General features: G+C 42.6%; 1 protein-coding gene and 2 non-coding genes across 5 annotated transcripts; 1 reads left to right on the top strand and 2 right to left on the bottom strand.

Moving 5' to 3' along the window:
- Positions 1 to 17,298: 17,298 nt before the first annotated feature.
- On the bottom strand, positions 17,299 to 60,193 carry MDM4 (MDM4 regulator of p53). Of its 3 annotated transcripts, XM_081791918.1 has the most exons (11): positions 60,052 to 60,190; positions 45,374 to 45,487; positions 43,828 to 43,902; positions 38,406 to 38,539; positions 37,281 to 37,336; positions 33,191 to 33,258; positions 32,361 to 32,460; positions 29,792 to 29,952; positions 28,385 to 28,534; positions 26,617 to 26,697; positions 17,299 to 24,679 (listed from the first exon to the last, which is right to left on the bottom strand). In XM_081791918.1, exons 2-11 carry the CDS (start codon positions 45,449 to 45,451, stop codon positions 24,107 to 24,109), a joined length of 1,476 nt encoding a protein of 491 aa, XP_081648044.1. In that variant the 5' UTR covers positions 45,452 to 45,487; positions 60,052 to 60,190; the 3' UTR covers positions 17,299 to 24,106. The 3 variants fall into 3 exon arrangements, with proteins under 3 accessions (XP_081648044.1, XP_081648045.1, XP_081648046.1); XM_081791919.1 differs by lacking the exons at positions 17,299 to 24,679; positions 26,617 to 26,697; positions 28,385 to 28,534; positions 29,792 to 29,952 and having other exon boundaries at positions 32,380 to 32,460; positions 33,191 to 33,229; positions 60,052 to 60,193; XM_081791920.1 differs by lacking the exons at positions 17,299 to 24,679; positions 26,617 to 26,697; positions 28,385 to 28,534; positions 29,792 to 29,952; positions 33,191 to 33,258 and having other exon boundaries at positions 32,380 to 32,460; positions 60,052 to 60,192.
- A 7,586-nt stretch (positions 60,194 to 67,779) lies between these two features.
- TRNAK-UUU (transfer RNA lysine (anticodon UUU)) lies at positions 67,780 to 67,852 on the top strand. The gene has a single exon. It is a non-coding gene; the product is annotated as a tRNA-Lys (tRNA).
- Positions 67,853 to 68,127: 275 nt separating this feature from the next.
- TRNAK-UUU (transfer RNA lysine (anticodon UUU)) lies at positions 68,128 to 68,200 on the bottom strand. Its single transcript has one exon. It is a non-coding gene; the product is annotated as a tRNA-Lys (tRNA).
- Positions 68,201 to 71,934: the final 3,734 nt, after the last annotated feature.

Here is a 71,934-nt window from a genome sequence, read left to right as displayed (position 1 = left end):
CTCTTGGCTTTGCCACCCCACCTCCTCCCCACAACTTGGAGCTCCCTGTGCAGACAGGCATCTACTTTGTCTTTGACCCCGACCTCTAGTGAAGTCTAGGCAGGCAACGGGGAAGCCCACACGGTGTGAATGGATGGGTCCACCAGATAATGTGTGTGAAATCACTTTTGACCATCTTCAGAAGGGTCACTATCGAGTGTTCATGCCGCAGGTATTCATTGATCACCTACCACTCTTTGCAGGGCCTCTACCAGGTGCCATGGGCGATGTGTGCCGCAGTCCCTGTCCCGGAGCTTTGGGGGGTAATAAGGGAGAAGCCCTAGTATGACTTCGTTTCCTACAAACTGCAAGAACATAAACATACTAACACAAGGAGAGGCTATAAGAGAGGCCCAGGCAAGGCGCTGTGGAAGTACAGTCAGGAACCCCTTGCCCTGGGGGCTTCGAGGAGGCTTCCAAAAGGAGGGGGCGGCTTGAGAGCTGCCTTGGCAAAGGCCTTGGCAGAGCCCCTGGCAGGACACGGCAGCCCCCTTTGTTGCCAGGGGGCGCCCTTGCCCCGAGGCCTCTGCAGCGCCCCCTCTGGCCAGCAGAGGCAGAGGGTAGAGAAGCCGCGTGGTGCAAGGCTTTGGAGCCCCGTGAACCACCTGGCTTGCTGTGTCACTGGATGTACTTACTTTATCCACGCCTCAGTTTCCTCATGTATAAAATGAGCTCAGTGGTAGTGATTGACGTGGTGGTGACATTTCAGTGAAATAACACATACAGAGAACAAGGAACATTAAAAAAAAAAAAAAAAACCTCTCAGTAAATGTAAACTCCTTTCACCTCTGGGATCCACCGACCTGCATGCTTCTGGGACAGGGGTGGGCACTCTCAGCCTCGCGTCACTCAGACGGCCTGCCCCTGTGGTCTCCAGGGACGGCCTGGGTTCCCAGAAAAATGATGCGGGTTAGTGAACCCCAGACCTCCTAAATTTTACAGGTACCGTTAAGAATCTCTCTCATCAGGCTGGGTTAAGAATCGGTCTGTAATCAAGTTGCAGATATCTGAAATAAGAGAATGTCCCACTTTAGACTCTGAACCCGTGAACGCAAAACGGCAGGAATAATTACCCCTGATGAGGAAACCAGGCCCAGAGGAGGGAGAAGATTTGGCCAAGGTCACATAGGGAGCCAGGGCGGAGCCCAGACCTACTCTACTTTTGCCTCTGCTGCACAGAGTTACCGCCTAATAGGCTGGATGTCAAGGGCTGAAGGCCCCTGCCATCAGAAGTCCCAGCCAGAGCCACCCTATCTTATTCATGTATTGGTTAGGACTGGGGGCGACCCTTCTGGGAGATGATCAGAAATGCCTAAAACCCTCAGTGAACAGATCAGCTCTCAGCTCTGCAATCCACAAGCTCTGAGACCTTGAGCATGACCTTCTCCCTCTCCCGGTCTGCTCTCCCTCACTGTGGAATAAAGAAGTTGCCCTTGAGGTCTCCAAGACCCCTTCTCCCCGATTCTCAGGAGCTCCCAGGCATTCAGCAGAGGGAGTCAAGGCCAAATCTCAAGCCAGGACCTCCCTGCCTTTCCTAGGACACGGGCCCCACGATATCTGGCTGGTGGCACTGCTCTCTGCCCTGCCCTCTCCCCTCTGCCTCCTGCTTCCCAAACAGATCTGCCCCTCATCCATCTGCCCCTGGTTGTCAGCACAGCAGCTGGCTGGAGAGGAGGAAGAGGCTGTATTCATGGCAGCTTTGCCCCATATCCACCAAGTGTGTTGACCCAGAGCCTCTACCCCTCCCCTACCCACTCTGCCACTGTATCCTCTCCAGTGTCCCCTCTCCGGTGTCTCCCCCATGCCCCAACCGCAGGAGCCTAACAGATGCCAAGGTAAACAGCCAGAAGCTACTTACAGCTGGACCCTCTGCTGGGGGGGGATGTGAGCCCTCTGACCTGGGCATCTCAGGGGGAGACAACTTGGGCTTCTATTCACTGGGTCTCCTATCGGTTCCATCTGTCCTGTCAATCCCTACGTGTGAGGTTGGGAGGGGTGGTCACAGACAACCTTGCCTGACACATTAAGGCTGCAGAAGCCTGGGAAGTTTCAATGGCTTGCTCAAGTTCACATGCAGAAGCAGGGAGAGGAAGCCACCCAGTGTGTGATAAGAGGCTTGTCCAGGCCCCCAGGCCATCTTGTCATTCCAACCCCCAAAGCCACATTCAGTACGTGGGTGGCTAGATGTGCAGGAGAGGAGCTCTGTCTTCTAAGTCAGTTCACTGTGGAGGGTCAGGGAAAACTCAAACTGTAAAACTGGGAGGGGTGGGAGTAGCAAAGGAGGAAAAAATAAATCAAAAAACAGACTCCCTCAAGAAAGGAGGCTTTGATCCATGGATCCACTCCCTCAGCCCCGGGCACAGCACCCCTCCTCTGAATCTTTTGTTGTTGTTTTGTTTTTAAGTAATCTCTATGCCCAACGTGGGGCTTGAACTCACAACCCCACGATTAAGAGTAGCAAGCTCTGGGGCCCCTGGTGGCTCAGCCAGTTAAGCATCCGACTTTGGCTTAGGTCATGGTCTCGCGGTTTGTGAGTTCGAGCCCCACATCGGGCTCTGTGCTGACAGCTCAGAGCCTGGAGCCTGCTTCGAATTCTGTGTCTCCCTCTCTCTCTCTGCAACCTCCCTGTCTTGCAGTCTGTCTGTCTGTCTCTGTCTCTCTCTCTCAAAACATTTTATGAAAAAAAAAAAAAAAAAGAGTAGCAAGCTCTACCGACTGAACCAGCCAGGAACCGCTGAATCTTTCGTTAAAAGAACAGGACGTAGATGGGGATGGGTGTCCAGCTACATGCTTAATCTGTACCAGAGACCGCCCTCCGCAAAGAGCTGAGACAGATCCAATCTCCTTCCCTGGAGCTCTGGCTCTCCAGGGGAGCTGGAAGCAGAAAAAGACTCAGAAAACTATAAAAAGTAGATGAGTAAAGAGGAGAGTCAGAAGTAGAAGAGTGGACGAGGAACGCGGGCCAAGGAGACCTCCGGTTCCAGGCCACACTTGGTTCCCTGGTGTCTTTCCTCCCCACTAGCCTCAGGGACAAGTTGACCAGTGTCCTCAGCTCTGGATCATTGCTGCAAGGCCCCTGCCTCTGTGCACCTGACTCAACCGAAGACCCTTGCTGTGACTTCTCTCCATCTCCGCTCCCAGTAACTTACATCCCTCGCTGACCACACACCTTCTTTCTTGGGCCCTGAGCCTTTGCCACTGCTGCTCTGTCTGGACTGTCCTTGGGTCGCATTTCTGTCACTCACATCCAAAACAGCCTAACAGAAGAGAATGCTCATCTAGGAGGGCAGAATAGATAGTCGTTAAGTAGGTGGACTCTGGAGGCAAACTGCCCAGATTTGAATCTCTGTCCCCATTTGCTAGCTGCGTGACACCCGGCAAGTCATTTCTCTGTGCCCCAGCTTATTCATTTGTCAAATCGGGTCATGACCGGGCCTATTTTACAGGGTTGTTGTTGATGAACTAATATGAGCAAATATCTGATTAGAAGAGCACACTATGCAAGCACAGGCCATTATCACTGCCATGACCACTTCCCCGCTAGACCAGCTGGCCAGGGCTCCTTTCCAAAGGGTGGTAGGCACACTCATTCAGCCCACTGGCCACGCCTGCTTCCACAACCCGGTAGCATTCCCTTGTGCACGGTTCTCCAGGCCACATATGAGAGTGGGGGCATGGAGCCTCGATGGGGAGGGGGGAGTTCGGTGGGAGAGGGGTGTGGAGGGAGCAAGCGGAGAGAGTCAGGGAATGAGGGGGTAAGCACATGGCACTCCTTGGATGCCCTCGTCCTCCATGCAGTACCAGGAAAGGGGTGCCCGCCAGCTCTGCAGAGGCCAGGGCTGAGCTCGGGGGGCCCAGAGCTGCTGGCAGGAGGCCTCCCTGCTCTGACTGCAGCCTTCCTGTCCTCACAGCACCTGCTTCCTCCTAAAAAGCCTTAGGTCAAATACACCTTACCGCCAAGACTAATCTCTTTCCAAAGCTCCCATTTGGCCCTGGAAGGAATTCACAAATTTTCCTGGCCTTATTGTGCAAATAGAGCCTTTATCCCCCATCCTTTACCTTAGAAAGCTTTCTTGACCTGAACAAAAACATTTTCATCTGCCCTGTTGAGGAAGGTAGGGAGGCGCTCCGGGGGATGGGGGACAAGGACAAACGTTCTGCTACAGCACGAAGGAGTAGCGCTTAAGGCATGAGGAACATGCTGCTCTTCACAGCGAACTGACACAAACCAGCCCTCTCTCCTGTCTGGGAGTCAGTAAATATTTGCTGAATGAATGACTGTTAACAGCATGTGATTCGGTCTCTCCTACTCTGGTTAAGTTATAAAGTCCATGCAGCCAAATCAGCATGAAACCGACTTTACGTGCTTGGGCCCCCAGGCCAAGGTGAAAACACTGTTTGAAAAGTGGATTGTCCATTCGGGACCATTCGCCCTCTGTATATTTGGTGGGGGGTCCACTTGGTTTGGTGCTAGGACCGGAGGGTTGGGCCCCTCTCCTCCCTCTGCAGTTCTCTGGTTCCCAGACAAACCGGGGTTAGGCTGCCTGTCCTTTGTGAAACGGCACTGGGACCCACAGGCAGCAGCCCCAGTGAATGATTGCCAGGTGGAAACTCATGGCTTTCTTGCTGAGCCCAAAAATGTGCAGAGAAGAAGGGGCGATGCCTGCAGGACAGATCCTGGCCTCTTCTGGGCCCTGCTTTACTCACTGCAGGTATTTTAAGTCTCTCCCCTAATGCTGTGATTGGCATGTCTGTCCTTGGTTTTGAATTCTGCAGGGGAGTCACACACAGACGTTGGTTACTACCTGCCCACCAAGCATGCGGAGAGATTCTTGGGACGATCATTTCTGAGTAAATTGCCTAAGTGCAGCAGGGTCCACCACGGGAGCTGGGGGAGCATAGAGCAGCGACACGAGGTGGGAATAAGGGACTTGTGCATTAATCACAAAGCAATCAGTGGATGACAAGGGGCCCTGGAGCCACAGGGTTGGTCCAGCTGGACTCAGCGGAGGGAAAGGTCACACTTGCCGGGAAACTCCCATCCATCACCAAGACACCCACTTACCTGACTTCATGTGCCCAGGCCTCCTATATTCCAGCTTGGCAGAAATGCTGCACTGGCCTCACTCATCGTCCTTGACCCATAGCATCAAGGGCCATCCCAGCGTCCACAAGCCCTGCCACACCTGGCCCGGGCCATGCAATCTTCCAGGCCAACGCACAGGAGGAGCTCTGACTGGTTAACCTTCAGGAAGCCAGGGACCGGGTTTGGCCTTCCTCAGCTCCTGAGGCCTGCGTACTTCTCCCAGTTATCAGGGTCTGAGGAGAGAGGGAGTAAGTGCTCACTGCTCTCCCACCAACCTACTTGTCTGACCCTCCCTGGCTTCTTCCTTCTCTGGTCAAATCTCCCCCCACCCTCCCTGCCTCAATCCCCACTGAGCAGAGAGGCCCCTGCCCGAGGGAGCTCCCGGCTCACCTGCCCCTGCTCCTCTTTGGCTGTGCCCTAACCCTTGGATCGATTTGTCACTGACATTATTTTCATTACAAGTGTGCTATGCCTTCCAGGTCATTTCCGTTTTAACGGGAGCAATGCCTTGGCCCATGTGTAACACAGGATTTTAGCAGTGGTGATGGGATTGGGGGAGGGAAAAGAGTCTTTTCTTTTTTTTTAACATTTATTTATTTTTGACAGAGAGACAGAGCATGAGTGGGGGAGGGGCAGAGAGAGAGGGAGACACAGAATCCGAAGCAGGCTCCAGGCCCCTCACTGTCAGCACAGAGCCTGATGCAGGGCCTGAACCCATGAACCGTGAGATCATGACCTGAGCCGAAGTCAGACGCTTAACCGGCTGAGCCACCAAGGCGCACCGGGAGGGAAAAGAGTTTTCACCAGAAGGACCGTTCCATGGCTCAAATCCACAGCTCCGAATTCAGACCCTAGATTTAAATCCTGGCACAACTTCCTGGCTGTACAACCTTGGGCAAGACATTTAACCTGTCTTAGCTCATCATCAAGAACAAGAATAAACACACCCACCTTACAGATGTCAGGAGAAGATTTAAAACGTATATATTTTAAGATCCTGGTTACAAGGTTGAAACGACCCTCCTTAGCATGGTAAGGCTGGTGCCTCTGACACTGGAAAGAGGGTGAGGGGAAGGATATCAAACTGTCCTCAGCAGCTGAACCCCAGTAGGACAGACAGGTGACTTTATTTTTTTTTAATTTTTTTTTGTAACGTTTATTTATTTTTGAGACAGAGAGAGACAGAGCATGAACGGGGGAGGGGCAGAGAGAGAGGGAGACACAGAATCGGAAGCAGGCTCCAGGCTCCGAGCCATCAGCCCAGAGCCCGACGCGGGGCTCAAACTCACGGACCGTGAGATCGTGACCTGAGCTGAAGTCGGACGCTTAACCGACTGAGCCACCCAGGCGCCCCAGGACAGGTGATTTTAAAGGCACCTGGCTCCAAATACCCACAGCACCAGGCACTGTGCTCCCCTGGAGTTCCTCCGTTACAGCCAGACCTCTGGGTAAGCATTGTTTCCCTCCTCCCCAGATCCTCTCATGACATGTGCAAGTCCCGGGGACATCAAGGTCCCTAATACTGCAATGTGAAAAGTTTAATGAGAAGATTTTGTTTGTTGATTTGTTTGTGAAAACACAGGGCACCCTGGGGCTCCAAAAGCAGGAGGAAGCACGGATTGTCCCAGTGGCGGAAGGCAAGGTGTATGCTTACCCATGACCTCGTTCCACTCCTACAACATCTCTCAGCGGTAGTTGCTGAGGACGGACAATTGCGCTAAAGGTCAAATCAAGACCCTTGTGCAAATATAAAAGTAACACATGTCAATGATTTCATTTCACTCAACAATTAATGAGGGAACTAGTAAGAGGTCACAGGTGCTCGGAGAATCCAGAGCAGATACATACATAAGCCATCAGGAAACTGCACCTAAGGCACCAAAGACGCAAACCTATCGATATCTGCAGGGCAATAATCGGTTGCATTTCCTCTGGACACAATTTGTATTTCTTCGGGCAAAATCATTTGCATTCTTATCGGTTTTCTACAGTTTTGCTCAAAGACCAAGGAAGACAAAGATAATCCAGAGGGAACCAGACAGGACAGCCAACAACAATCTTTTCTGCCCGTTCCAAAGGCTCTCACAACTTTTCCTAACATGACAATCACCCTCCTTTCATGACGGAGCAGAAAAGACAGAGATGGACATAGAGAGTGGGAAGGGGGACCCTGTCCAGGGCCAGTCGCATCTGAGGGCGGAGGAAGTCCGTGACAACGATGTCACCTCTGGGATGACTTTCGAAAACCAAGAATGAGGTCATTTTCCCCACAAAGTTCTAGGATGCCCTTCAAAGGGCAGTCCTTCATTGCAGAGCACATCCTTCATACATTCATGGCATTCGTATGTCCTCTCCTTTCTGAAACCATGGTGGTCATAGACAGTAGTTACTAGTTGTTGCTTTTTAAATGTACTCGTTTGATGAAATAAAGGCCGGAAACCCTAGGTTGAGTCTCCATCTCATAAATACAGATCCGGCTTTTGCTGTTCTTGGGTTTTGTTATTGTTTATCTTATTCATCTGTGAGAGCCTAAAATCTAGGAGCCCCGATCCCATTCACAATTCTGAAATTTTGCGTTACAGGTAAAGTGGCTGAGGGCCGTGCTGAGCACTGCCTCCCAAGTCCCCCAGCCGATCAGAGTTCCCCTGGTCCTGGTGGAGGATGAGCACCTAACCTGGACGAGGCCTCCAGAGGTGAGGCTGAAGAGAGACGGGAGAAGAAAATGAGACTTACGGACTGAGTCCTGGGGATGCCGGAGGGAGGCTAAGACAGGAGAGCCAGGACCTTCTCTGGGGCGAGTCTCCAGATTATTCCATGCATTGTGCTCCATGGCTTGTGGAAAGCCTTCACCTACACGGTCCTCCCCGTCTGTGGCACAGAAGATTCTGAGGTTCATTAAAACCTGGTCTATGCTGGCACATGGACCAGAAGGGCAAGGAACAGGGCTGGGGACCACCTCCCTTCCCGAGAGCCTGCCCCAATGCCGGATGTAGGGATGTAAGCAAAGCCCAGAAGGAGAAGGGTTACGGACTTGAGAAGCCGAAGACGGATTAGATCTGAAGAATGGGAACAGAGATTTCCCAGCAATGTTAGATAGTAACATTTGCAGCCTGGCTTTTCAACTCCTCCACATCAGGAGTTTGGTTGCCAGAGCCCTGCTTCCTCCCCCACATTTGACTATCCCACTGCTGCAAGTCAGAAACCAGCAAAGGCACTGCTTTTAAAGGCACAGGCTGCCCAACCAGAGAGCAAGACCCCTTCCCAGAGAGCATGGAGGGCACAGGCACTGGCACTGGGAGCTCCATTACAAACCAGATGGACGTCCCATCATGGCCCTAAAGGGGAAGGTGGGTGGAGTCCAATGGAGGACCTACGGGCCCCAGCATTCTAAGTATTAAGTACTACTATCCTGAGTACCTGCTTTCTGCTGGATTAACGCCAAGAAAATGAGCAGAGGGAAGGAGACAGCTCCTGATGGTTTTTAAAGAAAAGTGCATTTAAGCTTAAAGTCAGTGTAGCAGAACAGCTGGGCTGGAAAATTGGCTGTTTAGCTCTGCAGTTGGTGTCAGGGACCCACTGGCTGAGAGACAGTAAGAGCAGCTTGCATGTGTAAAACTGCAGGTAATGAGAACCGAGACAAAGGGCCTCTAGGGAGCGGGGACTCCAGGGACAGCTCTTCCCCATTCCTATACATCAGGGGGAAGGACAGGGCCTGAGCCGGTTGCACTCCAGGCACTGGCCAAGCTCTAGAGTTTCCATGTTCCCAGCTCTGCCTTCGAGGAATCACAACCCCAGGATCCCAGAATCTCAGATCCAGAAAGGACCAAAGATCGCACAGGAATCCTTGCTTCAGCTTCTGGGGGTCCCACTGCCCCTACGAATGCCCACTCGTCCTCTGCCCAGCCTGCCCTGCGGCTGTCTGCAGCTGGGATGGGGAGGAAATTCTTTTTTGTGTATACTGAAACCTGTATCTCTTTTGTCACCAGCACGGTGGACATACACTGTGGCACCTTTGATGGGAATGGCCTCTCAAAGACGACCTGACTCACAAGTCAAGACGATCCAAATTCACTTGCAGGAATTTTTTTTTCTTGGCCTACCTAATGTTTTTTTTTCTTTTTCTAATGTGTATGTATTTATTTATTTAATTAATTTTTTTTTTAACGTTTATTTTTGAGACAGAGAGAGGCAGAGCATGAACGGGGGAGGGTCAGAGAGAGGGAGACACAGAATCTGAAACAGGCTCCAGGCTCTGAGCTGTCAGCACAGAGCCCGACGCGGGGCTCGAACTCACGGATCGCGAGATGGTGACCTGAGCCGAAGTCGGACACTTAACCGACGGAGCCACCCAGGCGCCCCTGTATTTATTTATTTATTGAGAGAGAGCGAGAGATTCCCAAGCAGGCTCCACAGCAGCACAGAGCAGGACGCAGGGCTCAGTCTCACCACTGTGAGATCATGACCTGAGCTGAAATCAACAGTCAGATGCTCAACCAACTCAGCCATCCATCAGCCAAACGAATGTTAGAACTGCTTTTACATCCCATATCTACAATAGAGAGCTTTCCTTTAAAAATCTGGCCTGGTGGATTCTCTGGAAATATTAGAAAGGCTGGCAACAATGAGCCCGCGCTACCACATGAAAACACCCTTTGTGTAGGCCCGGCTGTCCAGACGGCTCCAGCCCCAGCACTCCCTTCTGTCCCCTGACCCGGCTGCCGTCCTGGTCTGCGACAACTGATTGGTCTCTAAAGGTATGAGTTTGAGAGGCCAGACTCTGTCCACGCTCCGGGTTTTAGCAGCGATTAGAAAGGAAGATCGCCTTGGTCTAGCGCTCATTCCCTTCCTTTATAATATAGCCTCTTCCCTTACAGAGTTCTGCTCACCCCCAGGGATCTCCTTCCTCTTGTTCTGTTATCTTCATCTAGTGACCTTCATTAACATAAAAATAACCAGAGGAGCAAAGCAATTTGTTTAACCCTCCTTTTTCCTGTGACCATGCATATAAGTCAGTGGTTCTAACAGGTGGCAGGACCACCTACCTGTACTGTACCTTCTGGGGTTTCTGGAAGGTATAATTAGTACCTTAACGACAGGGCTTGGGGGCCAGAGATGTTAAATATTCTGCTATGCAAGGGACAATCCATAAAACAAAACAAAACAGAACAGAACAAAACTTGGCCTTGTGGAATGCTTCCAATGCTGACTGAAACGGAACCCTGGCGAAGTCTTCCCTGTCCTTCATTTAGCTTCTCTGTGCTTCTGTATGGGGGTAGTCCACTCCACTCGCCCAACACCACACTTCTCTCACAGGGCTGTTGTGGAGATCACATGACATAAAACCAAACGGATAGATGACCCAATACGAAGCACACGGCAAACGTCAGCCATGACAACCCATCTGGACAAGGGGATGGTCAGGGGCGCCTGGGTGGCTCAGTCGAGTAAGCGTCCGACTTGATTTCAGCTCAAGTCATGATCCCTGGGTCACGGGACTGAGCCCCGTGTCGGGGCTCCACACAGTGTGGAGCCTGCTTAAGATTCTCTCTCCCTCTGCCCTTCTCCCCTGCTCTCTCTCCCTCTCTCTCAAATTAGAGAAAGAAAAAAAAAAAAAAAAGAGTAAGCAGTGGGTACCCTGGATATCACTGCTCCCCTGAAATCCATGACATTTTGAGGAAGGCTCTAGTGGCTGGTAGCCTCAACTTTTCCTAGCTGTTCCCCTCCTCAGATGGAGAAAGGGCTTTTTCCCCCCCAGAACACAGCCTCTTGTGATGAGTACCCATCCATCACTAGACTCTCACCTCAAAGGGATTTAGAGAAATGGCTTCTGAGGCTCAACAGTAAGGCAGAGGCTCAGAACTGGATCCCAGCCCCCACTGCTGGAAGGAAGGCTGGCCATGACTAGGGGAAACAGGAGGGAGGCTGCACATCAAAGGGAAAAACAGCAGTTCAGTTCATTGGAACAATCCAGGAAGAAAGGAACAGCAACAACTTACTACTGAGAGAATAATTTGTAACTAGGTTACAGATAGTCTGAAGACACAGACAATGGATGGTAGAAATGGACAAAATAAAAAAACGTTAATAGAACTCTCTTGATGGCTGATGTAGAGTAAGAGCACCAATTACCCTAAACTTCTTACTTCAGATTTCCCTTCTGCATTTTGAGGAATCTTGCAAATGATTCCTTCAGGCACCAAGAGCAAGAATATTTAAATAAAGACTTGAACCTAAGGGGTTATCCTCAGGCAGATTCAATTAAGGGCAAAGGAACATTCCTCTTAGATTTACAAGTTACTGGTGCCCTCTGGTGGACAGTGCAGGTTATGTCTGTTGGTTAGAAGCCGGAGATTTGAGGCTCCTATTTGAGGAAGCCGCCTCCCCAGCTCTGATGCAAGCAAGTGGAAGGAAGTCTCAGGTGCTAAGCACCTCACGTGCATTAGCTCATTTGTCCATCAGCTCTGTTTTCCAGATCAGTGAGCTGAGGCTTAGAGACATTAAGTGAACTGCCGAAGGTCACCCAGCAAGTAGCTAACTGGCAATTCTGATTCAGTGCCAAGGATTCCAGAAATCCCGATGGTTACAAGTGTTTCAAACACACACACACACACACACACACACACACACACACACACACACACAGAAGAAAGTGGATGCAATTTTTGCCAAAATGCATCCCATATTTAGGTAGCAGCTTTACCCAGTTTTGAGCAGTATAAAGCTGGAGTTTCTGAGTTAAAATTTCCCAATTTAGGGCCCGGGAAGTCTCACATTTCTTTAACTTGATTCGAATGCATGGTTTATTTCCCACCAGTGACTCTTTTAAAGGTTAACGATGAAGGGAAGAGTCCCAGAGTGCGAGGAGGCAAGATGGGGTTACCCAGACCAAATGCGTTCATTAGTTATAGTTTAAACTGTAGTCAAAACCTCCTGGGTTTGCACGTAAGATTTGACATGCGTGTATATCCTTTCTCTCAAGAGGCGATCCAGAGCACCCACCCCTTGACCCCAAGCAAGTTACGAACTACGACTCTATGAACTGTTTCATGGTAAACATCCCCCTGCCTGCATCCATATACTCTTTTGCTTTCCTCTGTTTCTTTAAGCCTTAAAGGATACCTGGGTGGCTCAGTCGGTTAAGTGTCTGACTTCGGCTCATGATCTCATGGTTCGTGAGTTCGAGCCCCTCATCAGGCTCTATGCTGACAGCTCAGAGCCTGGAGCCTGCTTCAGATTCTGTGTCTCCCTCTCTCTCTGCCCCTCCCCTGCTCACACTATCTCAAAAATAAATAGATGATTGATAGATACCTGGCTTTCCCCCAAGGAACCTTGGCAGTCATTTCTTCAAACCCCATCCACCTTCAGTAGAGAAGACGGGCCTCCCTGACCGCATCCAGACTACTATCCCTCCACACAGAAATCTCTGCTCTTTTGAGACTTAGACCTCCTTTATAGTGCCATCTGCTTACCTTCCAGATATTTTGCTCACTCATTATTGATTTTGGGTTCCCACAATCCTGCCAACATCCTGGGTGATATCGACGCCACAGGAATGACCCATCCATCACCCCCAGCCTCACAGGACCCTTCCTCATTGACCAACTCAACATCAAAAAACTCCTCTTCCATGATGCTTGAACTGCTCACTCCATGCCATGCCTGGCACCTACCCTCACCTGGGATTGCCCACCTTTGTGCCAGTCCGCTCAGACTAAGTCAGTAGCACACCCCCCAAGTCTTGTTTCTCTGCCCACTGCAGGACAGCCGCAGCTCTGCTCCCTGTTCTCGTCGATCTTGGAGCCAGACTACAGGGCAGCCTTCATTCTGGGGTGCACTAGCCTCATGCTGAGGGAAGAAGCCCTGACTGACCCTCGCAATGTCCCCCGAACCTCTGCTCAGAAGCAGTACACTTCATTCCCGCTGACATTTCATGGACAGGCCTGGTGCCACCAGGGCACGGAGCACTACCCACCCTCTCTGGAGCGTGGTGGAGAGAAGTGGCAGATGATTTGATGACACCATCTATCACAATCTTGGAAGTCTTGATTAGAACATTGTTCTAGGGGTGCCTGGGTGGCTCGGTCGGTTAAGTGTCCGACTTCAGCTCAGGTCATGATCTCGCGGTTCGTGAGTTTGAGCCCCGTGTTAGGCTCTGTGCTGACAGCTCGGAGTCTGGAGCCTGCTTCCGATTTTATGCCTTCTTTTCTCTCTGCTTCTCCCCTGCTCACGCTCTGCCTGTCTCTCTCTCAAAAATAAACCTTAAAAAATAAAAAAGAACATCAGTCTATCTTGGAACACAGCGGCCTGTCGTTCCTGCTCTCAGTCCACTCCTACCATACCATCTTTCAACTTCGTTCAGCCTGTCCATTTCCTATCAGCCCCTCCCAGAAATAATGATGATAGATAACATTGAACACTTTATAGGTGCTGACTTAACATCTATTATCCCATGACGAAGCTGAGACTTAAAGAAGTCAAATAACAACTTGTCTTCACTTTCTCCTTCCTATCTTCGAGGGTAGAAACATCAACTGTTAGGGGAACGGGAGAACCAGGGAGAACTGAGAGCCCAGGCTGGGGACGTGAATGCGTCGTAACAGCAATCTGCAAGTTGTATGATTTTTCTCCTGAAGTGCTCAGCGGCTGGGCTTACTGGCTCTCAGCCAGAGGTAATTCTCTCCTCAAGTGACACGTGGCAGTGCCTGCGGACAGTTTTTCTTGGGGAAGGGGCACTACTGGCATCTAGCGAATAGAGGCCAGGGATGCTACAATGCCCAGGACACCGGTCCCCACAACAGAAAATCTCCCAGTTCCAAATGTCCATCGTGCTAAGGCTGAGGAGCCCTGGTCCGGAGACCCGCTAGTGTCAGGCAGGCAATCACCTAGCAAGTTTCTCTAGTCTGTTCTCTCCTCTTCCCCAGACTTCCTGCTTCGGACTTCCTCCATTCTCTTCAAATCCTTCCACCAACTGCCTCCCCCGAGGGACTGCGCTCTCCTTCCCTGCTTTCAACCACACTAAACTTTCCAGTCTGCCAGATACCATGAGCTCCAAGGCCCTTGCCTGTTTGCTCTTACCTCGATGCTCCCCCATCTCCCAACCCCCGTCCTTCCCTGAGCTCTCGGCTTCTCGACTCTTCAAGGAGGCTGTTCCTGAACTCTCGACTAGATCAGGCCCCTCTTCTGTATTTCCCACAGCAGCACGTGTGCCCCCAACAGAACACGCGCGACACTAACCCTACGTGTTGCCTAGCCCGTTTCCCGAAGCCACGAGAGCAAGGACCACGTTCCTCAGTTTCAGCACAGCGTCCCTGGGACCTACAAAGTACAAGATAAGTGACAGGTGCTTAGTATTTGGAGACAGCCCAAGTGTCTCCACTTCCCTTTGGATCTCTCATACGCACAAAGTCAACACGTCCAAAACTCATCGCTTTTTCCTACCTCACCACCACCACAAACCTACCCTTTTACCATATTCTTGATCTCCGTGCAACTGCCCAAGCCATCCCTGACTCCTCCCTTTTTGCCCTCACAGCCCCAGGCATTCATTCAGGAAGTGCGTCCCTTCGTCCCGTCCCTTCGTCCCTTCCGCCTGGGTTTCCATCAACTCCCCATACTTCTTCTTTTGGGCTTTTGTCTCAGACACAATAGTTTTAACCACTGACTCGATTCGGTCAGTTAGGTTCATTCCCTCAGACAGGTTACTTACTTCCTCTAAGCCTTAAATACCCGATGGGACTAGTAAATGCCCAGTCAGCACCCACTAAACGCTCAGTAAGTGCTATCTACTGTTCTTGCCAGGTCTACTGCCATCACTCTAGGAACATTGTTTCCAGCCCAGGTTGCTGCCAGGACCTGTTATCCCTGCTTCTGCCTGGCACTTCAGTCTATTCTCAACAATGTACCCAAAGCTCCCCAAAATGCAAATGAGATGTCACACTCCCGCTTAAAATCCTTAAATGGCTCTCCACTGCCTTCAGGATAAGGTTCAACCTTCCTGGCTTGGCATAGCCCACCCGCATCACACCCCAGGGCCGTCTCTCGGCACTTCTCCCATCACACCCTTGGCTCCGGTCACATGGAACCATCAAAGCCACTTCCTCCACTGCCGCTGCCTGGCCCGTGTGCATACTGCCCCCATCCCTACCTCCAGCGCAGACCGCGGGCAACTGAGGGAGCTTCCTGATTCACTGTGCTATTCCCAGTGCCAAGCAGGATCTGGCTCAGATTAACATCAAATAAGTATTTATTGACCGAATTGAACTCCCATGCTTTATTTTGAAGAGGAAACAAAGCAAAAAGAAAGTATTAACCACATGAGTTCAGGGTTGGGACGGTATGTAGTGAGATTATCCCTGCATCCCCAAACCCATAATGACCTGCAATCTTTCTAATAGCACTGATTTTTGTGATACCTTTAGAGGGTGGATTTGTGCAAAGTCTAGCAAACGGGGGTGCCTGCGTGGCTCAGTCAGTTATGCATCTGCCTCGATCTCAGCTCAGGTCGTGATCTCATGGCTCTCGAGTTGGAGGCCCCCATCGGGTTCTACACTGATGACACAAGAACCTGCTTTGGATGCGGTGTCTCCTTCTCTCTGCCCCTCCCCCACTTGTGCTCTCTTTCTCCAAAAAATAAACTTAAAAAAAAAATTCTAGCCATCAAGCACCAACTAGGCATTTGTCTGCGAATGCCAATTTGAATCAGTGACTAGTTTCAGCTCGCCTTACTCTAGCCCCAGACTACATTCAACAATGATTCAGCTTGCAGCACCAGGTTAAGTAGGATGCAAAAATCCAGGAAACAAAACATGTTATGCAGTTGGAATCCACACAAAGTACCTTAAAGGGGTCACAAAACGTGGAAAGGGTTGTGGACACGGAAACTGGCTTCATCCTTGGTTCTAATGCTCCTCCTCCTTTTTTTTTCATTTTTAAATGCTATCCCCAGTATTTCCAGTATCACCCCACACTCCCAGGAGCTCCTCATACAGGTACATATTACATAACTCTAGATAAGACAGCCTACGAAGTGTGTCCCCAACAGCTGTGCAGCATACACCAATCCGTGTCTGTTTTGCAGTGGCCCTGAGCTCAGGACAACTGACCTGAGTTTCACTCACCTTAACGGTCCCAGCTGGGAGGACATGACCTTCTGAGAACGTGGGCTAGCAAGCTCTCTGGTGGACAGGTTGTCTTGATATCCCTCAAAAGAACAGAACAGGAGGGCCACAGACCAGTGGTTTCAATGAAGCTACTGAAAATGAACGTAAAATGTGCTTTCTTTATAAGAATTTCCTAAGTTTCGTTAGCTTTTCAAGGAGGGCTAGAATCCCCCCAATCTAAAAACCTCAGCAAACGTTAGGCATGGAAGTGATAAATTAATGTGTACTCTGTGGCAAACCCTCACTACCTCTTGAACTAGCCCCAATCCGAAACACAAAATAGAAGCCTGCACCTAGCATGTCTCCGTCAACTCAGGAGAGGCAAATCTGTCACCTCACCATTTGAAATCTCTCCAGTAGCAACGACAGACAAGGCGATACAGTCGTGGGCTCAGAAGAGTTAGGTACAGACTGGTGCCTAGAAGGCAGGCTTGTCTCAAATCACCCTAGACATGCAGGTATGATACATTCTCTAATTCTCAAGGGCTATAGTTGGGGAAATTCCACTTGACCTAACTAGCTCAATGTTCAAAGCGACTCTGCAAAATCTTTTCAGTTTCAGAAAAGAAACTGAAGGACTGGGGCGCCTGGGTGGCTCAGTCGGTTGGACGTCCGACTTCGGCTCAGGTCATGATCTCGCGGTCTGTGAGTTCGAGCCCCGCGTCGGGTTCTGTGCGGACAGCTCAGAGCCTGGAGCCTGTTTCGGATTCTGTGTCTCCCTCTCTCTCTGACCTTCCCCCGTTCATGCTCTGTCTCTCTCTGTCTCAAAAATGAATAAATGTTAAAAAAAAAATTTTTTTTTAAAAAGAAACTGAAGGACTGGGAACCTAAAAATGAAATACAATACTCTAATAGGTGAATGGTGGAAACTATCAAAGTCACTACTGATTAAGTACAGCAACTTCTATGGCAAATTCTATTCTCTCCGTCCCCAAATCAGACAGAAGACTGCATATAAAAACAAAAAGTGAGATTCTGTTATATACAAATTTCCCCAATAATGACACCACAACGGCAAAACGAAAAATATTTAATACACAAAAAGGCACAACAGAATCAACAGGGATTAAAAGCATTACATAGTGCAAAAACCAAAAAGATACAGAGCTATTTTATTGGCGCTTAAAAGGACTAGATGAGAACACATGAAGCTGTCTCCTTTCCCCATTTACTAAGCTGGCCACATTCAGTTACTTGAAGTTGCTTTTTTCCTTCCACGCGATGCAAGCACATTGGCTACACTCCTGTCGGTTATGCTACCTGATGAGATACGTTATTTGGAAAACTGCCTGTTTTCGGCGTATTGGCAGTGCATTTTAGGCCACCTACTCAAGTGCACGTAGAAAATTTTCGTGGATCAAGACCATAGCGTGGCAGTTGTATCTACTATCCAAATTTACACACACTTCTCTCAGAACCTAGAGATGGCCTCTTTTCTAGTCAAGAGCTTCATAGCAAGGAAAGAATAGATGGGCTAGAGGCATGGGTATAAGGAAGCAACATAGGCTCTGCTAGGCAGGCATAGAGAGGAGCTTGTGCTCGGCTTCCAGAACATGAGGTATTCTGAATACATACCCCAGAGCTTGGTTAACAATTCTTAACATCTTATTTAAAGCAATTTACAGGTTAGGTTGCTCCCGCATCCTTTATCTCCATAACAAACTATGAGGTAGAAAAAGGGTAGTACAAGTATTCATTTTACAGATGAGAAAAACTGAGGCTTAAGAAGGTCAAGACCAGGACCACAGAGGGTGGAATGATCTTACTCCTTATCTCTACCCAAAAGGCACATAATAGTGCCTACAGACTAAGGACAGAGTCCTGTTCAAAGGCTGCTTACAACTTCTACCTTGCCAAGTGCTGAGGAGGCCAGAAACATTTCATTCCCCTTTTAAAACATTTTCTATTATTTTTAAAAGGAGGAAAGAAAAAAACCCAAAAGGAGACATTTTGATTATTTTAAAAGGAGTGAAAAAGCAAGGCAAACTGAAGGGGAAAAAAGTCCTGTAGGAAAGGGGAAGGCTGGCCTCAATCTCTTAGTGCGGAGACAACAGTGGCCCTGATTGCCCTCCCTGTTCTCCCATCATGGACACAAAGGAAACCTAAACTAAACTACGAGTTGTTTTTTATTAGACAGTAGCTCTGATGTCACAGCTTCCCCTCCTGATTGCTAGAATCTGCCACCTAACTCTCCAACAGAAACACTCCCCCAGACTGACTGGAAAAGAGGAATCTTATCTAAAGATCACTGTAGGTACAACCACCCAGGGGGTGATACAGAAGGCCTTTGGTATAAAAGCAGTATCCAGAAGCAGACCTCTTTGAACTCTGAGGAAAAAAGAGCAACAGTAAGGGAAGAAGGAAGAGGAAAGGTAGGACACCAAGGTAGCTGTTGTTAAAAAAAAAAAAAAAAAAAAATGCCTTAGGATAAGACATTAGGTGTCCTGATAGGTGTCAGTGTTCTAGTGATTATGTCAACTTTCAAGAAAGTATTTGCCGAATGATAGCGACTGTTCCGACACAGGAATTACTCTATAGCACTTGACCCTTTTCAAGATCCCTGACCCATTCTACCCCAAGAAATGAGGACTCTCACTTGCTGTGCTATGTTCCCAGAAGGTATCAAATAAGGATCCTGGATAAAGGAAAACAATCTGCAGGACAAGCAACATCTTTGATTTTGGATAAGCTACCAAGAGATATATCAGCTACTTCTGCTGCAGATACACTTCTCTGTAACATTTTCAGTCATTCAAAAGGCTCTGACGGAGGTACAGTAAACCCGAGTGTTTTTTAAGGTTGTATTTTCTTTAACAAGGTCACACGCACCAGTAATGGCATTACTTGGGATTGCACGTTCATTCTATCAAAAGATCTCAAAATGCTTAGGATACAATCTCCCACAGGTGAGAAGAGATCTGGCGGCTCCTGTAAAGGACGAATGTAGCAATGGTGACCGAGGAAAGCTCTGTCCACGGAAAGGATGTCCCAAAGCAGTCTGGAAAAACTGTCCCCAAATTAGGCCAGGGAGTCACTTGAACCACTACCTCAGTTCAGCTGTAGACCCTCAGTATCTCTCCTCATACGCTGAACTGCAACTCCATTAATCACCTTCCGGACCATTCCAGCAAAGTAACCTCAGCATACCCTACGGCAGTGCAAAATTCCAGACATTTGTAAACATTGCACTTTTTGCTTTTGGCACAGGGGAGAGCTTACAGGTTTTTTCTCTTTGAAGTGCAGATCCTAAACACAGCTAGTTCCTATTTTATAGCCATTTTCAGCAAAGGCATTAGCAGTCTTGATAGTGTATGTACATACATATATACACACCCATGAATGAAGAGAACCATCAAAGTAAATTCTTCTTTAGGGCTCTGATGAACAATTTAAGTAGATACTTGGCTAAATGGAAAACAACAGATTCACAGTATCTAAAGGCATATAGTTCAAAGTTCACATAACTCTCGGGGCGGGGGGGGGGGGGGTCGGGCAAATAACTGGTTAACAAGATTCCTCCTTTCTAAAGAGAACCAAGAGATAACACAATACTTCTGCAGAACCCAAGATCTAGCATTCACCAATTTCTCATTAATGACTTTTCAAAGGAGCCAAATATTGCATTGAGTTGACATTAAAAAAAAAAAAGGTTACAAATGATCCTGACCATTAAAAATTCTCACAAATAAAACAATGTCCTACAAAGCATTATATACACCTAAATATACATAAATTATTATTAAAACACAACTGCATATTTCAAATGCTTGGCAGTGATTCCATCTTATATTAGAAAAGTTCATGGCAGTTTGTAGGCTGGCTTGGCTAGACGCTGACCCATTGTTCAAGCCTAGGACTGAGAACCTGTGATATTCCATAGATGGACTACGAAAAAATGGCAATATGCATTGGTCTTAAGATTTTTATAAAGTCTGATTTAAGTATTTAATACAAAAGCATAGCAAATATTATAAGTACAGTGCAAGTACAGGGAGTTAATGAGACAGGAGACATTTTTAGCTGTAACCTAAAAATTCATTGTTTCTTAAGATTTGTCACTTTTGCTCTGAATTTTCTGTCCAGGGTAACCTGATCATAAATATTAATAATGGTAATTAAAATAAGAAATTTGATGCCGGGACGCTTGGCTGGGCTCAGTAGAGCATGCAACTTGGTCTCAGTCAGAAGTTGAAGCTCCATATTGGGGATAGAGATTACTTAGAAAGACAGAAAGAAAAAGAAAGACAAAGACACACACACACACAGAGAGAGAGAGAGAGAGAGAGAGAGAGAGAAAGAAAGAGAGAAAGAAAGAAAGAAAGAAAGAAAGAAAGAAAGAAAGAAAGAGAAAAAGAAATTTGGTGCTAATATGGTATGATTTCATTGATCACAAATCTATGGCATGATGCAGAAAAGTTAAACTCCACTGGCACCCCCTTTAAGAGATCCCTCCTCACAATCAAGATTTCCACTCAAGCATCTGGGAGTGAAAAGGGAGAAAAGGAGACAAATCAGACGGGCTGCTAAAAAAAGAGCGGTAAACTGGCACTGTTTCCAGAACACCAGAGCACACTGTCCACCCTAAATACAACTAAAAGATAAATAGTAGTGTTTGGAAATTAGGAATTTACCCGGCAGAAGTAAAACTATGAAGACTTCACGTACAAACTATGTCTTGCTTTACCGGCAGTGAGTAAAATATACCTGTACCGCAGTAGCATGAAAAAAAAAGAGAACAAAACCAAAAACAAATCAAGATGCAGGTAACGAACTGCTCTGATAGCGTTACGTGGCCCTTTGTAGGACTCTTCACCCATTCTACCCCAAGGAATGACAAGTCCTACTTGCTATCCTACACTCCCAGGGGTGATTACACAGGATAGGGATCCGGGATGAAGGAAACAATGTGCAGGGGAAGCGGCATCCCAGATTTCAGATAAGCTACCGAGAAATACCAGCTGCCTCCTCCTGCAGATACTATCACTCGTTTCTCTGTAACAGCTGCAGTCAGTCCCACGGCTCTCGGCTCTCATCAGAGATCCAGGAAACCCGAGTCCAGGTTATTATACCACTCACAGCTCAAACATACAGCTTGGGATGTTCTACGCAAAGTATTTCGTGGTAACGGGGACAGTATAAAACCCAGGTGAGCAAGGGGGAGAAGGAAAGCTGAGTAGCAAAAGAGGATCCTGTGCTAGGCAAGGATGTACCAAAACTGGCATCAAATATCTACAAACACAAAATTTTCCCATTTTTTAATTTTCTAAAAAAACCTGCAACTTTTCATAAGAGGAATCAGAGGGTACAAGTGCAGATCCCCAACTCTCCCTGTCCCTCCTTTAAGTTACCATTTGCAAAAGCCCCGAACTGGCAAAATCAAACAAAATTGAGGGCTATCAAACTATTATGAAGAGAGTAGTACTTGAGAGAAAATAGGGGAAAAAGCCATTTAAATTGCAGGAGTGGTGGAGCATTTACCATGGTTTAACAAAACACTAAACTCAAAGGACTCGTTCTACTTCTAGAAGGAAAACAAACCCTTGTCCCTGATGCCTAGAGAGAGCCAGAAACTTAACTTCCTTCCCCAAGAAGGAACAATACTGGAGACAATGGATCAGGCTCCTCTGCACCTTTATCTGTCCTCCCTGTGGGAGGACATCTGATTATAGAAGAAAGCCTGACGTTTATAGGGCCTTTTTCTTTGGGGAGAAAGTGTTAAAAGTTATTACTCTCTCTAAAGTCCTAGTTTGGCTGCAAGTCACATTCTGCAATATTTTAGGATGATGAGCTACCCCAAATTCGAGAAGCATCCCACTTTATATATTTAACAAACAATGACAAGAGAGTGAGCATGGTTTAGAGACTTACTACAAGTTCCCTAGATTCTAGTAATAGCTGCATCACTAGCTGTGACTTTTGACAGTCATTTAACCTTAAATTTAGCCTCAAGTGCAAAATAACAGGGGCTTGAGTATATGAGTGCATTCTAGTTTTAAAATTCTAGAACTTTTAACAAAACTCCCCCTCAGAAAATTAAATATCCTGCTAAAAATGATCTTGTTCATTCTACTTCTTGTAACTGGGAAAACCCTTCCTTCTAGGGCAGGGCTTCCCAAAGTGTGGTCTGTGGACCACTTGAATCAGCTTCCAGGAACACACGTTCAAATGGAAACTCCAGGGCAAAGTGGGGGGAGGGGGTTTGAGTTTGGCTTTTTTTTTTTTTTTTTTTTTTAAACTTGGGCTGTTTTAACAAGCAACCCAGGTAATTTTTTGGATCAGTAAATTTGTTAATTGTAGGGCCCTCGTCGCCAAAATCTCATATGCATACCCCTGGGCATACTTCAAGATTTTTCCATGGAGAAAGCAGGCAGGGATAGGTATAAAGACATCAGCTTAAAGGTCTTCAACTTCCATTTGTACTGTCCTAAGATTAATGTGCTCAGATAAGGCTTCTTCAGATCTACCATTTTTCTTATTATCCTTTTCACAACCGCCATAACTCCCTATTTCCAAAGGAAAGGCTGCCTCTCACCCATCTAAAATCTTACTATGGGGCATTGCCTCAGAATGTAAAAACCCTCTAGAGGCATCCAATAAAAGAACAACAAAAAACCTCCAGAGGAATGATTCTCAGAAGATAATGAGGACAGAGTAAAGCAAAGGGAGCTTAGGTTAAAAATTCTATGCCTTACCTACCTTAGAACTGTAATTGAGACGGTTGTGCCAGAAATGTGTTAATGCATTTATTTTTAAAAATAAAGTCAAACATTTTCTGACTGAAAGTGAAATCTGATTTGGCTGATGAATTTTAAAATGAGAACAACTTTGCTACTTTATATGACAGGACTTTTTCTATAACTTTAATCAACGAAACCTACAGCTCCAAGGCTTTGAGAAAAATGTTTTTAAGGCACATATACAATATATTGGATAGGGTACCCTTTCTAAGTATTTAAAGGTATTTTTAAAATTTAGATGTCACACTAAACATGTGCAAAAGGACAGCTAACCTAGAATGAGAGCCACGAAATGGAGGGGGAACTGCTTGGAAAGAGGAACAAGGGAAACATTCTAAGGAGACAGAAATGTTCCATTGCTTGTCTTAGGCTGGCTACTCAGAGGTCTACAACTCACCAGAAAGGAAACTTTGTCTGTTAATTACATACCTCATGGTGTAAAATGTGCAAAAGGTTACATATACTTTTTCAAAATTCTTTTAGGAGTATGTTAGCAAAAATGCTCCATACCATTGTTCTAGGCACACATGGAGAAAGCGCTTGTTTTTCAAGACTTTTCTTTTAGCTTATCTGAATCGTGCAGCCTGACTGCGACAATCTATATAGCATTACATACCTTGACTAATCAAATTTATTATTATTTCTTTTGTTAGCTTTAGTATTTTTCTAATAGCCACCTTGGATCCTAATGCCTAATAACATTCCCTAACAGAAAAAAAGAATGGGGAATACCATTAACTAAAGAAATAGTGAATCTTCAAATAATTTGGTAAGTGAGCGAATTAATGTATTTTTGTTAGTACTGGCAGTTGCTTTCTCCCAGATCCTCATCTTTGAGGAGAGAATGAAGTGGTATCTTTAACGTATCTTTTCATGTTAACAGCGTCCCCCAAATTGGCAACCTAGTTCTAAAGAACTCATTCTCAAATTCCATATAAGTTTAGAAGCAAAAATGTTGGGGAACACAGATGTTTACCCAAATAAATAAACAGATGTAATGGGCTACACTGAGTAGAGATGCTCAATACTGACATTTTGAAACATGACCTAGCCCTGTTAATATTTTCTGCAATTCACTGAGTTAGCTATGCTATAAAAACCTTAATAACCAACTGAATCTCTTTCTTGCAAATAGGGCATGAAGCCCCAGCCTTCTTTAATCTTCTGGCACAGTGAAAACAAGTGACAAGATGGCCCGTCCTCCCATGAATAATGTTTCCATCTCGTGGTCTTTTCTCACACAGACTACACGGCTTCAAGAGATTCTGGCAATCTTCCATGTTTTCTGTATCTGTTCTCTGTTCAAAAAGGTTATCTGATTGTTCTCCCGTGCTTGATATGGTTTCTTGGCTTTCCGAACTGTGGGCCAAATCCAAGAATTCCACTGAGTTGCAGGGATCAAAAAGTTTAGGGTTTTCTTCCTTTGTATACACATCTTTAGGTCTAACAACTGGAGCTGATATGGTTCTTCGGCAATCAGGGACATCAATTCCTTCATTTTCCTTCTTTTCAGGTATGGCAGTGATATCAGACGTGGAGAGAGAATGGGTTAACTTAGAACAATCTGAATACCAATCCTTCCTCAAGGCCCAGCAACGGAAACAGTACCTCTTGCTTGGAGAGTTAAATTTCTTGCACTCAGTACACTGCCACTCATCCTACAAAGACAAGTGCAGCCAATTAACACTCACTCCGTGGCAAACATGAAGCTGAGGAAAAGGGAGGGTAGGCCCTGGCTCATCATCTCACTAAGCTAGTGAGAGTCCGGACATTCCCCATCGGTGGTCTAGCCTCTCATATGAGCAAATTCCACAGCCACGTGTAAGAAAGTCTTGACAAGTTTTACAATGATAGTGACACAACCGCCATTTTCAAGTCAAGATTTATATAGCTATCTTTAAGAAAGTTAAATTCATTATTGTGGCATTCTATCTCATCTGGATGGAATTTTGATTGCTGGCTTTTCCCTGCTGTCTTCTTTTTAGTTCATTTCTTTGTACAACTTAACTCTCTTACTGAGCAAGAAGCTAAAGAATGAAGCAAAGAGAACACTTTCATTCTTTCCCACTAATTAAGAAATATAAAATTTGGCAAAAAAAGGAAGCTAAAATTAAAATGAGATTTGAAAACTACTAAATTTACTCATGGTCTCTCACTAGCTAACTATACGCCTAAACCATACCCTCTGAAAAATGAACGTTCTTGTCCTTGGATGCCCGTAACTTTTTTCCTACTTCTCCATACCCAAATTAGTAGATACCAAATTAGGAGATACTGGAGCTCAATGAATTTTAAATGTCTTGCTTAATGCGAAGGTAGCTACCTGGAACAAGTCAAGGGTATTTAATGTGGCTAATTGCCTGGCTCTGACAGGATCAATGACTGGACACAGGCAGACTTGATTACTTTCAGAACAAAGGCCACACACTTCAAGTTTAGAAGTCGTAACTCAATTTCATGGGCAAAGAGGCAGGGACGCGACCATCTGTTAAACTGGGTGGTCTTCAGGGAGCCTCACAACACTCTTGCCGGCTTAAGATCCTCACATCTCATCTGAAATGCTATCCAGACACTCAAAGGGGATTCGTAAAGATTTGGAATTCATAACTGATGGTGTGTCACAGTCTAACTGGCATCACTTTTTCTTTTTTAGTAGTACATAAAATAATAGGGCTTATTAAATTCAATGGCATCTTTGATTTGATAAAATACAGTCTATTTGCTTAATAGATTTTCTGGGCCCAAGTAGCCAAAGAAGTCTGATGAAGATGGAAACACTTATCTCTGCTATTTGTGTTATGGTCAAGAACCCTTAACGGACCAATATATTCTACTTTATTACTTAGCTATATGCAGACAGATAATTTGCAGTCAATTACCATAAGGGCAACAGTGGCAGGCCAGGAGTTGGGGAGGATCGACCAAAGACAACATACCACTTTTCTATCCCCAAGCAGCAAACTGTAAACTCTCCTCCCCTGTCCTTCCCCCACCACCCTTCTTCCCACGGTGGGTTAGCCAAGGGAAGCACTAAAAGGAAAATGGGGAACCAGCATGAAAAGAGAAAAGGTATACATTTGAGTCTAAACCTGAGTTGTCATTTGGTGACAAATCCATACCTATTACCTTTCCAGCTTAATACTACATTTTCATTGATTAGCCCTCCATGAATATAAACCTGTGTGGAAATTAAGCCATTTTCCATTTGTCGATTTCTAACAAAGCACTGAAAATATGATCTTTGTACTTGACAAAGAATTTTAGATAGCTTATAAGTCTACCTTTACGATTACAGAGGGGTGGCTAGTGGGGAAAGCAGTGCAGGACTATTCTGAATAACTCTGTGTCCACTGCATCAGGTCCAAAGAATTTCGTCAGCAGGGAGAAAGGCATACAGACAGGCACTTAAGTCACCCTTTCTCCAAATTCCAATAAAAACCTGTAACAAAATATAAAGAAGCCAACATGTCTTAACGTCAAGGAAAGGGAGATAGAAATGGGGGAAATGGCCTTCTTCAACACAAGTGCAGTGCTGGAACGTACACACTGGGAGACGCGGGGGGTGCAAAACAGCTCTTTTACTAGATACCCCTACCTCAGAGGTAACTTCTACATCAGTATCGTCACTTATGGACTTGGAGTCCTCAAGGTCATCATTTTTTCCCACTTCAATCACCTATGAGGGCAAAGACATCTCATTAGTGAGGTTCACCTAGTTTACAGGAGGTTACAACCTGAGAGCAAAAAAGACAGAAGAGCTTCAATTTAAAACTACATTCTGCCTCCATCACTAGCACTTAGAAAGAAAATAGCTTAAATGATTCTAGATGCACCCAGCCAGAACTTTAGTAGAAGAAATGATTAAAAAGTACCCAGAAAGGTCATCAAATAGAAGAGGGCGCCCAAATGTATGACTTTAATGAAAATAAACAATATCAGAGTAGAAAAGCTACAAATCATTAAATGTGATTTTTTTATGTTGGGAATCTAGGTAGGCATTCAGAATTACACGAGAAAACGGAAGTGAAGAGTACTATATAAAATAAGGAACTGAGATGTCAAGAATGAAAACAAAGTATTTCAAAGTTTTACTTTTCATATTCAAAAGTAAACCTAGTTAAGTGATCCTCTGGTTGCCCTGTAACAACATGCCCATGGACCAGGACACAGAAAGTCAAGAAATGTGGGAAGTGTCTTCTAAATTTTAAAATTTGGAATTTAAAATTCTAACAACACCCTACTTTGTGATCTGGTAAATGGAATAAAACCAATTATGATTCAATTAGGGACCTCAGTATAGCAACTTTCTCATGCAAGTTCAAGTATTCTAAGTCCCACCTCTCTCCATGGAAGTTTCCAAATGTCCCCTCTGTCTTCCTTCAAGCCACTTGTAGTCCCTTCTAATGCTCCCAACATACAACTAGGCTAGCAGGACCTAAGCATCTATCTGCCTACAAACACACCAGCATATCCTTCAGGAACCCAAATTACTATGAAAATCCCTTAAATTAAAAAAATGACCCTATTCAGGGTATGTGTTTTGCTACATTTATTCAATGAATGTTTACTGAGAATCTTGTCGATGTCGGACACTGGATCTGGCGTCCAATTTCTTTTGAGACTTGAGCACATGCTTCATCTTGGTGTGCTCACACCATGTGTATTTGGAGTTCTCTCTTCTTTCCCCTTATTTAAACTCTAAAATACGTAGGGAGAACTCATCTATTTCCATTTACATATAAATGGCTATGAAAGACACTGAGATGTTCAAGAAATAAGAATTTCTTTCCCTACAGGCTGCTGTGGCCATTTAGAACGTTGCCTTGTTAGCAAAGAAAGGTCTCCTAAGGAAACAACTCCACAGTGAGAGATCAGACAAGCAGGAAAGGGCAGCTTATTGCTTCTAAAGGAGGAGGAGTTTCACCCAAACAGTCCTATTCTGTTTTTAAGACAGCCTTGGTTAACTTAATGTGACTCTTAAAACTGGATACAGGAAAACATGAAAAAGTAATGAGTAAAAAGCTCAGTTGGTTAAGCATCCAACTCTTGATCTCGGCTGAGGTCATTATCTCACGGTTCACGGGATCGAGCTCCGCGTCAGGCTCTATGCTGACAGTATGGAGCCTGCTTAGAGTTCTTTCTTTCTCTTTCTCTATCTCTCTCTCTCTCTCTCTCTCTCTACCTCTCTCTCTCTCTCCCCTCCCTCGTGCCCTCTCTCTCAAAATAAACAAACTTTAAAAAAAGAAATTAAAGGGGGGAATTATGTGAGTCATCTGTTGTACAAAAGGGTTGGGATACCAGACCTGAACAGATTATGCTAGGTACACGTAGATACAAACAAGGCGAAATGTTTCCAAACATACCTTTTTGTCTCTTACTTTCCCTACTTCTTCACTTGTTTGTTCAGTATCTGCGGCTTCAACTTTGATTCCCACACCAAATTGCTCTGATACAGACTCATTCAAAAACCACAAATCATCTGTGGTGTCTGAAACAATGGCAGTACCTATATCCTAGTAGAAAAAAAGGTTTATAGTCAGACGCTTATCAGTGATGCTGAACCAATAAAAATGAACCCAAAACTCAATGTCCCTACACATCTCCAAAGAACACCTTGCCTCTTTCTTCGACGGACATCTATTCATTCCAGACATCTACTTCACATCTACTATGTATAATAAACTCGTGAGTGGATATAAAGGAGTCTGGCAAAGAATTCTCTACTTTAACAGTAACTCAAGTATAACACTTGAGAAATGGTACTAAAGAGCTTAAAGGCTAAAGACTCATAGCTGCTCAACTAAATAGAATCCATTCCCTCAACTCCTTTCCAAAGGTGGTATTCTGAGAACCTAGAAGACATTCTATTAACTGTGGTACATCATTTCCTTGACAGTCAATAATGTTTATTAAAATATGAGAAATACTGATAGTAACTCAAATCTTCTTTCTGAATTCCCAAACAACTTTAAATATGACTTTCTTTCTACATTCAACTATGGATATTTTATGACATGCTTTTCTCCAATATTCCTAAAAGAAAACTTATTATTTTGCCACCATTATATACCCATTCATTTACTGAGCAAATGCTCACGGAACGCCTTTTACGTGTCAGATACTGTTCTAAGTACCAGGTAACAGAATAGAGTGGTAAATGATGCGAAAGCCCTGGACTTACATTTCAGTAGGGGTAAACAGACAAGAGATACATAAACAAAACAGAGTAACAGTTTTACAAAGCGAGAAGTGCAATGGAGAATATAAAATAAGATGAAGGAAGAGAATAATTACGGCTCGCATTAGGGTATGACACCGGAAGTAATAAAAGGGGTTAGATTTTGGATATGTTTTGGGTAAAGAGCTGACAACGTGAATGCGGCATATGACAGAGAAAGAAATCAATGATATCCCTTTGGACTGGGCTAGAATTACTGGATAGAAGGTAGACGTGTGAAAAAAGAAAGGCTGGATAGGAATGTTTGGGGAAAAAGAAAAATTAAAAGAAAAATCTGGTTTGAACATGTTAAATGTCAGATCATCTAAGTGAAGGTGTTGAGTAGGCAGCTGAATATAGAAGGTGGGCATTTAAGAGAAGAGGTCAGGGCTGCAGATACAGATTTGAGCATCAGGCGCACACAGATGGTGCTTAAAGTCGTGGCACTGAATGAGAATTCTTACAGAATGCAATGTGTGGTCGGTCAAGAGCAACCAAGAATGTTACTCTTTCAAAAGAAAACAAAAAGTTCCTCTTCAAATGTGACATTTACCTGATTTGTCTGTAAATCAGTTGAGCCATTACTTCTAGGTGTATAGTTGTTCCTCAGGTTTCCTAAAAACCACCAAGGCAATCCGGCTATATCCCACTCCTCAAACCCAAGGTCCAGCTTAGAGGTCTCACCTTGGGTTAAGTTTTTTATGAAGTCTTCACCTACAGCGGTCAAACGGAAAGAACGGTAACTATGGACACAACACTAAGAATCAAAACCCGGTTTGTAACACTTACAATCTCTTTCTAAGACAGATAAAAAGACATGTCTACATCCAGTACAAAAGTGGCAGAGCCAAACCTATTTAGGCTTCATTCATTGGTAAGTAATGACACCAGAAGTAGATGGATCATTTATCAAGAAATCTAAACTCTGAAAGCATCCAAACAACGACAGTGCTCTTAGAGGATTTCAAAATGGTCATTATTCGCATGTTAAACATTCTTACCACAGCAATAACTAAAGAATGACTCGCTGTAGCACATGATGCCTGATAATGGCGCGATCCATTGAACTGCAAATGGTGGCGGCTTGGTGGTCCGACAGGAGACAGAACCAAGGCAGCCCAGACCGGAATGCGCACTCACAAGGTTGACGAGGCAGTCTCACCGCTACCACGTATTCAGGAAATGTTTCTCACTAACTCACGTTTTGAAAGGTAACAACCATCATAAAATGCTGAACTCAAGGTTATCCAAGTAAGTATGTCCTTTCTAGATCAATGGGCTCTCCTGGAATTATCTAAAATCAAGAAATATTACAAATCCAAAACATAAGAAGGCCCCACATATTCCAAGTAAGAGATGTTGCTTTGTACATCCAAGTGGCATTCAAGGTGGTTACTAACATAAGTCTGTTGCTACCACAAGAACTTCTTTTCTTTCTTTCCCATCATCCAATCTTTTTCTGCTGTGCTTTCCTCTTTTCCTACTTTCTCACTCTCCTCTACTCTTCCCAATGCACCAGGCACACCAATGGCAACCACAAGTGTTTAAATGTGCTGAGGTACACGTGCTTGGCGACATTTGTAATAAATAGATCTCTGTCAGAACAAAAGGTTACCTATCTACTTACAAATTATAATGATCCCTGCCCATTAAGTTCAGGAGAAAGTTCAACTTTTTACTTATTCATTACTAGCATTATCAAAACCCAAATTCCTGAGATGGCACCATATTAAAATTATTCTCATCTATTCAAGCTCTATAACTTCTTGTAAAGAGAACAGAAATATACTTTCCACATATAAAAAGTCTGTCCTTTCTATCTATTTTCCTGAGGATACTAAGCTATTTATTCTCAAAGTTTACATCACAAACAACATATAATCTCTTGAATTGGCTATTCTTATATTTCAAATAGCTTTCTGAGTAGCAAATAAGCAAGGACCTGCAGTTATAGAAAAAAATACACATTTAATACCATTCAGAACAGAATAAGCTCCAAGGTAAACAGGCAGCCCAAAATTCAGTTGCATGATAAATTGTTTCAATTTTAAACAATGAAAACAATTTCAGCAGCATCACTCTCTGGAGGTTGCTGGAGGTCTAACCTGCCACTGCTCCAAGTGTGAGCCAGGTGCCTAAGACTAGAAACTATCGGACCATGAAACACCTCTGAGTAATTTATGACATTATACACCTTTGTAGAAAAAATGTTAGGACATATTTTATACAGCAGGGAACGGGGGAAACTTCCAAAATATCGACTAACTTGTTTAACTTGACCATAGCATATCCAGTATGGATGGCAAAGAGCTGAGGACTACCATCCAAGGACAAAGGAACTACTAGACTTCTGATACCTCATTCTCAGCTCTAACATACTAAGTACATATCTTTGCAAACTTCAAAACTCTCTGAAAATTAGCCTTTGCCTCAAGCAGACAAATAAAAATAAAAATTGTAACCAGACTGAACATATACAGGTGTGACAGGATTTAAAAGGCCAAGGCAGGGGCGCCTGGGTGGCTCAGTCGGTTGAGCGGCCGACTTCGGCTCAGGTCACGATCTCGCGGTCCGTGAGTTCGAGCCCCACGTCGGGCTCTGTGCTGACAGCTCAGAGCCTGGAGCCTGTTCCAGATTCTGTGTCTCCCTCTCTCTGACCCTCCCCTGTTCATGCTCTGTCTCTCTCTGTCTCAAAAATAAAAAAAAAATAAAAATAAAAAATAAATAAAAATAAAAAATAAAAGGCCAAGGCAGCTGACTTGCCAGGCAGCAAACTGATAAATGTGTAGCTATCTTCTATTAGCACACTAGGCAAAGGAAGGGACTGGCTCCAGCCCAGAAACCACGGGTTGCTAAAGGAGCACTACCATCCTCTTCAAAGTTAATAATGGTCACTGGGGGAAAGAAAAAGTTTTCAGAAAAGAATGAGAAACAGAAGTGTGACATATGCCCCTCCTACTTCATATGCAAAGAAAGTACATTATATTTTGAGTTGCTTATATAATGGTCCCAATTACAGCCAGTGCTTAATATGAATAAATGCCATTTCTAGAAGTCATCAACAAAAGAAAAAATGAAAAAGAGAAAGAAATAAGTGTATATAGCCTTAACCCAAAACTTACCTTCTCTAGAATTTCTGCATTTATGTTGTGAGGTAGGCAGTGTAGGTATATTGCCTTCTTCCATTCTTTTCCTAGAACTGGAACTTTCTTCCGAACTTTGCTGGAAAAAAGGGAAAGATGTGTATTAGTGCAGTAAAAATGACTGAGACCAGGGGATGTAGCAGTTCCACTCTGGCTCACCAGTTAGTGTGCGGCACAATGGGTTACGCACAAGAAAGAGATCTCTGGAGTTCACAACAGTCATCAAATAAAGGCAACACCTCTCCTCAACCCACTGTGAGCAGAACTAGGAGAACCCCAAAACTGGGGGGAAAAAAATCTCTGCACAAAAGGTCCAAACCGACTGTTAAAAACAGGCTATCGCTCTAAAGCCTCTAGACTACAAAATTAGGCATCGTTCAGAAAACATGTGAAACCCTCAGCATATACCAAGATGATCATAACGTTCTCCCAGGTCTGGGGAAGCTTTAAGAACGGCCTGACATGAATTTAACTGCCGCAAGCCTGTTAAAATCGAATAAAGCAGTTTTCTCAAACACCTACGTACATACACCATCACACATACAGGCACACACAAAAACCCCAAAGAAAATCCAACTGGAGGAACTGAAGATCAGAAGTGCTACATCCCAAAGAAAGATGCAGAGACTGGAACTCTGTTATAGGCAGAACAGAGAAGGTTCACTCTGTCCCTGGTCTGTGAACTCCCAAGAACCTTTCTTATTAAATTCTTACCACATTCAGGGAAAGGTCTTGGGAGTCCAAGATCCACAGGTACAGAGAAGGGGCCACTCTGTACAACAAAAGAAGTCACCGTGTGGTGATTTTACCTTCAGTTGGTCTTGACTTGGAATATCCATACTGTGATCCTGTGCGAGAGCGAGAGTCTGAGCAGCATCTGGATAGCAAGTAAAACAAAAGGAAAACCTTCCCTGGTAATAACCATTCTTTCCACATAAAAAGGACCTCAGCAAACAACCCTGGAGCCAGGTTTAGTCCCTAACGATGTACTTCTCCATGTTGGCTGGACAAGGCTCTCATCCAAAAGGGAAAAATCAAAACTGATAAAAATGGCAAAGACCAAGACAGGCTATATTCAAGATATGTTACCAAAATGTAATCTGGGAGAAAAGGAAAAATAACTAAAAAATGTCCACAGTAAGGGTTCAAATTTTAATATGAAAGTGATTCCAACCAAAAAATAACGGAGAGTATTTTTACCGTATCTTCCCAAAGGTGCTTATGAGCAAAGGTGCCTAACTTGTAAACTAACAAACAAACAGAAAGTCTGGCTTTAATTTTTGTTTTCAACTGTTAAAGTTATACAGGGTTATGAAATCTGCAAATCTGGACTTTTCCCCATTTGCTTTGTACACAATAGCACCTCGTGTAAACTTACATTCTAAGTGTGTATGATGAGTTCATGGTTTACATTCCCACCACCTGAATATAGAGTTTTTTTAATTAACAAGTTTTATTTTCCCCAGTTACTATCAACATTTCCTAAGAAGGAAGAGGAAGCAGATAAAGTTTTTCTCAAAGGCAATAAATAGCAAAGAAAACAGTAACCTGAGAAACAGAATTCTAAGTCTGAAAGAAATGTACTTCAAGGACTTGGAAATTTTTCAAGCAGAACAGAAGATGAAAACATAGCCAACAGGAAAACAAGCTGTAGAGAACTGAATAACCTAGTACTCTCATTTTGTGAGGTTATATGTAACTGAAGTGTTCCCAAATAAGTCTACCAAGGGTTGGGTTCATTAGCTACCATCAGGTCCAGAGATAGAACACTTACGGAAAACCTCGTCCTCACGTAACAAAGACTGCCAGAGAAAAGAAAAGAATACAGATCCTACAGTTGTCTGATAATTCAATTGTTTTGCACAAAGCAAACAATTTCAAAACTGTAATTATAAACAGCATTATTTCTACAATCATTTTATAGGTAAATGGAGATACTGAGAAGTTTGAGACAGCACTTTCTGACCAGAGTGGTTTTCAAAGATCAATTATCAGACAATGCAGATGAAGCATTTCTTTAATAAAGCAATCTGATTACTGTCATTTGTAGTTCTAAAACCTTACTACCTTACTTAGGCTACAACATTTAGAAGCAAAAAGAAATTATCTGGGAAAACTACAAAGTACAAAGGAATTTTATTTTATTTTATTTTTTTTTTTTTTTTTTGGGACAGAGAGAGACAGAGCATGAACGGGGGAGGGGCAGAGAGAGAGGGAGACACAGAATCAGAAACAGGCTCCAGGCTCCGAGCCATCAGCCCAGAGCCTGACGCGGGGCTCGAACTCACGGACCGCGAGATCGTGACCTGGCTGAAGTCGGACGCTTAACCGACTGCGCCACCCAGGCGCCCCCAAAGGAATTTTAAAATAAGCGCAAAGTTTGTCACGTATTTCATTTTACCGGTATACACGTGGAGATTTGGAGAAATGATTCATAAAGACCCACCTTTACTTTAATGGCATTTCGCAACCATCAAAATAAAAGGTTTAACTCACTTGCAAAGGTGTACACGGAAAGCACTTTTCTCATTTGCCCTTTTAAATATAACACATGTAACTCCATTTATGAAGATCAACAGAGCTGCCCAGCCACAAGCACGAATGCAAGGGCAAGTCGGAGCAGACAATCAATCAAAATTACTTTGGTGCAATTTTCTGGTTTTGAACATTATACTGTGGTTACATAAGATGTTACCATCTGGGGAATCTGAGTAAAGAATATCTGGAACTCTTTATAATACTTTTACTACCTTTCCGTAACTGAAGTTATTTCAAGGTTCACACGTTTAAGAACAAACAAAATGTTTTAAAGATTTAATGTTCACAGGAAAAATGTGTTAAGAAAAACTAACGGGCAAATTCTATATGACACCAATGCGTGTGTGTGGCACAATGAAAAGAACAAGAACTGGCCAGTCAGAAATTATCTGTTCTACCAAGTGTCAATGACAACTAATCTTGGACAAATCACTCATTCTAAAAAAAAAAAAAAAAAAACCAACAAAAAAACCCCTCAGTTTCTTCATCTCCAGACCTTCCTCACAACCTTGTTGTGAGGATCATCTGAAACGTCTGTTACAGAAATTTTCATCTTAATACACAGCATGTTAAATGCTGCAGAGAAAGTGCAAGAAAGAGAGAGAAAAAGTGAGAATCACACCCACTCTAGATATTCAGAGAACAGATCAATCAGAAAACAAATTCCACCGAAAGAGTAGATCAGCAAATATAAAATCCTCTGTGTATTTCAAGTCTGCAGTGAATATCCCAGAAAAGCCCTACTGTTTCACAAGTGACTGAATTTCAATAAAGCACTATATTATTTACAAGGCCTTTCCTCCCAACAGAAATTTACAGCTGGGTGAAGTGGGCGAAGTGGGCAAATTGTTCAATGAAGTCAACAGGCTCCAAAATTCAATGTAAGTTCAAAATCACATTTCAGTATGAAAGCAAAGTCTCTCTGCTCTCACTTTAAATCATAAATCTTTATTAGAAACAGATTCTTTCCAACTACAGTATTTATTTCAGTGAACTACTGAAAGATAACCAATCTAAAAGAAACTAGGGATGCCTGGGTGGCTCAGTTGGTTAAGTGTCTGACTTCAGCTCAAGTCATGATCTCACAGTCCGTGAGTTCAAGCCCCAGGTCAGGCTCTGTGCTGACAGCTCAGAGCCTGGAGCCTGCTTCAGATTCTGTCTCCCTCTCTCTCTGCCCCTCCCCTACTCGCGCTCTGTCTCTCTCTACCTCAAAAATAAATAAACATTTTTTAAAAATTATAAATAAATGAGTAAAAGAATTACAAACTTGGGCTTTCTTCAAAGGTCAATGTTACCCAAAATCTGATTTGAAGCTCACGAAGGGGCTTCACATAGGAATGGAGAAAAAAAAGGTGTCATCATTTGGCAACGAGCAAGGGAAATCGGGTTACATTTCAGTTATGTACAGCTGATTCACTTATCGCTAACACACCAAACATCAGACCCCAAAGCAGCCAGTCTCCTGCACACGCCTACTAACTTAAACTCAAAGGGCAGTATTTACAAGATACAGAATCAAGCAAAGGGTTAGGCAGATCGGCATTCATACACCAGAAAGCTAAAGCCGTTAGGTGAAAGGGTCTCGGGGGACCTTTATAACAGATGGGTCAGGGTAACACCACGTGAGCCCACAGAACCTGAACATCACGGAAAGAGGGACAAGCAGACCTTACATGACCCGGATGCGATGCAACAGATGTACAAAGCACCACCCGTGAAATGTTCTCGGCAAAAAATTTAAACTTGAAACTATTCAAGCATTACTAGTTTAATGAAAATAGAAGAAGACATTTAACAACATCACAAGGATACAATGTGCAACCTCTAGAATGTGGGAAATTCTACAGGACAAATGAGCCATTTCTTCAACAAATAAATGACATAAAAATAAAAGGAGGATTGTTTTATAAAGACACTTAGGGGTGTTTCAACCAACCGCAATGTGTGGACTTTGTCTGGATCTTGATCTGAACAAGCCAAATGTGAAAGATATTTCTGAGATAACGGGGGGTCACTATACATACACTGGCTACTGGACAGTAAAAATTAGAGATTTTTACAGTATGTCCAGATGAAAAAAAATTAAATTAAAAAAAAAAAAAAAAAAGCATGTCCAGGTGAAGCAAATGTGGCAAAATGTTAACAATTGCTAAGAGGTAGGCATCATACTAATCTATTTTCAGTATATTTGAAATTTTTCACAATGAAAAATTAACGTAATAACAACATTCTGTGTAACAGGAATCCCTCTCGATCATGCCAACACAGCATTTCATTTCCACCTCAATCCTCGTTTTCCCATCATTTGCCCCCTTGAGCTCAAAGCTGTGACACACACTGAAGAAATATGATGTGACATACCTGTAGTGGCAGTGGCTAAAGTGACAAGATTCTTTCTTAGCATATCATAGAGAGGGCTGTCAGAGAGACAAAAAAAAAAAAATTAATAACCCCATGGTTTTCCAATTTAGATGTTATGTGTCTATCTGATATGTGACCTTCCAACTTTCTCTATAACACACAAAAAGGCAGATATTTTTTTCCCCCAGGATAGATTTGTTTGTAATCATTTAAAAGTCAAGAATGTTCATGCCCAAGCCCTTTTGTTACTTTGCCCTCATTAAAAAACTAATTAATTTACATTTTATTTAATTAGCTAACAGCCCAAGATTTCCTTTAGAGACCATTCCTTCCTTCTAGGAATTTTTACAATTTTAATTGGGGAAGGGGTGGAAGGGAGTCTTACTAATATAAGACAAAATGAGCTCAGAAGAAACAGTCATCATAAAGCTATCCAAAGAGAACTGGCTTCCCAATTACCTACTAGCTTTTGACTCTGTAACAACCATTTACACCCCATGCAGCTGGAGAAAGTCACACAACAGGTCAGAGGACCTCTACCGCGATTCTTGAGGCCCATCATCAACCTCGAGCTGCCCGGCAACACTGCATTTCTCTCACCAGCTCACTTTCCTCTCTCTACAATGGTTTCACAGAATCCTAACCTAGCCACGGGAAGCTCCTCTCACCCAGGCCTTTGCACATGACGTGCTATCTGCCAGAAGCTCTCCTTCAACACTCTCCTTCGGGCCCCTCACTCCTTAGTTCTCTTTCAGCTCTCAGTTCAAACCACTTCCTCAAGGAGCATTCCCTTGACTCCTAAGACCCTGAATCCCACCCCCAACACAGCTGCATGTACCTCTTTTCTGTAACACTTACCCACGGTATAATTTTACCTTGTGCTGGTGTGACTGTCTGATTAAGATGGGGAAGCGCATCTACTGTCTAACTACCCTTTAAGTGCCATAGAATCTGAGACTGCGTTGCTCACTGACTTGTTCTCAGTGCTTCACAGGCTACCTGACATACATAGGCCCTTAAATATTGGTTGACTAAAAAAAAAAAAGATAACCATTAATAACCTATGGAGACTGAGTGGTTAGACAGAAGCCCCCAAAAAGATAAACCAACCTTCGCTCTCCCTACCTCGGATCTTTCACGGAGAAGCTCTGACGTCCTAGCAGTTCTCCCAGAAGATCTCCACCACAATACACCATATGCTGCTCCTGCTGGTCATAAAGCTGCTTCACCATTATGTACTGGCCTAGATAGTGCATGACCTACATGGTGATAAAAAAGCACGAAGAGGTCTGTGCAGCTGCTCCAAAAGACACAAATTCATTATGAGAAGATAGTTTGCTAGAGAAAGAGGAAACATTTATGAACATGACTGTCGTGCTCGAGAAAGGAGTCCTACAACAAGAGAGCTGTCCTCAACCACCAGGCTCCTCCACTTATTCTCATGCTGGACGTTAACAGACTTACTTTTTTTTTTTTTTTTTTAAGTTTATTTATTTTTGAGAGAGACAGAACATTCTGTGCGTGTGCATGAGCAGGGGAGGGGGCAGAGAGACAGGGAGAGAGAGAATCCCAAGCAGGCTCCATGCTGTCAGCTCCACAGGACCCCAACAAGGACTCGATCTCACAAACTGAACTGTGAGATCACGACCTGAGCTGAAATCCAGAGTGAGACGCTTAACTGACTGAGCCACCCAGGCGCTCCCAAACTCTTACTTTTTAGAAATGTAGGGTTTGACAATGATAAAAAGTGAATTTTCCTAGTATTCCCTTAAAATTTTTTTTCTTTTTATTTTGAGAGAGAGAGAGAGAGAGAGAGAGAATCCCAAGCAGGCTCCACACCAGCAGTGTGGAGTCCGATGGGGGACCCAAACTCATGAACTTGAGATCATGACCTGAGCCAAAACCAAGAGCTGGACACCCAACTGACCGAGTCACCCAGGCACCCCATCCCCTTAAAAATTTTTTCACCAATCCAGATAAAGACGTCTGTTCTATCATTAGAAGTAATAAACATTAAATGTGCCTGGGTCATAAAGTATTTTCCAAGTCCAGAGACCCATAACTACAAGAGGTTTGTGATGCATGTTCACTTGTTTTTGGCAAATGAAGTACAAGGGTTAATAAGCCATAAGTGCATAAAACATAGAATCTAGTGTTTATCAAATAAAAGTTTAGCCTATCTGGCTTTTTTCAAAGTTCACAACAATGGAAGGAACTCAGACAAGTTCATGATTCAAAATTTTTAAGTTATCTATTTTTTTCATGATGTTTTCTCTAGGTAAATTTTTTTAAACTGTTTAATTAATTAAATTCCCTTAATGACAATAAGAATTCTGTTATCACAAACAGGCCAAAGCAGCTATTTTTATTTTTAGGTCCCAACTTCTCAGGAATTATTAGGTATCTTCACAGAAGATTTTTCCAACCCTGTTCCCACTATTGGTACAAAAATGCTCCCAGGTTCCCCTCCATCCCAAGCAACATTCTGTCCCAGTGTTAATGGTGCTGTCATACCTAACCAAATATCTAGGGGGGAATAAGATGGGGAAGAGCACCTACTGGAAGAAAAAGGAGAAAGTTTTATATTTAGCCTGTCCAACTTGTAAAAAAGAAATCCACTGTAAGTATGCAAAATAAGATCTTCTACAACACTACTCTACATGAGTACGTAATTAAATGTTTGCAGCTCCTGCCACACCACCACCGCCGCCACCTTCAGCTCCCGGGCCCCAGCTGAAGAAGGAGGGGGGTAAGTAAGAAATTCGCTAGATCATGGCTTGCCCAAAGCAGACTGCTCCCAAATCGACGGGTGGTATAGCACCGAGGAAGCCACTGACTACAAAAGCCCCTGGCGAGAGTGCGCCCACTACTGGAGGAGTGAAGAAACCTCACCATTACAGCTCTGCTACTGTGGCGCTCCGTGAAACTCCACAGAACTTGTGATTTGCAAACTTCCTTTCCGGCATCTGGTGTGAGAAACTGCTCGGGACTTCAAAACAGATCTGTGTTTCCAGCGTGCAGTTATGGGTGCTTTGCAGGAGGCAAGTGATTGAGGCCTATCGGTGGGCCTTTTTGCGAGACCAGTGCTCTAACCCCTGTGCTACGGAGCCTCGGTGGGCCTTTTTGAAGATCAACCTGTGTGCTGTCCATGCCAAACATGTAACAATTATGCCAAAAGACATCCAGCTAGCACACCACACACATGGAGAATGTGCTTAAAAATCCACTATGATGGAAACTATTTCATTCTTTAAAAAAACTATTTGTCTGGGGCGCCTGGGTGGCTCAGTCGGTTGAACGTCTGACTTCAGCTCAGGTCACGATCTCGCGGTCCGTGAGTTCGAGCCCCGCGTCAGGCTCTGGGCTGATGGCTCAGAGCCTGGAGCCTGCTTCAGATTCTGTGTCTCCCTCTCTCTCTGCCCCTCCCCCGTTCATGCTCTGTCTCTCTCTGTCTCAAAAATAAATAAAACGTTAAAAAAATTTAAAAAAAAAAAAAAAAAAAACTATTTGTTTTCCATGGGGTCAAAAGGTACCTAAGTATATGATTGCGAGTGGAAAAACAGGGTACAGAAATCGGGTATTGGCAGCTTTTCCATTTTCATTTGTGTGCAAATTTTTTTTTTAATTTTTTTTTAACGTTTATTTATTTTTGAGACAGAGAGAGACAGAGCATGAACAGGGGAGGGGCAGAGAGAGAGGGAGACACAGAATCTGAAACGGGCTCCAGGCTCTGAGCAGTCAGCACAGAGCCCGACACGGGGCTCGAACTCACGGACAGTGAGATCGCGACCTGAGCCAAAGTCAGATGCCCAACTGACTGAGCCACCCAGGCGCCCCTTGTGTGCGAATTTTTAATACAAATGTGGGACCTAAAGTCACGATCTCACGGTCCGTGAGTTCGAGCCCCGCGTCAGGCTCTGGGCTGATGGCTCAGAGCCTGGAGCCTGTTTCCGATTCTGTGTCTCCCTCTCTCTCTGTCCCTCCCCCGTTCATGCTCTGTCTCTCTCTGTCCCAAAAATAAATAAACGTTGAAAAAAAAAAAAAAAAAATTAAAAAAAAAAAAAAAAAAAAAAAAAAAAAAAAAAATGTGGGACCTAAAGCATTAATGCAAGTCAAAATGTTTTAGTGAACACGTCTTAGCAGTTCAACTTCACAATAATTATAAATAAACCTGTTACATTTTTCTGGACAATGCCAGCATGTGGATTTTTTTTTTTAACAAGTAAATTTCTGGGGCACACCTGGACAGTTCAGGTTATGCATCTGACTCTTCATTTTGGCTCAGGTCATGATCTCATGATGTGTGACTTCAAGCCCTGTATCAGGCTCCATGCCATCAATGTGGAGCCTACTAGGAATTGTCTCTCTGCCCCTCCCCCACTCACGATCTCTTTCTCTCTCTCAAAATAAACATTTCTTTAAAATAAAATAAAAATTAGGAGCGCCTGGGTGGCTCAGTCGGTTAAGCGTCCGACCTTGGCTCAGGTCATGAGCTCACAGTCCGTGAGTTCAAGCCCCGCGTCGGGCTCTGTGCTGACAGCTCAGTCTGGAGCCTATTTCAGATTCTGTGTCTCCCTCTCTCTCTGCCCCTCCCCTGTTCATGCTCTGTCTCTCTCTGTCTCAAAAATAAATAAACGTTTAAAAAAATTAAAAATAAATAAATAAAAATAATAAAATAAAAATTAAAAAATAATAAATGTGTACATGATTACTACTCTCACTATACCATACTGCCTCAATGCACACATACTGAGAACCAATACTTAAACATAAAAAATTAAAGGGGCACCTGGGTGGCTCAGCTGATAAATCATCTCACTTCAGCTCAGCTTCTCATGGTTCATGAATTCAAGCCCCACATGGAGCTCTTCACTGACAGTGAGAAGCCTGCTTAGGATTCTCCCTCTCTCTCTCTCTCTCTACTCCTCCCAATCCTCAAAATAAATAAATAAACTTTAAAATAATAATATTAAAATTTAAAAAAATAAACAATTGGTGGGGGCACCTGCGTGGCTCCATCGGTTGAGCATCCAACTCTTAATTTTGGCTCAGGTCATGATCCCAAGTTAGTAGGACTGAGCCCCATGTGGGGCTCCACCCTGAGCGTGCAGCCTGCTTAAGATTCTCTCTCTCTCTCCCTCTGCCCCTCTTCCCGCTCATGCTCTCTCTCTCTAAAAAGTATAATAAATAATAAAATAAAAAATTAAGAAATTCTTTACGCACCAGAGAGGATCAAGATTCGTAATAGAGAGCTTCATGTAAACTGACTCTGTCCAACTTTTCCCCAGTAAAACATTCTCTGACCAATATGTACTTAATTTATTCTTAACCCAGGCAAAGTCTGCCATGTTATTAAAGGAGATAGCATAATTTATTATAACTTTATTGAGATAAAAATCCATACTTCAGTAATAGTTTGGAAAAAAAAACTTAGAGAACTCTACAGATACAATTTAAGATGATGCACTTAAATTTAAAATGATAAAGGAAATATGGGTATTGTAGAAAAAAATGCTTCTAATTTATTTCCTTGAAAGATCGAACAGCTCAGGAAATAGGAGTATTCTAGAAAAAAAATGCTTCCAATTTGTTTCCTTGAAAGATCCAACAGCTCAGGAGGGGTACCTGGGTGGCTCAGTCAGCTGCGTGTCCAACTATGGCTCAGGTGAAGATCTCACAGCTCATGAGTTCGAGCCCCAAGTCAGGCTCTGTACTGACAGCTCAGAGCTTAAAGCCTGCTTCGGATTCTTGTGTTTCCCTCCCTCCCTCTCTCTCTCTCTCTCTCTCTCTCTCTCTCGGATTCTTGTGTTTCCCTCTCTCTCTCTCTCTCTTTTTCTCTCTCTCTCTCTGCCCCTCCCCCGCCCACACTCTCTCTCAAAACTAAATAAATATTAAAAAATTAAAAAAAAAAAAAAGAAAACTATAATAGCTCAGGAATGCAGTGTTGCTAGTAGGTCTTAAGCTTTTCAAAAAAGTCAAAAAAAAGCTTGATAGTTTTGTTTCCTCCAATTAGAAAAGGTTAGATTTTTACCCTACTAAATGTAAGCAGTTCAAAGAGATTAACATTTTAATATTGAGTTTTTCCACTTAAGGAATTCAATTTGTTTTTCTTAAGAAAAAAAAAAACCTTTAGATGCTAAATAAGTTATTTAAATGCATAAGTGTTTAAAGTAACTCACAGTGCTCAGAAGAGTATCTGACACATTTATAATGGAAAACTACTGCATTTAATTCCTGCCTGGCAGTATATCCTATAAATCATAGACAGTGTCATTTTTTAAATCTTGTACACGCTTTGCATTTTAACTCTGAGATCAATGAATTCATGGTTAATTTTAGGTTTGGCTGACAACACACTTCAAGAGGAAATTTAAAGGAAATAATGAAATTCAATTTAGCTTGATGATCTTTAATATAAAGAAAAAGTTGCCTCTCTAGCACCTCAGAAGTAGAATTTGCTTTCTTAGGCCTGATTTCAGAACTATATATTCGTCAGCTTCTACTTCTTCGCTGTTCTTACAACCGAGAATTTTCTTTGATGGCTTACCTCTTTAACAGTGAACATTTCACCTTGTGCACCTGCTGCCTGCAAAATCTTCAAAAGTGGCAGTTTTGGTCGTACCTGACAGAAACAAAATAAACCTGCTATTTACATTTCAATTAGATTGGTTTCTGAAACCCTAAGGAATAAGAGAACCTCCTTAAATATTTTTTTGTTTGTTTACAAACCCTGGTAGAAATACTTATCATCTAATCACATACAACCTTCCAATATATAAAGTAACTGCAGATGATCAGACTACTACTTGTTACCTTCCTGAAAAATCACATTTTCAAAAGACAGGACATTCACACCTACTAGCACAGCCATAAGAAAAAGAAAAAAGGGAAAAAACAGCCTTCCACATCGGCAAGGATGTGGAAAAACTGGAACCACTGTGCACTGCTGGTGAGAATGTAAAATGGTTCAGCTGCTGTGGAAAACAGTCTGGCAGGTCCTCAAAAAATTAAACACTGAATTACCATATGACCCAGCAGTTCCACTGCTACATACGAACCCAGAACTGAGAGCAAGACTCAAACAAGTATTTGTACACCAGTGTTCACAGGTGAACAGATATGACAGGTGAACAAACAAGATGTGGTATATACATATAAGGGACAGCGACTTTGACATCCCTTGACTGACTGCAGAGTCTATCTTCAGCCACACAATTTTATTTTAAAACTTTTATGGTCAAATTTGTCTCTCTCGTCCTCTCACCACCTCTTTGGTTTTGTTTTACTGAAGGCCTCCGTCATCCTAAAGTTTCACATGCATTTCCTAAATTTTCTTCTCATATTATTTTACTTTTTACGTTTAATCTTTATCTATCTGGGATTTGTTTTTGCACAAAGTTTGAGGTCTTCATTTGTTTCCTTCCAGAGATGGACAATTACATCGAAACCATTTACTACATAAGCCACATCTTCCCCCATCAAACCCAAATTCCACCTTTATCATGTACTGAGGTACATAATACTATATATTGTGCAATATTTATGAAAATAAAACACAAAATTAAGTCTTTTTATATGTTAGAGGAAAAGATCTGGAACAAGACACACCAAAGTGTTATCTCAGAGGGAAGGGACTTTGGGGGAAGAAGGGAAGACATGGTCAAGGAGTCCCTACAGATAAATACTTTATAGATAAATACATTAGAAAACTGAATATTTTATAAGAATACATTTGCAATATTTTAGTTGCAATTTAAAACTGATTTTTAAAGAAAACAGACCGGTTAAAATGAAGTGAGAGAAACAGAAACCAAACATATATCTTGGCCCCAAATTCTCCACTGGCCACCCATACCGTAAAACACGATAATTTTCAAAAGGTACCATATTTTGAACAATCTGTAACCTCTATATATTTACTTAAGCAATAATCAATTCGAATTTTGCACACTGATACCATTCACTAGTTTCCCTAATAAGACATTTTAAAAAATAACCCTTTCTGCTCTACATAAAATCCTTCAGTCAGTAAAGTCACCTACATGCCCCAATTCAGATTTTTGAAAACTAGAAATGGCTTAAATATGATTTACCTGATTGGTTTGTTCTGCAGAGATCCTGCAAGCACTGTCAGAAGTTGAACACTGGGCAGAGGTGGAAAATGATGTCATTTTGGCAGTGAAGAAATTGCAGTCTGTTGATAAATCTAAAAGGGAAAAAAAAAACATGATGAAACCTCTTCTAAAGTAGAAAATTTTCTCTTTTAAGATTTACAAAATAGCAGCCAGCGGAAGGAAAAAGACACGTGTATCAGAGCGCCCTACAGAAATGCAATATATCCATAATGAGGTTCTTGATACCCTTCTGATCACTTCCTAAGTTCAGATCCTGCAAACAACTGAAGAGTTTAATTAAGAGTAAGAACCATCTATGCTTCCCTCAGGTGAAGCCTGAAACAGGTTTAGGCATGCTCCAACCCCCACAGTGATGATAATGAGTAAACTGTTTTAGCTGAAAGTCAAATTTACAATCATTACCTCCCCACTGCATATCAGAGTTTCAGTAACTCCTCCTCTCTTTGGACAGTGCTCAAGAGCACCCCCTGGAAGACAACAGTTGTGGAGCTGGGGGAATTACCAAGATTAAGTAATAGATTTAAGATGCCAAGAGCACATCAAGAAAAACCTTTACAACATGTTGAAACATGTCTTGGCAAGGAACCACAGGACGGTGAGAATCAAAATACTCAGCATCAGTTAAAGCAGCTTTTAACATGCGCCAAACCCAAAGAGCATAGCAACTAAATACCTACAAAATGGGTTAAGCCAAGGTGGACATATATCATCACGGAAAGATACAGCATGAATTGGAGAAAGAGAGAGTAAGGTTTAGTTAAAATTGTCACTTTCCACCATCTCTCCTTAAAAAAAGGAAAAAGGAAAGGCTATAAGGAAAAATAAACGTTTAAACAAACTTGTTTATCTTCAGGTCTTTTTTTAGTAAAAAGGTGATAAACGATCAGTGACATTTATCAGTAACAAGCCACATCAGGGGAAGGGTGAAAGAGGACTGGAAAAAAGGACAAATACTCTGGCTAAAACCAACAAGATTCCTCAATCTTCTGAGAACAAGAACACTTACTAACTGCAATAAAATATGAATTCCTCCCTCCCCCATCTGCTTCCCTTGCAACAGAATGGGAAGTCAGACAGGATAGAAGCATAATTTACAATTTTAAAGCAGCTAGCTTTTAATTAGCATTTCAAACCTTATACATAAAACACCACTCCTGATCTCTCCAAAACCTGCCAGTCCTTGTAGCTTTCTCCATTTCAGCAAATGGCAACTCTATCCTTTCAGTTGCTCAGGTCAATGACCTCCAAGCCATCCTTGATTCCTTTTTCTTTCACTACACACCCAGTTCATAAATAAATTATAAAGCTGTATCTTCAAAATATATCCAAAATCTAACCATTTCTCACCACTTCCATTATTACTGCACTAATCCAAATGACCTACCTCTCAACTGCACTACCCTCCAGTTTTCTTGCTTCCACCCTTGCCCCACTAGCTCCTAATCTCCTCCTTTTGTCTGCTCAAATGTCAGTTTACCAGGGAAGCCTTCCATGACTACCCATTTTTAAAACCACAACTCCCAACCCCCAGTCTTCCCTATCTCCTTCCCTGCCTTATTTTTCTTTACTGTCCTGGTCACTATACATTTTAAGCACTTATCATGTAAAACATAAGGAGCAAGTTTTTGTATTTGTTCATTAATAAATCCTTGGTGCCTAAGCTGACAATTACACACACTGTAAAGCAACATGATGTATATAAATATCAATAACAGTGTGGAAGGGAGCGTGGGGGCTGGCTCAGTTGGTGGAGCACCCAACTTTTGATCTTGGGGGTTTAAGTTCGAGCCCCATGATGGGTCTACATATAAAACTAAAATCTTAAAAGAAAAAAATAGTAACAGTGTGGATGGTCTCCAAAAATGGTCCCCAATGAACCACATCAATCAAAACAATACAGTGGAAGTGAGATAATGTGCCAATTCCAAGCCTCGCAGCTTCATTTTTTGTGCTTTTTGGAGGCCTCTAAAATCTGACTCCTTTACTGGAGATCACACAAAAGGACCAAGTGGAGAGTATCAATTGTGCATTTGAGCCCAGCCTTCCAGCCATTCCCTCCAAAGCACCACATATCATGGGACATTCCAGCACCAGCTGTCACCTGACTACAGCTGCAGGCAGACAAGTGAAGAACCATTCAACTCAGACCACAGAATAAATAAATAAAATGGCTGTTGTTTTAACTAAGTTGTGGTTTAGATAATCAAAACAAATGGCAGACTCACACAGAGCTTACTCTATACCAGACACATATATTAACCCACTTAATAATCCTCTGACATACACAATATTATTGCCTTTGTTTTACATCTAAGGCAAGAGATAACACAAGATAATACAATTTAGTGAACTACTAGAGTCAAGATTTCAACTCAAAAGAGTTCTGAAGTCCCCACACAGTAATTTTTGCCCATTAGACCTCAATACACAGAATTTTACAAAATGGATGTTTACGAGTTCTCTATTCCATTTATCAATCTTCTCATCCCTCACATTCCCAATGATCAATCTTTCTAGTGCTTATTTAACACTGTTTTAATTCCTATCTTATAATGAGTCTATCCAGTTAATCAAGTCTTCTCCCTGTTTTTTTCCCACTCCACCTCCTCCCTATTCTTTTTCAGAAGTGACCAGATATTCTTGGCGCTCTACCTTTTTAAGTTTTCAATGTAAATTCTAGTATAGTTAATATACAGTGTTCTATTAGTTTCATGTGTACAATACACTGATTCAACAATTCTATACATTACTCAGTGCTCATCATGGTAAGTGTACTCCTTAATCCCCATCACCTATTTCACCCACCCCCCCCCACCCACCTCTGCTCTGGTAACCATCAGTTTTATAGTTTCTCTACAAGAGTCTGTTTCTTAGTCTCTTTTTTTCCCTACGCTTGTTTTGTTTCTTAAATTCCACATTGGTGAAAGCATATGGTATTTGACTTTCTCTGACTTATTTCGCTTAGCATTATACTCTCTAGCTCCATCCATATTGTTGCAAATAGCAAGATTTCCCTTCTTTATAGCTGAATAATATTCCAATATATTGTGTATAAATACCAATCTTCTTTATCCACTCATCTATTGATGGATACCTGGGCTGCTTCCATAATTTGGCAATTGTAGATAATGCTGCAATAAACATAGGGGAGCATGTATCCCTTTGAATTAATGTTGTTGTATTTCGGGGGTAAATACCCAGTAATGCAATTACTGGATCAGAGGATAATTCTATTTTTAACTTTTTCAGGAACCTCCATTCTCTATGCCACAGTGGCTGCACCAGTTTGCATCCCTGCCCCCTTAACTCTTCCATATTCATATGGAATCATGTACATGTGATTAGTATCAACTTATCAAGTTCCATCAAAATCCCTGTTGGGATTCTGAATGAAACTACATTTAATATACAGATCAAATTGTTTTCCAATCATTAACATCATATATTTCTCTATTATTTAATTACTTTTAGTAAAATTGTGTTTCCCTTTAAAGATCTAACATATTTGTGTTAGAATTTCTAAAGCACATTTTGATATTACTGTGATGCTTTCTCTTTATGATTTTTAGTAGTTTTTGCATATATACAGAAATACAAATGACTTTCATTAATCTTTTATCCAGTCACTTGGATAAAATTTACATATGTTTACATAATTATCTTTCTTTACATAATTTTTTCTAATAATTTGTAGAAGTTTCTGTTTTCTATGTAAATGTTATATCATCTGCAGATAATAAAATCTCATTCCCTCCTTTCCAATTCTTGTGCTCCTAATTTCTTCTGTCTTCTGCTTAGGACTGTCAATACAATGTTAAATACACATTAATGATAATGGGCATCTTTGTCTCGGATTTTAAAGGAAGTGCTTCTAATGTTTCCCCATATCATGTTTGTTTTTTAACAGCTACTCTTTATTAGTTTAGAAGAGTTCCTTTCCTTCCTCATTAACAAAAATGTATCACGGAAAAGTGATTTGTAAAATATTGTTTCTGTAGCTATTGAAATGATCATAATTTTTTTTCTTTTAATCTATTAATGTGATGACTCTGGAACTTCATTTAGGGACTTTCTAGTATTAAATCCTTAGAGGGTGCCTGGGTGGCTCAGTCGGTTTGCTGCCTGACTTCGGCTCAGGTCATGATCTCACGGTTCATGGAGTTCGAGTCCCACGTCGGGCTCTGCTCTGACAGCTCAGGGCCTGGAGCCTGCTTCAGATTCTGTGTCTCCCCATCTCTCTGTCCCCCCACTGCTTGCACTCAGTCTCTCTCTCTCTCAGAAAATAAACATTAAAAAAATTAAAACCAAAGTAAATCCTTACACACCTGAGATAAACCACACTTGGTTTGGGGGTATTATTTTTTTGCACACTATTGGTACACTATTGCATTTTGTACACTATTGCTATTTTGTTTAAGTTGTAAAGTCTATATTAAGGAGTGAAATGGGTCTGCAATTTTCCAGCCATGTCTTTGTCTAGTTTGGTTATCAGGGCTAGCAGGCCTACTAGAATAAATTGAATAGTCCCTAGTTTTCTATTGCCAGGGGAAAAAACTCCACAAAATTGAGATGGTCTGGTCCTTGAAAGACTGGTAGAATTCACCTTTGAAACATAAAACTCAGTGTTTCTTTGTGGGAAGATTTTTTTTTTTAAACATTTATTTATTTTTGAGACAGAGAGAGACAGAGCATGAATGGGGGAGGGTCAGAGAGAGAGAGAGGGAGACACAGAATCGGAAACAGGCTCCAAGCTCTGAGCTGTCAGCACAGAGCCGGATGCGGGGCTCGAACCCACGAACCGCGAGATCATGACCTGAGCCGAAGTCGGACGTTTAACCGACTGAGCCACCCAAGCGCCCCTGTGGGAAGATTTTTAATCACTTTATTTTGAGACAGCACGTGCACATGCATGAGCCGGGGAAGGGGCAGAGGGAGAGAGAATCTTAAGCAGGCTCCATGCTCAGCCCAGAGCCCAATGAGGGACTCGATCCCACGAACCTGGGTTCATGACCTGAGCCGAAATCAAGAGCTGGATGCTCAATAGACTGAGCCACTCAGGCACCCCCAACCATTTTAATAAATATTAGATTTTTCAAGCTTGTTATTTCTTCTTGCATTTGTCTAAGTTTTCAAAATTATTGGCACATAATTGATGGTATTCTCTTTCTATCTGTATACAAATGCATCTTCCTTTATATTAATGATATTATATCTTTACTACCTCTTCTACTTTTAAAAATTTATTGTTGGTCATTTCCTGATCTCTTAAGACATTTAGCTTACCCCTTCTCTTATAATTTGAATACTTAAGACTAAAATTCCTTCCCCCTCCCACCCTAGCACAATTTTTAATTCAGCCCACAGATTTTGCTATATGAAGTTTTCATTACCACTCACGTATATTTTTAAATTTCCATAATTTTATAAAGCCATGAGCTTTATAGCTATGCCTATGCAGTGATTTTTCCAAATTTATGTTTTTGAACTCCTAATTTAAAAGCACTGTAGGGCAATATCATCCTCTCTGTAAAACTTATTCTTCGAAAATTTTTTTCTTTTTTAATTTATTTTTGAGAGAGACAGAGCACAAGGAGGGGAGAGGCAGGGAAAGAGGGAGACATAGAATCCGAAGCAGCCTCCAGGCTCTGAGCTGTCAGGGCAGAGCCTGACACAGGGCTCAATCTCACAAACTGTGAGATCATGACCTGAGCTGAAGTTAGACACTCAACGGACTAAACCACCCAGGCACCCCAGTTCTTTGAAATTTTTAAGGCTTTCACCTGGTCTAGTTGGTGACCATTGTATAAAATATGCTTGCAAAACTCCATGTACGTTAGGTTAAGCCTGTCGACTTTTTACAATCTTACACATCTAATTTATCAGCCTGACCTACAATTAAGAGAGATGTAATAAAATCTACTATAATGGTGGATTTGTCCATTTATCCCAGTGTGAGTTCTACCAATTCTGCATCATCTATTTTAAAGACTTTTAATCAGAGGCATGCATGCTTTAAATTGCTGTATATTCTTGGTGAACTGTCATTATATTATTGTCGCTATACTGCCATTATATAGTGATTATCGTTATGTAGTAATTCTTTCCACCCCAATTAACACACTGTCCTAAAGTATATTTTACCTAACATTAGTAAGGTCATGCCAGCTTCCTTTTAGGTTTCCAGGTATGTATTTTCTCAATCTTTTTCTTTCCATCTTTAAATGCCATTAAACCTTTGGGGTGTCCCTTGTAAAAAGCATGTATCTGGACTTTGGGTCGGGCCGGGAGGGTTAATCCACCTTGTCAGTTTTTACCTTTAACTAGTAAATTTAGTCCATTCGCTGTAATTAATATATATATGGATCTGTTCCTACCACCTTGACTTAGCATTCGTCTGTTCTACTCTTCCTATGCTTCTTTCTAATATGTTACCTTTCTTAAAAATTCTCTCTCCATCACCCTGCTAGTAAGACAAGAACTTTAGCATGATACCACCTGGACTTTAAATTCTGGAATAGATGTATTTTTCTCTTCTTTTTTTGCCTTAGCCCTTACAATAAATATCAAAGAACTATAATCACCTTTACTTCATATATCTTCTTGTAACATGTCTCAGATTTGAATCTCTCAGTACTTCATCCAGAACTATGTTCAATATGGGTCTTTGTATGGCAAGGCTTCCAAGACTTCATACACCTGAGAATATTTTTATCATTCCCCTCCTATTTAAATGAATGTGGTTGGGTATAAGATTCTAAGTTTCTCTCGGGGCGCCTGGGTGGCTCAGTCGGTTGAGTGTCCAACTTCAGTTCAGGTCATGATCCCACGGTTCGTGAGTTCGAACCCCACATTGGGCTCTGTGCTGACAGCTAGGAACCTGGAGCCTGCTTCCAACTGTGTGTCTCCCTCTCTCTCGGTCCCTCTCCCCCTCATGCTCTTTCTCTCAAAAATAAATAAACGCTAAAAAAATTTAAAAAAAAAAAAAAGATTCTAAGTTTCTCTTTAAAACTCCGCAAACACTTTTTTGTTTTCCTGTATTTAGTAATGCTGTTCAAAACTGGTTTCAATTCTTGTTCCTTGTAGTAATCTGTTCTTTCTCTCTGAGGCTTCTTTTGCTTTGTTACTTCTAAATTTCATTACAATGATACTAGAAGCAAATTTTTCCTGATCTCTCATCTTCAGCCTTCTAAGGAAACTTTCCCTCTGAGGACATTCATCTTTTTGTTTTGAATTCTAAAAGAAAACTATTTTTCCCACTATTTCTTCAAGGATGTCCTCCCTTTCCATTTTTTTTTTTTTAAGTAGGCTCCATGCCCAACGTGGGGCTTGAACTCATGACCCCCAGATCTACAGTCAAATGCTCCTCCAACTGAGCCAAGCCAGGTGCCCCCTCCTTTTCATTTTTATTTAAGATTCCTACTATTTAGGGGCACCTGGCTGGTTCAGTTGGTGGAGCATGCAACTCCTGATATCAGGGTTGTAAATTTGAGCCCCATGTTGGGTGTATTACTTAAAAATAAAATCTTTAAGGGCGCCTGGGTGGCTCAGTCAGTTAAGCGTCCGACTTCTGCTCAGGTCATGATCGCGTGGTCCCTGAGCTCCAGCCCCACATCGGCTCTGTGCTAACAGCTCAGAGCCTGGAGCCTGCTTTAGATTCTCTGTCTCTCTCTCTCTGCCCCTCCCCCACTCACTCACTCTTTCTCTCTCAAAAATAAACATTAAAAAATTTTTTAATAAAAAAATAAAATCTTTAAAAAATTAGGGGGCGCCTGGGTGGCTCACTCGGTTAAGCGTCCGACTTCGGGTCAGGTCATGATCTCGCAGTCCGTGGGTTCAAGCCCCGCTCCGGGCTCTGTGCTGACAGCTCAGAGCCTGGAGCCTGTTGCAGATTCTGTGTCTCCCTCTTTCTCTGACCCTCCCCTGTTCATGCTCTCTCTCTGTCTCAAAAATAAATAAATGTTAAAAACATTTTTTAAAAAAATCTTTAAAAAATTAAATTAAAAAATAAAATTTTTTTAAAAATCTCTATTATTTAGATGTGAGTACCTCTACATCTATTTTCCTTACCTTTTAGTTTTTCTTTTATATTTTCTTTTTGTCCTTTCCTTCTTTTGTTCTGGAAGATTTTCTCAACCTGGAGCTCTAATTCATTAACTGTATCCATTCTGTTATTTGAACCACTGCATTTTTCAACTCTACTATTTCCACTTGGTTCTCTCAGTCCCTGCTTATTCACGTTTCAAGTTAAGATCTTCCCTATTTCTTTTAGAATAATTACCAGTCTAGCTTTAAACTCTTGGTCCATCTGTTCTATTGCTTGTTCCAATGAAACTTATACATTATTCTCTTGAAATACCTGTGCTTTTCAACTGTCTCTGTTTATTTTTCCCTAGAGGATAGCAGATACCCTGACAGGCAAAGAATATGGGGCAAGGCCAGATTCCAGCCCACAAGGGCTGCAGTAAGCTGGAGTAAGGTAGAAAATAAGTACTAGGGGTGCCTGCCTGGCTCAGTTGGTAGAGCGTGCAGCTCTTGATCTGGGAGTTATAAATTTGAGCCCCACGTTGGGTGTACAGATAACTTAAAAATAAAACCTTTAAAAGAAGAACTACTACTAAAGTAGAAAGTCCCAAACACCAGGAAACCACAATCACTCTCCACCCCATGCCATCACTACCCAGATCAAAGACTTACCCTCTGTTCTCCAAGGGGAAGCAGTATTAGGATAGAATTCGGGAGACCTAAGGCTTAAGAAGGTAAGGGACAGAGAAGTGACGGTCTAAAGTCAGTCATCTCCTGTTTTTCATCAACTTCACACAAGTGTATGCTTCTGAAATGCCCTAATTCACTCTTGAGGAAAGCTGGACTAGAGCTCCGAGTCACAAGCGTAGAAAAAGGTGAACTCCAAGGTAATGAGGCAGGGGAGAAACTACAGTAGTATTCCAGCAGTTCCCTTCCCCCATGGTTTTATTCTCTTACAGCCATACCTGGCTGACTCCTGTCCCAGATGAAACACTGTCCCATCTATGCACACACACACAAGTTCAAAACAGCCTACCTCATGCATTTATTTTTCACGGCATTTTCCTATTACAGTTCCTATACGGATGACTTTGGGAGGGAGCCAGGAGTCATGCAGCATCTTGGTGGGAACAAGAATTAACCACTTGACAGGTCTGAAGAATTTAAACTTCAATAAGCCTTTCCTACTTTGCTTTAACACCCGGTAAAAAGTGTTGTGCCATAAAAAAGGCATTGCTTTAAGGCCCATGGAAGTTAAGTGTAGGACACAGTGCTTTTGATTGCAAGGCAAAGGAGGACTGAGAGGGAATGGAGACAGGAGTGGAAGGATTTTAAAATGGCAGAATAGTGGAAAGAATGGGAAAGCAAATACCAGCAAAGGCACTGTTCAAGGCATATGTGAGAAATGGAGTCAAATGACAAGCTCTGAATCCAAAGCAAGATCTTGTCCCTTTCCCACTTGGAATCTTTTTTTTTTTTTTTTTTAATGTTTATTTATTTTTGAGAGAGACAGAGAGACAGAGTGCGAATGGAGGAGGGGCAGAGACAGAGACACACACAGAATCCTAAACAGGCTCCAGGCTCTGAGCTATCAGCACAGACCCCAACGTGGGGCTCAAACTCAGGAAAGGTGACATCATGACCTAGGCTGAAGTCGGACACTTAACCGAATGAGCCACCAAGGCACCCCTTGGAATCTCTTGATTACAGCAGGGTTAGGTATTGCTACCTGCTCCTTACATGAGAAAGCTCAGCCTTAAAGAAGTCAAATAACTTGCCCAAGTCTAAAGTTTATCCTTTTCCACTATGCTACCAGTTAGTAGTTACATTCAGTTACTCAAACCAGAAAGTCAGAAGTCATTGTGTCTCCCTCTTCCCCTGTTCTCACATCATGAAACCTGATCAATTTTAACTTCTAAATCTTTCAAAACCACCCTTCTTTTCATCTACATGACCATTTCCCCAAACCAAAAAGTGTTATTTTTCGCATGCATCACTGAAATAGATTCTTAACTGGTCTAACTGCCTTCAAACCAAACTCCACACTACAGCTAGAAGGATTAAAAAAAAAAAAAAAAAAAAAAAAAAAATTAAACAAAACCAATCCTACAGTGCCAAGCCCTGCTCCATAGCTTGCTATTGCTCTAAAGATAAATACAGAACCTAGCCCCAGTCTTGCCAGTCTTTCCTCTTGTACCTCATGTTCTTCTCCATGCTCCCTGCACCTCACCACACTGATCTTTTAGTTTCTCAGAGCATTTACTTCCTGCTTCAGGGCCTTTGCACACATCGTTCCTTCATTTATAGCAGTGTGAGTTCTGCGCAAGACTAACTCATCCTAGACCTTTTAGTCTCAGGTTAAGCATCACCTCCTCAACAATCATTAATAGATGCTAAACCATTAAAGTAAAAGGCTGGGGGAGGGGGAACTTTAAAACACATGGAGAAGGCTGAGAGCACTTGACCACTGACAAAACTCTCTAAAAGAGCATCATTCACACATCGTATACTTCCTGATGTGAAGCAACAGGAAGGACCTAGAAGCTCCGACCTCCTACGAAGTATTCCTGACAAAAAAACAACGAAACAAGCTTCTAGATCTAACTACTAACTACATGTTTGTAGGAAAACTGGAGAGTAAAGGAATAAGTAATACCAAAAGCAAATAATTACCCAAACCCAGATCATGGGAAATTCTACAGGATCTCTGGTGGCGGAATACACTTAAGGGGGGAGACCATCATAGAGACTTAAAAAACATAAACCTAACACAGCGTGTGTATCTTGTTCATTCAGGTCCTGATTCAAACAAATCATCTGTAAAATGCCATTTTTCCCTAAACAATCATGAAATTTTGAGTTACGTACTAGGTTAATTAAGAAACTGTTAATTGTAGTAAAAAGGCACTATGGTAATTTTTTTTTTAAATCCTGACCTGGTAAGATATACATCCTAACATATTTAAAGGTAAAATGACACACTTGTGATATGCTTTAAAATATTTCATTAAAGGGGGCACCCGGGTGGCTCAGTCAGTTAAGTGTCCGAATTCACAAGCCCCACGTCAGGCTCTGTGCTAACAGCTTAGCTGTGTCTGCCTCTCTCTTGGCCCTGCCCCACTTGTGCTCTATCAAAAATAAACATTAAAAAAATTTTTTTTAATTTCATTAATGGGGCCCCGGGGTGGCTCAGTCAGTTAAGCATCTGACCCTTGATTTTGGCTCAGGTCACGATCTCACTGTTTGCGGGATGGAGCCCTGCACGGGGTTGTGTGGAGCCTGCTTGGGATTCTCTCCCTCCACTTTCTGCCCTCCCCCACTCACTCTTGCTCTCCCTCAAGAACGTTTTAAACAATATTTCATTAAAACGTTGAGAAAAATAGAAAAAATATTGAATTAGAACAAGAGGTTTTACTTTATTAAATGGTATACACCAAATGGAAAGAAATCACAAACATTGTTTATTGCCTGCATCTTGAAAAAACTAGTAGTCTTAGGAAACACTCCAGTTCCAAAAAAAAGAATCTACATCACTAATTGGTACTGTTTTGGCTCTCTGGAAGTTTGTTTCTTTACAGCTAATAATGAACCTCAGGAAGGAGTATAAAAAGCTGGAAAGAATTTGCCTACTTTTAAATGAACGAGGGAACAAAGTCCTTTTTGCAGTTTTTTCTTGCTTTCAAAAAAACTCTCCCTGGAACAAAGTGATGGTTGCCAGAAGGGAGGAGGTGGAAGGATGAGCAAAATGGGTGAAGGGGAGTGGGCAATACAGGCTTCCAGGAATGGAATGAATAAGGCACACAGATAAAAGGTACCACATAAGGAATATAGTCGATGGTATTATACTAGCGTTGTATGGTGATATATGGTAGCTGCACCTGTAGCGAGCATAGCATAACATATAGAGTTGTCGAACCACTACACTACACCTAAAAGTAATGCAACACTGTGTGTTAACTATATCTCAAGTTAAAAAAGAAAATAGGAATTAAAAAAAACCAAAAGGACTCTTCCTCAAGAGAGATGTGTTTATTGAAAAGGAAGTCATCCCACCACCTTGGTCCACAACACAGCAGAACTAGGAACAGCCCAGGGCAGGCCAAAATACCCTGGTTTTTCAGTGCATCTCAAGAGTGAAGGACTGTCCCACACGGGTCTATAGAGCTGACTCACAAGGCGTTTTCATTTCCAGAAACTCACTCCCCTCCCCTCACTGGGTATGTGTACATCAGCTTCCGTGATCTGTCTCCAACTTACTCTCTCCGTTCCACCTCGATTTCCACTTCAAGTTTTCACTTCCACCACTCAGTATCTACCATGATGAATGATGAACTCAGTTTCTTGAATCCGTAAGCCCTTTTATCACTCACCTCCCAGGTATTTTTAGTACTGAGTTTTTCAAACTACAAGTTGTACCCCAGTTGGTCTTAATCCCTCCCCTCTATTAATGAAACAGAACAGAATAGAAAATAAAAGTAAATAACAAAGGTTAAGTTTTGTTTTGTGGAACCTGCTTCTGTTATTGAAAAAAAGCCAACACGACACAGTTAAGCACCTTTGTATCAGGCACTCTTTAAAGCACTTTTTTGCAATAACTTACTTAATCCATACAGAAATCCTACTAGGTAAATATATTATTGTCCGCACTTCAGAAGAGGAAACGGAGGCAGGGAAGACACTAACTTGCTGAAAATCGTGGTCTTAGAGCGCAAGCACTCTGGCTGCAGAGCCAGAGCTTAACCATTCATTACCCCTCCTGTGTGTACTGGGTCACAACATAAAACGGTTTTTTTTACTGGGCATCATTGTTAAAAAAGCTGGAAACCCACTGCCTTGGCGCTTGTCCTTTCTCCTCTTCTGTGATCTATTTTCTACTCTTGACAATTCTTATTCTACCCAGGTCAAAAATCACTTCCTTGGTCAAGGCCTTCTGATTCTCCAAGGGAAGATGTCACCAGAGCACCTCTATTACCACTTAGGTTTTTATCGTGTCCTCTACTGGACTGAAACCACAGAGGATCAAAATTGTCTTACTCATCTCTCAATGATAATGCAAGCCTGGTTTCAGCCGACATGTAGTCCAAGAGATTCCTACACCTCATCTTCAAATTTCTACCTTTGAAGACAACTGTGATTTTAAGACTGAATTAAAGACTTCTTGTCAGAAGTTAGCAGGAATAATCATTCTTAATTCTTTAAAGCCCTAAGGGCCTCTACTAAACAGTACTGTCTGATTCTCTTTCAACTACATACTTGAAAGTAATAAAAACAACTTAAAAAAAAAAATAACAACTACTGTTCTATTCAGATGTTGTTTCAGTTCTTACAAAGTCTGCTAGGCACCTACAAAGGTCAAGTGTGTAGCAAGAGTATACTCCTACATAGTTTGCAAAACAAACAACGGGCCAGGAACAACCTAAAACTCCATCCATGAGGAACTGATGAGGAACAAAATTGTTGTACAAACTCTATAACGCAATACTGTGCAAATATTTAAAAGAAAGCCTTACACGTATATTGGATGGAAGGTGTCCCTGCTATCATCTTAAAAACGTAAGGTGCATACACAATACGTACAATGTGACCCCACTGTTGTTTAAAAATGTGAGTACTGTAGGGAAAAATCAGGACGGATGTTAACATCAAGCAGTTAACAGCAGCTAGCCTGAGGAGAGACCCCGTTAGGGTTGATGAACAGTTAAAACTGTACACACTTCTGTATTGTGTGCATTTTTTTTAACTTCAGGCACTTACTTATTTATTTCAAACAACGAAAATGTGTGATCGTAACCGGTACTGTCAAACAAAATCCTGTGAAATAAACACTTTTAAACTCAATTGCCTTTTCGTATCAAGAGATTCCTGATAGAAGGAGGGAGAAGACAACACCTAAACCAAAAGGTAGTAATACTTCCCACCAAAGGCACCAAGTACGTTTGACAGATACTTGTTCAGCGTGAAGGGGCTTCCTCACCAACACAGAGATTTCCTAATGACGGGGCAGAGCAATAGCATCCTCTCCGGGTGTCGCTTTAAGACAGTGGTTTTCAAACTTCACGGTGTACAAAACTCAGTTGGGGGGTGCGCTGATGAACATATATATTCCGGAGCCCCATCTCCGGATGTTCTGCTTGGGCGGGTCTGGGTGTGGCCCCAAAACCAGCCTTCTTCAAACAAGCACTCGAGTGCATCGGGCACAGATGGCGCGCAAGCCCTTGAAAGTTACTACCTTCAATTCTTGGGACACCTCAGTGTCACTCTTCCCGCCTCCCTCTGCGCCCATCTCTTTCCTCCAAAGGGCCTCAGTATTTCTCCAATTTTGCGTCCAGTTAAAAACATCGTCGACCGACGATTTCGATTTCCGACTTGTAAACCAGCCGGCCGAACTGCAGCAAGCACGTCAGTCTACCTCCATTTTTACCTTCCGCGGGGCCTCAACGCAGAACCCTTCCCCCACCAGCCCTTCTTCCGCCCGCGCCGCCACCCACGCCTCAAGCTCCACCCGCCCGCTGCCCCGGCTCCGAGGCCCGCCGAACTGGCCGTACCGCCGCCCGCTCCCCGCCTCCCAGCCCCCAGCCGCCCGGGACCCGGCCGCCGAAACCCAAGAGCCACACCTTACGGCCGCTCCATGAGTCGCTCCCCCGCCGAGCCCGGGGGGGGGGAGGGGGCGTCAGTCTCAGGCCCTAAGGCCTCAGCAGCATTTTGAAACGGCGAGTAGTGAGGGCGCAACTTCCGGCCTCCTGAACCCATCTCACACCAGGGCTTCCGGTGAGGCCTCCGGAAACCATAGAGACGCCACTGGAGGGCTAGAGAGGCAGAAAGACTGCGGTGTCCCCACCATAGAGTAGAGGCCAGGCCGGGGAGAGAGTCGCAGGACTTGGAAGACTGAGTTGTGAAGTTTCAAGAGAAAACGTTTGAGGAGCTCGCAGAGTCTGATGGTATTTACAGATGTGTCCTAGGACATCAAAAATCGAGGATGGAAGAAACCTAATAGCGTAGTCAGAGGAAGCCTTCCGCTCTTCCAAAAAACACCACTTCCTCTGTTTCTCAAAGTTAACGTATTCATTCTTATTCCCCAGAGATAGTGGCTGCAGAGGGCAAACAGCATCTTAGTGTTGTCGCTCGTTGGGGGAAATAGAACTAGGATATACACGAATAACAACAAGATATGTGATAAATGCTGGAAGAGGTGCAAAGAACGAGGGAGGTGGAGCTTCTTTGGATCAGCAACCCGGTCATCGAGTCCCAATATAAAAGCTCCTGCCACAAACCTCTCAGGTTGGCCAACTTCCACCTCAGAAGGTGCCAAATGGTATTGTCTCTCCCAAATACCTCCTCTCATTGATTTCAGGATGATTCTAAATATTAGAGGATTTTCTGAGCTGAAGTATGTTACTTTGCGGTTTCCGTTGGTTTCATTTCTACACTTGGGAGACGTAGAGTAAGGCTTCATTCTTTACCATATGAATACTGTTCAGTCATTTGAAGACAGTTACCATGTCCCATCTCTAACCCTGTGCCTTGTTCTGCAAGCTAAAAATCTCACAGCCTTCAACTATTTCTTACTTGACATGGCTTCAAGCCACCCTGGTCACCATCTTCTGAACAAGTACCTGTTTGTTCTGTTTAAAATGTGGTTCCCAGAACTGGGTACAAACCCATGCTAAATAAAATAGGGCAATGGCACCCCCCCCCCCTTAATTTGCACATTGCACCTTGCTCTATTTCTGGCATAACCTTACGCAGAGCTGGAGATCTAGGTCTCTGCAAATGAGCCGAAAAAGTAATGCCTTTTCACAGTTGCTCTGAAAGAGCTTGAAGTCAGCAACCACCTCTCTCAAAAATTAGAGGGGAGGGGCTTTTTTAGGTGAACCAGTCTCCACTGTTTCCCCTCTCTTTTTATGCAATCAATTTGAGTGCTTTTTTGGTTTAATTCCCAAATAGGAGTTTGTTTTGTATCTTTCAAATAGTATCCGGTTAGTTTAGGTCTCTTCCTATTGCCTCCTGGACTCTTGGGATTATGATCCTGTGATGCAATTCATTTTGTTTAAGATAAACATTTGTTGAACACCTACTGTGTGCCAAACACCAACCTAGAAGATTCCAAAACAAGTAACACCTGGAATCTGTCTAGTGGAGGACTCAGACAGTCCAGGTAAGGAGAATGTGGGTCTACAGCCATACCGCCCTGAACGTTCCCAATCTCATCTGATCTCAAAAGCTAAGCAGGGTCACGCCTGGTTAGTACTTGGGTGGGAGGATGTGGTAAATGCAATGCTTGATGAGCTGCACTTAACCATGCCTGGAAGGTTGAGAGGGATTAGTTCTTTTACATTTTGCAAAAATTTTGATTAAGATCTTTAACGTGTCTTCACTGAAAGTCTTGATAAATACGCTGAATAGGACATGGTTAAGAATAGAGCGTTTCCTGTCATGGTTGATATTAATTCGTGATTAATCATTCATCCTTGAATGTTGTTCTTAAACCACAAATGATTCTACCTACTTGTGGTCAATATCTGGACACATTTTGCTATCCTTTCCCAAGGACTTCATAAAACTTCATCACATGACTTGCTCTAATGAAAATAAGCCATAACTATAGCATTTCTTCTGCTCATCAAATGCACTTAAAAAGAAAATGAAATTAGCTTAAGCTCATAACTAACTCAGTGATCCTCACTTCCTTCCCTAAGAACTATACTCAAAAACTGTTTATTTAATAAAGAGACAGGAAACCTGGGTTTAGTCTAGCTATTTCTAGAAACCAGAAAGTTACACAGTTCTACAGTTTCCCAGTCTGTGAATAAAATGGCTAAATGAGATGATTTTTCTAGAGTCCCTGGTAGTTCTAAAGGAATTGGAAGTCAGCATTATTATAGCCTTTCTTAAAAATTCATAATGAGCTACTTCACACATACAAAAAAAAGTATAAAGAAGAATCTAATCTTTTCCCCGTAACTCTTCCTTTTTTTTTTTTTTTTTTTTTTTTTAATGTTTACTCATTTTTGAGCAACAGAGTGCGAGCAGGGAGGGGCAGGGAGAGAGGGAGACACAGAATCCGAAGCAGGGTCCGGGCTCTGTGCTGTCATGACCCGAGCCGAAGTTGGACACTGAACTGACTGAGCCACCTAGGCACCCCCGCCCCCCACTTTTCCTAAAGAACGATACTTTACCTGTTACAAAAAGGTTTCCTATAGTAGTCCCATCTCCCTCCTTCAACTCCATAGGGAACCACTATTCTGAATTTCGTATTTACCTCTCCCATGCACTTCTTTAGACCTTTAGGATTTATATATGTATATATTCCCTCAGAATTTTATGCTTTTAAAATCTTTGTAAATGGCATCAAACTGTATGTATTCTGCAACTTGCATTTTTTCCTCATTGTTTGTGAAGTTCCACCATGTTAAATCACATATGGTTAATTTTCAATATTGTGGAGTAATACCGTATCGTAATATATTAAATTGTAGAATTAATTGCAAGTGTGCTTCTCTAGGGCTGGCATCGCAGAATACCACAGACTGGATGACTTAAACACTAGAACTTTGTTTTCTCACAGTTCTGGGTGCTAGAAGTACAAGATCAAGGTGTTGGCAGATTCGGTTTCTTCTGATACCTCTCCTTGGCCTGCACATGGCGTCCTTCTTGCTGTGTCCTGACCCCTCGGTCTGTAAGTTGTCTGTGCCCTGATCTCTTCTTATAAGGCCACCAGCCATAATGCATTAGGGCCCACTCCCATGACCTCATTTTACCTTAATCACCTCCGTAAAAGGCCTGTCTCCAAATAGAGTCACATTCTGAGATGCTCAGGGGGTAGGACTTGCACACATTAATGGGTGGGGGGCACAACTCAGCCCATAATTGTAATGATCATACCACAATTTTTTATTCACCTCCTCCTTTGATAAATACTAAGGTGTTTCCAGTCGTTTACTGTTATAAACAGTGCTGCCATCGACATTCTTGTACTTGTGAACTCCAGGGAGTAGAATTATTGGGTCACAAACACATTGTCAATGCTGTCAGATCATAACACAGTGCTCTCCGAAGTGGTTGTGGGAATATACACTCCTCACGAATGTGTATAGGAGTGTCTTGCTCCATATTTTTGCCAACCCTTGGTATTGTCAGACTATTAAAAAACGAACCTGATAGATGTGAGAATTTCTTATGGTGGTTTGATTTCTGTTTCCATGATTAAGAGTAAGGTCGAGCATTTTTTCGTATCTATTGACTACGGTTACTCACCTATGAATTGCCTGTCCATATCTTTTGCCCATTTTTCTATTGGTTAGTCTTTTCCTTGTCCATTTGTAGGAGTTCTGTATATAATCTGGACATTAATCCTTCTTGATTATTATGTATTACCAATCTTCAAATCTATACCTTGTTTTCAGTTTTTTAATGTTGTCTTTTGATGAACAGAAGTTGTTTTTTTTTCAGAAGTTTTTTTAATGAAGTCAGATTTATTAACTATTTTCTTTATGTTTCACTTCCTTTTTTTTTTTTTTAAAGAGATTCCTCCCTGTTTGGGGGTCATAAAGATACTCATATATTTTCTCCTAAAAGTTCTAAAGACGTCCTTTTCACATATAAGCCCTTAGCTCATTTGCAAGTGATTTTTGTGTATGTTGTAACATGGGGATCCAATTTTACTTTTTCAATTTGAAGAATAAATACATGTCTCTATTACTGAATCTGTAAACTGAATATGAGTCTATCTATAGTCTCTTGAATTCATCGTTTCTTCCTAGTTAACACAATCATTGAAGATTTTGTAGAAGAGGTTTCATTTGAGTGGGGCCTTAAAAAATTGAATAGGATTTTGGGGGTTGCCTGGGTGGCTCAGTCGGATAAGCGTCCAACTTTGGCTCAGGTCATGATCTCACAGTTCATGGGTTCGAGCCCCGCATCAGGCTCTGCATTGACAGCTCAGAGCCTGGAGTCAGCTTCCCATTCTGTGTCTCCCTCTCTCTCTGCCCCTCCACCTCTCGTCTCTCTCTCTCTCTCTCTCTCTCAAAAATAAATAAACATTAAAAAGAAACTTTAAAAAAATGAATAGGATTTCAAGAGGTGTAAATAAGAGAAGTCATTTGAAGAAACATGGCACAAATAATGAGGAAAGAAAGAGATGAATTGGAAGGTATGATCTTAAAACTGAAAGAATCTACTTTGATCAAAGTGTTGGTTACTGAGTAAAAGATTGGCATGGTATTGAATCACACTGTCTCATATAATATTCACCAGCCACATGTGGCTTGAAATTTGGCTAGTCCAAATTGAGATGTGCTATGAGTGTAAAATACACATCATATGTCAAAGACTTAGTAGTGAAAAATGCTATATCTTATTTATAATGTTTTATATTTTTAATTTTTATTTATTTATCTTAATGTTTATTTTTTGAGAGAGAAATAAAGACAGAGCATGAGCGGGGAAGGGGCAGAAAGAGAGGGAGACACAGAATCCGAAGCAGGCTCCAGGGCTCTGAGCTGTCAGCACAGAGCCCGACGCAGAGCGTGAACCTAGTAAGTGTCAGATTATCATGACCTGAGCCGAAGTCAGAGGCTTAACCAACTGAGCCATCCAGGCACACCAATAATGTTTCATATTGAGTACATATCAAAATGATAATATTTTGAAATATTGGGTTGAATAAAATGTATTATAAAAATTAATGTCATCTGTTTCTTTTTACTTTTTTTTTTAAATGTGGCTACTGGAAAATTTTAAATAACAATTTTGGTTTGTATTGTATTGGTATCAAAGTAGGCCAGGGCCAGATTGCGGAGGATTTTGAATGCTGCTATGAAAAGTTCCATGTGGATTTACTAACAGGTCCCTTCCATTTCCCTTAGGATGATCTTGCCTAAAACAATGGATTCCTTTGCCAATCATTTTCTTTTTCCCCATTTCCTCAATACGTTTAAAAAAATCTTTCCTTTCTTGTAGCTCTACAGAGCTCCTTTCTATTTACTAGGTGGGATGCTGTCTGATTCATGAATCATTCAATAAAGTCAATTTGATCTTTAAAAAAAAAAAAAAAAGAAAGAAAAGTTCCATGTGTTACTCAGTGAAGTAGTAGGGAAGAATCAAAGGGTTTTGAGCAAAGAGAAGGCAGTCTAATATTCCTAACTTGATGGTTAAACATCCCGTCTGCACAGAGCCAATTTTAGAAACCTGTACCATTAGCCTTGGGCAGATGATTAATTCTGATGATGTGATTCTTACAGAGAATATTTGATGGTAGTCCTTGTTACTGTTTTTATTGTAGCACAAACAAGTCTAATGTGTGCTCCTTTTAGTGGGAAATTGGAACATAATTGAGCCAAACTTTAAAAAAAATGTTTTTTGTTAAGTTTATATGTTTCTTTTGAGAGAGAATGTGAGCAGGAAAAGGGAAGAGAGAGAGAGAGAGAGAGAGAGAGAGAGAGAGAATCTCAAGCAGGCTCAGCACTGTCAGCACAGAGCCTGACTTGGGGCTCAAACCCACAAACCTCGAGATCATGACCTAAACCGAAATCAAGAGCCGGATGCTCAACTGACTGAACCACCCAGGCACCCCAAGCCAAACTTTTGATAGTTCCCCCATTGCTTAGAGGATAAAGTGATTCTTTTTGTCTGGAGTTAACCCAATATTGTCAGCCTTCAAAATTCTCAACATCTTCTCGAATCCATTCAAATATGTTAAGCCTGATACAGCACAGTCACTATAGTTAAATAATGCTGTAGTGCATATTTGAAAGTTGTAAGAGAGCAGATCGTGGAAGCTTTCATCATTATTAAAAAACGTGTTACTATGTGTCGTGATGCATGTTAACTAGACTCACTGTGGTGACATTTTGCAATATATACAAATACGGACTAGTTATGTTGTGCACCTGAAACTAATGGTATATGTCAATTAGATCTTGATAAAAAAAATAATTGTTAAAAATAAGCTAAGTGCTTGTTGAAGTGTAGACAGTGTTAGAACTCTAGCTAGAGCAGAATCTGCAGTCTGTTCTTGTTACATCTTTGCCATTAAGTCTTTATATGACTTCGTGATTGCTTTTTACTTGTCAGACACTGTTCCAAACAATTTGGATAAACTACCTTACAAATTCTCACAATTATCCTATTGTCCTGAGACACAGAGAAGTAGTTTACTCAAGATCACACAGTGGAAGTAAGGTTTCAAACAGGTGCACCTCGATTCAGAACACAGACTTTATAGAGAGACATTTATGCTTTCAGTTTTTCAATGTACATATATGCACCTTTTTAAAAAAATTGCTTTGAAGTATTTCCTAACTTAACAATGTTTTGCATTTTCCTCAAGTCGTATTCTTCTACAGCATGATTATTAATAGCTACATGATACTCCATGTATTAAGACAGTACCATAATTTATATAGCCTTCTCTGTCATTTGCAGTATTTTCCACTTAAAATATCATGACGATCTCTCCTGTAACCAAGTCTTTTTATATATCCCTGATTATTTCTTCAGGACAAATTCCTAAAAGTGACATTGCTGGGCCTGAACAACCACTCCTAAACTGTTGGAATTAGGCAGATGGATTAAGGGAGAGCAACACCAGCGAACACAAATTCTTTAATGTCTCACCCTGAGCCCCATGGTGGATAAGTCTCAAAGCCAGCCCTGTAGCAGAAGGCAGTGCTCAGATCACTGATGGCAGTGGAAGAGAAGAGCCTCGAATGCCATGATCAGTAAGATCTCTCTGCAGGCACGCTCAGCTTTCTTGTCTCTCTGGCTGGCAGGGCTTGTACCCCCCAGGATCACTGCTGGTGACTTCCTCCAGGGTTTGCGTCATTTAAAATTATTTGGACGTCTTCAAGGGACCTGCGGGACACTCACACTATCCCTCTGCAGGGTCCTTTCTCCCAGTTTGTACTCTGCAGTTCAACCCAGTAGCTTCCCAGCAGCATATTTATGCTCTTCTCTTAGACTCTTTTCTTCTTTTCTGTTGTCGGGTCAGTTTTAGAACTGATATCCACGTGATTATCAACAATAAAAGAGACCTGATGCCACCACAACGCTTCAAAAGTGATGTACCTTGCCGTTCTCTTAATCCTGGATGTGTTGGGTTGATTACAAATCAAAGAAGCCTACGTAATAATGGCTATTGGGCACATAAATACCTCTCAGTTCTGAAGTAGCTGCTAACGCTGCTGACAAGTACATGATTCAGGTCTTCTGTTTCTCTTTGTTGTAAGAATCGTGAGCTTTCTTGGGTTTAAAACGGTTTCACAAAATGTGGATGGAAGGAAGCGATTACGCAAGGTTCTTTATTCTTATGTAAGGCATTGTAATAGGAGCTTTCTCTTGTGAGAGCCCGGATAGCTCAGTCGGTAGAGCATCAGACTTTTAATCTGAGGGTCCAGGGTTCAAGTCCCTGTTCGGGCGCTTTGCTTTAACTTCTGCCTTCCTTTTTAGCTTCGATTTTTAACAATCTGAACAACACAAATTCCGTCTCACGGGGAAACCACCACACAAAAGCTTCCATATTCACCAAGAAATTGAGTTCGCGTAGTCAGTGTTTTCTTCCCTGAGAACATATTTACCTCGCATATGCTGAAAGCAAGGAAAAAAAAACTCAATTTGAAGCAGAAGTTTGCTTCAGTGCTGAGATTTTCATACGGTAATATTTGGTAATGTAAGTAAGGGGCAAAAGCCACAGACGCCCGAACAGGGACTTGAACCCTGGACCCTCAGATTAAAAGTCTGATGCTCTACCGACTGAGCTATCCGGGCGCTCTTGAGAGGCTCTGCTCTTCTGTTTACTTGATATAATTCTAATAAATTACTTCTCTGGTTGAACCATATTTAAAGTATCTTTTTTAGCAAGATTTTTAAAAAGCATTTATTTTTCTATTTCCCCATTTCCTTAAGACGTGTGTTCTTGAAGTTCTTGCATATTTCATATTTGATCAATTGCCAGTATCTACTAAACTCTGAAACGAAATGGTAGCGACTTATGGGAAAGGGAAACCAACGTTAAACTTTCAGACATAGAGCTGTGACCTCTTTTTGTTACGATTCTTGTGTCTTCCGTTTATCACTTCGCCAATAGGACCTCTTAATTTTAGTTACCCCACGGAACTAGATGACCGTATCTTTCTCTTTAATGAAAAATACATTTCCATTAACTAGATGATACAGCTGTTAGATGAGCATCCCTCAGCACAAAAGAAGGAAAGACGCATTTGATTCACGACTAGAGCAGCTAATATAGGAAAATAGAAGTGACAGGGGAAAGGTGGGTCCACATTTAGACGAGAGAGAAGAAGCTTAGACTTTTAATTTCGGTTTTGACCGAATTTTTGCTTTTCCCTGCCTTCTAGGCACCTTGCAGTTGCCAGGTCAGATTCACAAAATGAGCCCTTGCAAAGCAGTGTCAGCGTGCACCAGTGGGAACAACGTGGAGTATTGGCAACATAAATCTCCAGATCAGCCTAGTTTTTCCCAAAATCAGTTTCAGCAGCCCTGACGCATGGGGTGGGGAAAGGCAGGATCATGAAATTTCGAAGGCTGATAAGGGAATTCATTTTTGTTTCTGGGAACTGGAGGCTTCTGAACACAATGAACAACAAAACAGCTCAGCCTTGGTTGGAGGAATTTCTTTCCCACAATTGTCTGATTCTTTTAGAACAAAGACCAACAAATTGTGTGATCCTGAGCAGTCCTGGGTTTCCACATCTATAAAATGAGGGAAATTGATCAAATGACCTGTAAGATACCTTCTAAACCTGAAGTTTTACCACGCTCTTCCTTCTCCCACAGTGAATAAGATTAGAAGGAACAGACTCAAAATGCAACAGGAAGGAATGATTTAACTGCATATTTATTGATCATCTATTATGGCTTAGGTCCTGCACTAGCTCTGGAGTCGGAGATCTGTAGGACACGGATCCTGCTCACAGCCTGGGAAAGAAGGCAGACACGTAAGCAAACCACTTTAGCAAAGTAATAAGTGCAGCAAGACAAATTCAAGTACAGAGTGGCATAAGCATGGGCAGCAAGGCCATGGTTACAAAACCGGGATAGGGGCCCTGGAGTTTTCAGCAAGGAAAACACATGGTCAGAGTTAAATTGCAACAAATAACTGTCAGAGGTGTGCAGAGTAGATTGTAATGAGCCAGCAGACGTTTGTCATTTATTCATTCAGGCATTTCTTAAGCATCCACTGTGTTAAATAAGGAAAACTCCTCGCTCTGTTTTTATGAATGAGATGTGGAAACGTGCGATACCTAAATTTGTTTAAGGAAGGGAAATGGTGTCTGTCTAGGCTCCCTAAAGGGGAGAGAATAGAGGGGCTTTGAAGGTTTTTTTCCCCCTTGCCCAATGGCTTTGTTATGTGGTATTCCGTGGTAGCCCTGAGAGAACACAGCACAGATTTAATCACTCTCTCCTTTCCTTCTGTTTAAAGTTCAATAGACTGGATAGGATTGACCCATCAAGCGGCTTGTTGAATACCTACTATTTCCACAGCAGTAAACTAGACACAGTGGGAAGGAAAACACTGAACCTGGAAGGAGAGCAGGGAGTGTCAACGGGGGGTGAAGAATGGTGAATAGGTTAGTGTGGCTGGAATGGAGGGAGGTAGAGACAGGAGGTGCCAGATTGGAGACAGCTGACCAGATTTATCTGGGGCCGGCGAGAAAAATTGTGTCGTACAGGCAATGGCAAAGTTTGAAAGTTGAATCAAAAGTCTGGCTTGTTCACTTCCGACTTCGGCTCAGGTCATGATCTCGCGGTCCGTGAGTTCGAGCCCCGCGTCGGGCTCTGTGCTGACGGCTCAGAGCCTGGAGCCTGTTTCGGATTCTGTGTCTCCCTCTCTCTGACCCTCCCCCGTTTATGCTCTGTCTCTCTCTGTCTCAAAAATAAATAAACGTTAAAAAAATTTTTTTTAATTAAAAAAAAAAAGTCTGGCTTGTTCACATTGCAGTGTCACACCTGAGGTAGCGTGAACTGAATCCGCTTTTCCCCAAGTTGAATTACAAACAGGGGTGCCATCTGGCACCTTATTTACCACCATGCCTTCCGGGAGTGCCTCTTCATTTCTCACCTCGCCCAGACTGTCGAACTTAGTTCTCCCACTAGAGGGCAGTCGAATGTCACAGATTCCATATTGGGTCCTCTCCCCTCCCCACATTTCTTAAACATAATTTCCGCCACTATTTTGTCTTTTTCTAATCCAATGTTTAGCTTGGTATACTTAACAGACGGCGTTACATTAGTTTCAGGTGTTCTCCCACTAATTTTTAAAGGGATGCTTTTTACCCCCCCCCACTCACCCTTTAACCCCCCCGCATCCCCAACGCCGCCTGCCACTCACCAGACTCACCTGTCTGAAAATCACCATCAGTTCTGTATCAGAACCGGGAAAAGTTGTGGAGCAAGAAAGGTCTCTGCAGTTCTCACTCCTTGCCCTCTCAGTGACACCGTCCGTTACCTGGACCCTGACACAGTCCTCTTCCTACAGCTGGCAAACGTTAGCTTATGTGGTTACACCTTGAAGAGGAAACTGTTTTCACAAGGCCTTAGGGGCACCTGCGTGCAAGGTGCGGTCTTGTCCTCCTCATCCTGAGACTCCCACAGTGGCTCATGACAGGAAAGCATATGGATAGTTGGGAGTTGAATACAATTGTATTGAAGAGCCAGAAAACATCTCTAATGTTGACTTTTTTTTTTTTTTAATGTTTATACATTTATTGAGGGGGGGGGGGCAGAGAGAGAGAGGAAGAGAGAGAATCCCAAGCAGGCCCAATGCCGTCGTGAGATCACGACTGAGCTGAAATCAAGGGTCAGACGCTTAACCAACTGAGCCACGCGGGCACCCCTGTAACGGTGGAATTTTAGGCCAGCGGGAAAGGTTTAATTTTAAGAGGCTTTCCCAGGGCTTCCCAAACCAATGCAAGGTGTAGCTGCTTGTGCAAAGACCCCATCTTCCATCATCACTGTGTAGAGTGTTTGGAGTTGAGACCATTACAAGGTACCAGAGAGATGCATGGTACAGAGAAGTTGTTTGGTGAAGTCTTCTCTGGTGTTTGGCCCTAAAAACTCCAAACTGAGAACATCCTGGGTTTCAGGTGAGCCCTCCTACTCTTCTCCTCTCTGAGAATACAGAGAGGTTGGCAGCCCAATAATCTTGGACAGCCTCAAGAACTCAGACACTAGGATTAATATTCTCCCTGAACCAGGCAGCCCCCAAATGTTCTGGGTCATGGAAAAGGTGTAAGAGAGAAGCAGGACTGATTTCGAGGCCAGTGGGACCCAAAGGGATTGAAGTCAGTCTGATCACCAAATATTTACAGAGTTTCTCTACCCCATCTCCAGTATCCATTCACCTTTGCAAAAATATTTGGATCTCTTCAAAGAAAGTCTACTGAAGGATTTTTAAATGAAAATGGTACAAACATTGCCCTTTGCAATTTTAGCTCAAACTTGTTTTACGGATAAGCCCGGGCCCAGAGCAGAGCCCTGAG

Source organism: Panthera onca, chromosome F1 (genome assembly GCF_046562875.1).
Source record: "Panthera onca isolate mPanOnc1 chromosome F1, mPanOnc1 haplotype 2, whole genome shotgun sequence".
Lineage (NCBI taxonomy): Eukaryota > Metazoa > Chordata > Mammalia > Carnivora > Felidae > Panthera > Panthera onca.
Note: the sequence above shows the minus strand (reverse complement) of the source record. Positions and strands in the feature narration are given on the sequence as shown.

Excerpts from the sequence above, each read along its gene's own strand:
- MDM4 (XM_081791918.1), bottom strand. The coding sequence starts at position 45,451 with ATGACATCATTTTCCACCTCTGCCCAGTGTTCAACTTCTGACAGTGCT. Across the intron at positions 38,540-43,827 it reads AAATGTTCACTGTTAAAGAG|GTCATGCACTATCTAGGCCA; the intron begins GTAAGCCATCAA and ends ATCACCATGTAG. Across the intron at positions 32,461-33,190 it reads CAAGTCAAGACCAACTGAAG|CAAAGTTCGGAAGAAAGTTC; the intron begins GTAAAATCACCA and ends CCTTTTTTCCAG.